This window comes from Homarus americanus, unplaced genomic scaffold (assembly GCF_018991925.1).
Source record: "Homarus americanus isolate GMGI-L3 unplaced genomic scaffold, GMGI_Hamer_2.0 scaffold50564, whole genome shotgun sequence".
Classification (NCBI taxonomy): domain Eukaryota; kingdom Metazoa; phylum Arthropoda; class Malacostraca; order Decapoda; family Nephropidae; genus Homarus; species Homarus americanus.
In genome coordinates this window covers 5,096,657-5,157,621 of record NW_024715014.1, presented here as the reverse complement: position 1 = coordinate 5,157,621, position 60,965 = coordinate 5,096,657, and the positions used below count along the sequence as shown (strand labels likewise).

Sequence of the window (60,965 nt, the reverse complement as noted above, 5' to 3'; positions counted from 1 at the left end):
TTTTGTGAGGCTGGATGTGGTTAGTCATCGACAACTACCAGACGTCGCAGCAGCTGTGCGATACAACAGGACACCTCGCAGTGCTAAAGGGACCAGTGGATATCAGCATCAAGCTGGGAGGGGAAGAGACCCTACAGGTTTATGTAGTGGATACAGTATACCAAATATGACAAAATTATTTAAAATATCATTATAAATTTTTGTTTCTATATTTCTCAAAGCAATTGAATAAAGAACACAGACAAGAAACTGTTTATTAAATTTACAAACATAATGCAGTACAGTTGTCTACAACAAGGTAATACTGGTTCAAGGACAATAAAATATGCACACAAAGAGTATCAACTGCCTGTTATTTACCTTTGATAAATACATAGCAAATGATACAACTGTTATTCTATCCATTGATATATCATGTTAAACAAATAGACAGGTATTCCAAGTAACATTAGAAATTTAAACAAATTTTTACCATAAGTGAAAAATTTTTAAATAATTTATCTTGATCTTGATATATTAAAGTAAAGTACATTATATTCTATCAAAGTCATAAAGATACCACAGTATTATTAAAGAACAGTGTATTCTTTGTTTATTCCATAAAACTATGCCTGTAAATTTATTTAAAATTTTTTGGATATTTAAGTGAAGACAAAGAAGTGTTTTAATGTGATAAAACACATGATTACAAAATGCAGTACAGTATAAACTTTTTAACAGCAAATCAAAGGTTTTCTTGAAAGTCACATACAGTAAAGAAAAGTTTAAGAACAAATTACAAAAATATGACACCCTCATTACAGAAAAAATATTAACAAAGAAATTATTAGGTTTATATATATATATATATATATATATATATATATATATATATATATATATATATATATATATATATATATATATATATATATATATATATATATATATATTAATAATAAACCATAACAATTACATTTATTCCATGTGAAAAAAAATCGTGTTACTGTTTCTTTTAGAGCACTGCAACATCATGGATAATTTGTATAAATAATTAGGTAGAATTGTGCTAAAGAGTATATATCATATGTATTACACTACTAACACTTGATTGAAGACTAAAACTTCTCCTGTACGGCACCATACAGTGTATCCTTATGGAGTGCCACTTTATTCTAGATAAATACTCTTTTCTATATCTCATAGACTCTGTTAATAAAATTCTATTCCATTCCAATTTGCAACAAAATACATCTAAGAATAAATAATTATGTAGAAAATTTGTGCAAATATGGTGGATTGATTCTGAGATCCTATATATAACCAAGTCATGACTGAGCAACGATATAAAGCCAGCAAGTCTAGTGTTAATTTCTTAGGCCCCAGTTTGTGTGACAAAGATCTAAAAATTTAATGAACTAAAAAATCAGACAATCCTTCACCTTCATTGCAGATTCCAAAGCAGATAGTATAAACATATTGTACCCTAAAATGGGAAAAGGCTGAAGAATATTTGCTGGTAAGCATAAATACCTTTACAATAGCTACAGTATTCTAATTCACATTTTGTTTTCAACTCTGCCTAAAAGATGATGTTACAAAGATCACCAATTCAGATCCAGCTCACCATAACACCACAATGGTAGGAAGGAGAGATACCAAGTTGCTTTGATCACATCTGTTATAAAATGGAGTCTCAGGACAAATTTACCAATTCTAACCATACATTGAGACAAGAAATATTCTATATATCAAAGCCAGTTAGAAAAATGATGTATGGGTACCAATTAGCTTTAAGGGCTATGCTCACCTTGCACTCTACTGGCAGCAATACACAACACTAATCAATAGCTAGTTCTAGAGTAAGACAAGGGAACAAACCTAAAGCCTCCAATGGCCACACATTCCAGAGGCATTGAACTAATAATTACCAACTAAAGCAGCTCCTCAAGTCCTCTCTGAAGATTGAACTTAATAATGTTGCCATACAGGATGTCCAACAAGCTGGGTTATCGTGTTGTATTAAATTCCCGGTGGTTTATTTACATAGCGCAAACAGCTGACCGCTAGCTAGCCAGGTGCCTACCTGCCTCCATGTTGGTTTAATGGTGTCACCCAGAGGATGATTATGAGAAGGGAAGGAGCTGCTTATGTAATGCTGTACAGAACTACTTTTTGTACAATCTATACTGTATTTTTGATGTGCTATGTATGACATTTAGTGTTTTTATTAAAACAGTGATGGAACAGTTTATACATATTTTTTGGCCTCGTGAGCTAAAATAATTATATTCATTTAAATCTATTAAATTATAATTCATGATTTGATATTTCACGTGAATTATCACGAATCCGCTGTATAACTTAAAAGTTATCAACTCCACTGGTATAATGTATTTTAGTGTGGTCTGTCCTGTAGAGTATGTTTACATGACAGGCCAGATACACATCACCCACAAGCGAAAGGTTTCTGCAAATATTGTCTTTTTTGGTCGAATAAACAAAAGTGAAAAGAGCATTCACCAAGTTCAGCTGTGCTGAGGGCAAAAATTGTGTCCCGTGTAATCATGGTTGTGTTTCATTTCACAGGGAAGCATCAAGCCAAAAGTCTGTCAACCTATGACCATCCTGAAAATAGAATAGATTCTCTGGTGAATATTGAACTACAGAAACAGGCAGATGTAAACAAGCATACTATTCGAGCTAATGTTGAAGGTTTTCCACTCAGAGGTCACTGCGATGATGCACACAAGGTTTTTGCCGAAGAGGAAGAATTTGTAAGCTATCATGGGGCTCATTCCTGAGGTGGTCATAACTTGTAAAGTAGCTGTGATGAGAGTTATGCTTAAAAAATTAAAACTAAGGGAAAATGACATGCCATCACCAGCATCTAATGTGTGAAGGTACAGTTGTAGTGTGCAAACATGAACACACACCCATCAATCTTCCTGCTAATGTCTCCACACCCTCTGTCATTTCAAGTCCCCAGGAGTTCCTGCATCTGAGCTCTTGAATGTTTACACTGTTTACACAACATTCATACTTCCTAATATCACCTGTGCTTCCCCTGCCTGGTCTATCAGTAGGTATGGTAGAAGCAAGAACAGAACTGGGCTGTCATTCAGCTCTTGATAAGACCACCAATAATTATGAGGGTACTGTACCACATAAGCCATCAGCCTCCTCACCTTCACATGGCCACCTCTAGATAGGTGGACTGACAATGGGCAATAAGGGTGTAGTGTGGGTTTACTGTGAGTTTAGTGTAGGCTTCTTGTCTGTCTCGAATCAAAACCCACATGTCATACAATTATCTTATGAAAGGTAAGCTAATCCTTACATTGGAAAAGCATATAGCCACAGTGCTAGGGCATGTTGGTCCCATATACCAACTTGCTAACTAGCCAGCAACTTGGGCTGGAAAGCAATAGTAATCCCTCTTGCAATGCAAAATAAACATTGTATATATAAAACTAACATCTAGAAATGTGTGACAGCAGTCAACACTTAACTGTTAAATATATCAGAGCAGGTGCTGAGCAGTTCCACTATGTGCAGTGGTGTAACTGGATCTGAAGTGGCGATACTTTTGACATTACCGTGTAGATGATGCTGGGAACAAACACCATTCAAAGCAAAACCCTTCAGCTCTCTCACCTTTGGGGATATCTTCATACCAGGAGTCACCTTTGGAATCCAGTATGTGGATGAAAGATTTTTTTATTCGATTCTTAGGTCCCAGTCATACAAGGACCTGGGGATTGAACCCCCTAGACTTGCTGGCTAGAGTTGCTCAATACCAATGTATTGCTGTACAAAGAGACAAACTTGAATAGACTGATAAACTGTTTAGCTACAAATGTATCCAATTTGGCTGAAAATGAAATGAGCTTCTAATTTTCTTTCAAATAACCAAGTGTACCTTTTAAAGGTAATGTTACTCACTTGTAATAATTTTAATATTGAGTAACTCTTACTGGACAATATACTAATTATTTAAAATACTAGAACTTGAACTACAGATACATATCCATAGACATATCCATTTTACATACTGTAGTATGTAAACCAGTAAATACATTTTTTTTAATAAAATTTAAAATACAAGCAGAAACTACGTAGTTTAGCTAAATTTATTAGACTGTACCAAGTTTTAAAGACACTTGGCTATTGTAAAGTGCACAGTATACCATATTTCTAGTCTTAAAAAACTTCTTAGGCCATAAGGCCTACCTTTGGGTACCCAAAATCAAGACAGCAAGCATATATTGTATATATAAATATACAAAAAATTTAAAATCACAACAAGCAAGGTATTTAAATACAGTACACTAATAAATTCATTTAATACTTAAATAATGATCATGAAGTGAAAATATTGTGTATACACAGGTCTCAAATTTTACATTCAGTGAATTATAGATCAACTTTATGTGCATGATGAACTTTGTCTATAATACAACAAACTGCCAAGAGAGACTTACATTGTCATTGTATGACAATAAAAACTAAAAAGTGTTATATCACATCCAAAAATATCTCATGACTGTTCACACTGCACATGAAAGTTGTTTAAAAGCAAACTGAAAATAAATACTCCGTATCAAAAACATCTATTGTACGTTAATATTCTACTACAATAAAAAAATGTTGACAGTATTATTGCATTATACAGTACTGTGTAATGACAAGTTTCTGAGAATCAACTTCTAATCTATACAATAAATATGATTTCATCTCCAAGAATGAGAAGACCTGTACACACAAGTCAGCAAAATAGATATTCAACTGTCCCTCAAGATTAAGTACACTAATGTAAGCATAATCATAACAATATTTTATTTAGCAGGAATACAGTACGTATGCAGTATTTACCTAGGTATGAAAAGTGTCCTTTCAGCCTTAACAAGACCTCCCCTTGTCATCACAAACATGATAGTAACTGCTAGCAACTGCACAGAACCCTTGGAGCTATCTAAGAACTTAAGCTCAGCTTGGAGCCAATTAATTACTTTATCATCACCATCATCATTTTACAACAATATTCCACGCGTTTGGGTTAGCCAAGAGAAATATTTTTATAGCATAGTATATGTTTCATGGATCTTAAATATAGTAACAATATGGTAGTCATGCATATTAACCAAAGGACTACTGGACTACTGGTAATCTGATATGCAGTGGACAATCTAAAATCATAAACCATAGAAACTTTGTTATGCTTTACTCAATATAAAAGGAGCATCCATGGGGCTACGTGGAAAATCAATCTTGGGACAATTCTGGAAGAGTGCAGCACGATCTTGTCCCTCACCTTTCTTCACCCAATGTCCATACACACGGAAAGCACAGTTATCAATTACCTGTTCATAAAATAAGAATCTATTAATGATTATTCTAATAAATAACATGTAAAGATTAAGTAAAAAAATTTAAATACTGGTATTGAAGATTTTAGTAATATTTAAGTAGGAATGAGGTGTGGATGTGTTGTGACTGGTGGGTGTTGTCAGTTGGTAGAGATGGTAACTAGTCTAATTCTTATCAAATTCAAATGTCTTCTAGATAATTCTCTTTTATTTTTATAACTGTTAACCAGGAATCTATACACATCAAGTTAGATTGTCAATTTGTTACACATTTATTAAACAAAGATGAACAACAATTATGTAAAGAAAATGTGAATTAATGGTACTGGACAATAACTAAACAGCTGATGGTATAAGCAATGATTTTTTTCTTTTAATCTCCAATTTCTTATTAAATAACAAAACAAATTAAAAAGAGCTGCATTTATGCAAAGTAATATGACATGTAGAAAATCAATAGAATCTAATACTATGGCAGGGAAAATTTTTTGTGACCAGAAATAGTGTCAGGTGATGTCTTGTGTCAGGTGATGTCTTGTGGAGCAAACTGGTTTTCTTTCTTACATTGTTTTTGTTTTGTTTTGTTCGACTGATTTATTCTAATGTGTTGTTTATACTGTACTTGGCGGAGAAAAATGTACAATATTCAAAACTGAATATAATACTAATTATTTTTTTCTTCAAATATAATGCAGTGCGTATTAATTTTACATAAAAAATATAACATGCAAAATGAGTGAAAAAAACCCACACAAATGCTTCACCAAGCACATCTTTCATCAAGAAACAGCAAAGGAATGTAATTTTAGATGTAAATTTAAACATTATTAAAGGATCAGATCCAAGAAGGAGAATACGATGCTTACACTTCTTAAGAAATTGTTCATTACTACATCTTGTATGACTCATTTATGCATTCTTACAGTTATTACATGCTTGTTGACTTAAAGTGATAAGAATAATAAAAATAGGTGAACAGTAGATAGAGGTGCTGACTAGTTGATATGGGATGATGGTGGCTGTTGCAGTGATAGTTATGGTTGTGGGTGGAGGTGGTGACACTGGTGGTGGTGGTTGTTGCAGTGATAAGTGGTGGTTGTGGGTGCAGGTGGTGATATTGGTAGTGGTGGTTGTTGCAGTGATAAGTGGTGGTTGTGGGTGGAGGTGGTGGTTGTTGTGGATGGAGGTGGTAATAGTGGTGGTGTTCAGTTGGATGCAATACTTCTCAATATATCATTCATTATCACATTTTACATAATAAATGATCTTGTGTATTCTTTAATTTGGTATGAAAAATTAAGGTTTCTGTCTTATTTAGAATGCATTTTATAAATAAATGTAGTGCACTGTATGAACACCTTGAGTGATAAGAGTGAGCTGCCTCAGCCCCAACCCTGAATTTTAAAATGGTAATTTTCCTAAATTAAATTTAAACCATTTCTCTACATTTCTTTATCATCATATACAGTACAGGTATCCATCCCCTCACTATATGAATGATTGCTAACCTAAAATTCTATTCTTACACCTCTTTTTCACTATCCGAAGGTGATATTTGCTCAACCAAATGTTAGTCTGATCAAATATTCAAATTGTGTGCCAGGCACAAGAGGAATTAGTTGGGGCAACCATTTTGGCCCTCATATACTCATTGTTCAGTGCAAGCGAAGTGCTCTCTCTTTATCTGTCTGTGTTCATACCATCCTTTTGTAAATCTGTACACAGTGGTATCCAAGCAAAGTGGTGATTCCTCTGCTACCTCCACCATCAACAAGAGACACCGCAAACCTGTGATAATTGACACTAAGTTTGAGATAATCAAGCTTCATAAACAGGGGGGAACCCAACATACGGGAATGTACTGTACCAACTATATACAAACACTCCCCAGGTTACAGATTTCCAACTTGTAATGATCACAGTTGCACCTGTAATATATTAGCACCAACACTTATTCATACTATGCTCGGTCGACCATAAAACATGGATGACTAGTTCTTTAGTTATCCACTAGAGACAAGTTTTCTCTTACATGTTATTATGTCCCATTTTCTTTCTTGCCCGAAGTGCCCTCTTGATGTTTGTAAATTTAAAAGTACAATGGACCAAATACAAGAAGTGATATACTTTATATACCTACTGTTAGTGGAAGCATTCAAGATCCATTAAGTGTATGTTGAAAGCTTTAACTGTACTTAGTGTAGTGAAAATTGTACTATGTCGATATGTTTGAACTAACCAACAAAGCCTGAGATCAATGTTCTTGCCTCCCATGAAGTTACGAGATATCAATTCATTACTAAAATTACATTTCCTCGATATACATGCATCAGAGGATCTGATCTCATTTAGGAAACTCATTAATCTTGAGAGCCAGACCTATCAGCAGCCCAAAGTCCCTGAAATACAGTACAGTATGGGAATGGTAGGTGACACAAGGGAATGGTCGGTGGCAGGGGTGATGGAGGCGAAACACTACATAAACAGTAAACAGTGTGGCACTTGTGTATACTAGTGTACTGTTATTTGGCCACTTATATAAGATAAAGAATAAATTTTAACCAAAATAATTGTTTTCTCTACATATAATTCAAGTCTAAGTATGTAAATAAACAGGTAACTTATATCAATCAAGATATTATAGTCCACCCTAGTAAAATTGTTTTCTTTATTACAGAAACTGTTTCAATATCAATATCTACGACCTAATTTTGAGGACCTAGTGTAGTTTTAATCTTCAGGAAATTTACTTACCACCTACAGTACAGTATAGAAAGGGTAGGCCTCCAAGTCGTCCAGTAAAGGGTTCAGATAGGTGTACATTACCCATTTACCATATAAAAGAGAATTATATAAGTTAATGATAATAACTCACATAATATATACCCAATATAACTAACCTTTCTAAGTGCCTTAATTCTGTATGGGTCGACACGAGTAACTGCCAGGGATACAGGTTCAGGGGTGAAGCGAAGTCTTTGGATTCTGATCACAGCGCGCACACACATTATGCCAAATTGGAACATCTTCTTGGCATTGAATGGACGGCCTTTGTATTGCTGATGAAATATTAGAAACAATTATGTCATTTACGAGTCACATTTTATTATTAAACTTTCTTTATGAAAATTAGTTTTCAATACGTATTAGGTTATAATAATGTAACCGTAAAAGGTTGCTAGCTTATTAAAGGAAATACTGCATATAAAATTTTTATAACTACAAGATTCCAAAGTTCCAAAGGATGAACATATACCAATTATATATTGATATAAGTATTGTAAAGTTATATTATAAAAACTTATGCATCATTTCATATTCAACTTCACTAAGGTAAAAATACTACTGTATTGTAAATAAAAAAGAAAAGGTTTGCTCACTTACCTTCTCTTTTAGGTTGGCGACAAATTTTTGACTCCGGCTAGGCTAGAAGATGCACATAATGAAAAGCTACAAAACAGAATCATGCACATACAGGAAGCAATAAAAGGCAATATACCTAAAAAAACAAACCAAAAAACATAGGTTATTGTGTTGCAAGGATAAAGGCTTATATTAACAGGGATAAAGGATAAATTCCCTCCACAATAAATTGAGATAAATAGATTACTGAGAAACAAACTCATCTAAGTGCTATAAAAATTACACAACTTCACATTGCCGGACTAATTCTACCCAAAATCTTGTAGTCGTATCTGAATTTTTGGTAACAGTGCACATTATATTACTTTATCATTGGTAACAGTGCACACATATATTACTCCAACCCTGATAACAGTGCACACATATATTACCTCAGCCTTGGTAACAGTGCACACATATATTACTGTATATTACTCCAGTCTTGGTAACAGTGCACATGTATTAGGCTCCAGGACCAATATCTTAGATTTTAATAAATTTGAAAATTTTAATATTCTTCACATTCATATTAAGCTTCTGGGGGAATTGCTGCTTCATCAGAAGGTATTGTACCCCCTAAAAAAGCTCAAAGGCTTGAGGGTTTTGCTTCCAAGCATAATCAGTGATGCTCTGATGCATTCACCTATAACATGACCATGTTTGTGACATCTCTCCTCATCATTTTCACTTTAACAACTGGTATAATTTGTAATATCCCAAAGGAGATATCAATAATTCCCATATTTAATTATACATGGTCCATAAGTAGATCCCAACCTCTTAAAAGCATTTGGAGTATAAAAAGACTTCAAATTATTCATGCCAGAAACCTGAAAACTTAATTTTTCAGCCACAAAATTTTATAGGATTCTCAAGTTTCTCCCATTCATGACTGAGTTATTATGAGGCTCTCTTTAAATAAATCTATTTGAAAACTCTGAATGTTCAAGAGTCTTTCTCCAGAACTCTTTAAAATGAGTCAATCTGACAACTAAATGTAAGATCCCCCATCTCATATTGTTAAACATGACCCAACTCCCAGTGTTTCTCCTGCTTTTCCCCATCTTTAACATATAATATAACCATATATTGCAGCTTATAAGGTAACCCGGCACATATGAGACTCAATTATTTTGACTGAAATTTTTTATATAGGCCTATACCTGGCAGGTAAGTTGACGCCCAAAATTACGGAGTTCAGTACGGTTACCGTATTTTACATCATATTAGACGCACTTTTTGTCTGAAAAATGGCTAAAACATCGGCCTGCATCCTATATGTGAAGTTGTGGTTTCCCATATTCTAATGAATCCCCAGTTGCTGTCTCCAGCAGGCTAAATTCTACCACCAACAACCACCTTTGTTTTTCCATACAGTATATTGTAAACTACTATTGCTTCTCCTCTATTTACTCCCAAAATAATACTGATAACCTAATGTTGATGTAATATGTTCACCTCAAATGATAACATAAATTAAATCTCTGGTTTTCAATGTGGAAGACAAAATAACATTTACAGTACTTTAGGTTCTACCAAGTCACTTTTAACCCTCAAACTCTTACTGAATGTGGTCTAAATGTATTACCTGTGATAATCATAAAAATAAATTATTCTACAAGAATTCCCACTACACAAGTTAAATTCCATTTTTCAAAGAAAGGAAATTCTGTACACATTAGTACTACTGTATATCTAAGTCAAATTTCCCCCAAAATGGAAGATTGACATTGAGATCCCATTTCATGGCCTTGCCTAGAACCAGGTGACTCAAGTATTTGTGCAACACTAAGCTATTGGTCTTGACCCAGAAAAGCAATCGTTAGTAACCGAGACTTAATCTTATGAATGTCACCCTACCCACTGCAAACTTTGCCCAAAAAGAGAGTCAGCTTAAGCTTAATGGTTTCCCCTGTGGATAATGGAAGGTAGCAACAAGCTCGTGTACACCTTGCCCACCACTTCATGTCAGCCAAATTGGTTTCCAGGTATCTACCCCTAATATGGTCCAGCAGAGTTCCAAACTAACTCATGGGAGGAAGGAGGATTTCCAAGCTACCAAGTTCAGGGCTCAGCCATAAAATGGGATTTCAGGATTAGTCTTCCACTTACAGCCAGTCACCTTTCACTAAGTAGCTTGAAAATGAAAGAGCTGGTATCAATGGTTCCAAATGCTTATGTAAAATAACAGTCTTATAATCAGGTTCTCATATGTGTAGACAAATAGAATAACCTTAGAGACTTCCCAACGCCACAATCTAACAGTGTCGTCTATTCATCCAAATAACAGATCACAAATGTGAAAGATGAGGACCTGGCACCTCTTTGTAGGATAAACTGAATGGATAGTTTCTTCAGGCAGGATATGAAAGAGCAAGACTCCCGAGTTAATGAACCAGACTGTAAAATTTGCTAAGATTATGAGATGGCTCTGACAGTGGAAATTTAGCTCTGGTGGCTAACAATAGAGTTACAACTGTAATTATAGTTCAACAATATTCAAAGAAATTCCTCTTATCTTCTGGTCAGATCCCTGCTGAGAGAGGAATAAAAAAAACATCAAAAGATATGCTCAATTACTCACTGTGAAATTGGCTGATGCCTGGACACAGTGTGGGTGGTGTCAGACCATAACCAACACATCAGTTGTAAACAAACTGATTGTTAATAAGCAGTAATCAACACTTATAATAATATAAAAGAAATTAAAGTGTGAGCTAATTACTAATAGTGAGGACTGTATCACCTAACCAAACCATCTTCTAGACTAAATACAGTAATCAGAAACTAAGCACTAATCTCCAAGGCTGCAAAACAGAGGGTACAGGAAAACATCTGTCCTGTGGGACCCCTTGTCCTCTTCTGTCTGTGAGGGGAAACTGTTGCTGCTACCATCCCTTTAATGATGACAGTTGCATTATGGAAGGAGCCTAGGAGTGAGTTGAAGCTCCAGTCAGGAATGTCAGCTTCCTATTGTCAAGACCAATGACCGAGTGTTGCATATACAGTATACCTTAGCTCCATAGCAGAGGGCAGCTGGCTATAGAAAGAGCACTAATCCCAATGAAACTAGGGTGGATTACAATAATGATCACTACAGTATAAAATCAAAACACTTCAACATTTATATTGTAGCATGTCAACATTAATTCCCATATTCAATGTCCCAAACTTGTAAGCACTTTTTTTTTGTGCTCTACTGGCTACTTAATTTCTTTATTTCTGAACAAGAAACTTTTATCTTACCGTGTCTTGTACTTAAACAAGATTTCTGGATTGAACTAAATTCGGTTGCCATGTTTTTCTCACACAAGCAACATGTACAAAATCTCCTCCATCAAAAAATAAATTCTTCCTACATCCAGACACTTTGTAACTGTCTATCTTTTCCTACCCTGCTTCAGTCATATCTATCTGCATACAATACTCCATCACTATATCAACAAAACTTAAGCAATATAATGCATGTAAGCCTCAATAATCAATTTACTCTGAATGGTAAACACCTAAAACTGCAGAAGCTCTTAAGTTGTTAATTCTAAAAGTTCAAAAGGGCTTAAAATTTAGCTTCTGTAGAACAAAAGCCAAAGAAGAGTTGGCCCACTACAACCATCCTCTTGTAGTGTCAATCAGGAAATTAAATAAAAAATAATGGATTAGTTGGAATCAAAGATGACTGACAGTAGCCTTGGCATGTTGTGTGGTGAATTATACAACTATAGGTCTCATAGCTATGACCTCAAAGTTCAAGGAACAAACCTTATGTCAAGTGACCTTATTTGAGGGATGGGTGAATGACATATAAAAATGGATTAACAAATTAATCCAGATTGACAGTACAGGGGGCTTGTTTAAGGATATAAAACCCCAAATCAGCAATCTTGTACAGTAATATAAAAACCAGTTGGCTTAAGGGCAATAGCTGGAAAAATGGACATAGTCGAGGTCAAAAGGGCCAGAGTGGTGAGAAGGAAATCAACTTCCTGGAAGGGAGGAGAGGAACAGTCCACATATGAACGACTGCAGGTATGCACAAAGGCTATACGGTAGGTAGGTTAAGCACTCCGGGAGTTTTCTCTCATGTAAACAAGACAGTGAATGATATACAGGCTCTGACCATGGCAATTTTTTTATGGTGCACATCTTTATATTGTATAAAATCAGTAAGCATTTTTTTTATTATTTTGAGCAAAACAGTTTTTCAATGTTTAGATTTACAAATTTCCAGTAATAAGGAATACTACAAAAAAAATTATATTCCCTTTAGCAAGCAGGTGGAAACAGTGAAAATATAAATGCACTGAAAAAGATCTACAGTCCAATCTACAGAGCTGAGTAATTCCCAGTTTATCCATGCCGCTGAATACGATATATAAGCAAAGTTGCTGTGGCACCATTACATAATGTATCTTATTTGATATTTGAGAATGATCACAGAGGAAAATAGATGTTCAGTAGAAGAAAGAAATTAGTGCAGTATATGTAGAGTTTAACATTACTGTACTACACTTTTATCAAGAACAATTGATATGATAACTTTGCCCTCTAAATTTAGTACAGGTTCAATGGAATACATCAACCACAATGTGCACCAACAGCTGCAGTTTTATCTTAAGGATCTTCTGTTATTTTTGTGTACAGAATATCAAGAGAGATTATTCATCAAATATTGTTAAAATCATTAGATAGAGTTAAAATTTACTTCTTTGCACACAAAATTTATTATTAACATATCAGTATTACAGCATAACACTCAAGTAAAAATATACAGACCGAACCAAAGACCATAGTGTAAAGAAAAGAAAACTCAAATTATGACTGATATATTACTAACCAGGACCTGAGATAAACTAACACACACTCAACCACTCAATGTAGAGATGGCACTAGTTGTCCATTTGTTTACAACAACTTCAAACAAGAAAAATCAGTTACGGTATGCATTTTATGCATCTAAATATGACCACATTGTGCATGGTAATGTTACAAACTGTTGATTTTGCTTTTCATTTATGGTTCTTCGTTTGTTTCCTATGTGGATGATTTGTTTGATTTACATGTACTGTACACCCACTAAAAAATTATTTGGTCCCCTTACGGCATGATACAATATGTTTGAATTAATAATAAAGTTAAATTTTTTAATGTTTTGTTTTGTTTGTTTGTTTACTCGAAGAAAATAATTTCCTGTTTCAAATATCTGCTGATGATCATTTGCATGTTTGGTATTTTAATACAAATGTGTTTTATTTGCTATCTCCTTGAGGAGGAGAAGAAAATAGCCTGATTACGTATCTTGAACCATAGAATTTCTTATAGAGAAGACGAACATTTTACCATGCTTGAGGGGCTGTTCACGTGCATGGTTAAGATCCCCCAGGAGATAGATAAAGAACTTCTAACACAACTATATGCAAGGTGTTGTGTATCACCAACACTATTATTCTATCCTTGCTTATTTAGTGGCTAACTATAATACCTTTCAGGCATATACAGGTAACTCAATATGCTTACAAATAATAATGGCACTTGATACACTTGGCATTTTGGTATTTATAATAAATAGAAACATATATTTTTTCCTGCTTTTATGTTTTAAAATACCCAAATTCAATAGCTGCATCAAATGCCATAAATATTTATGTCTAAGAAGAGTAAATTTCTCCAATCACAGTCTGTGCGGCTGCCCACAGTAAGGTTGCCACATTTTGAATTTACTATAACTTACAGTATATCTACCAAATAGATCAATAACAGAGTGCAAATAATATTTGAACACTTAATAGATGATAAAATGATATGTGAGACTAATATTAATTTGCCAAGCCAAACTATATAAAGCAATCTATTACCATACATTAAAGTGTGTGTGTGATTGTGGATTGAACAGTTGATTCACCCTCCATGTGGTCGTCTGTTGTGCACGGAATATATGGTGGTCAAACTCACAAACTCGAGGTCAAATCTAGGAATTACTGTCCATACACATTTTGAGTTATATTATCATACATTTTTCACATTGGTTCAACGTGTTTTGTTTATGGGTGTTAGTGGTACAGTGGTGCTGTGCGTAAATCTCACCAATATGAGAAGGGTGTTATGAAATGTGAACCTACCAAACATCACAGGTTTCAGTTCCCAAAAAGTTGATTACATATATGTACAGTAGGATACAGTATAAAGAGAAAAAGAAAAACAAATGTTAATTATATTCTGAAACCTGAAAAAGGATAAAATTTTGCAAAGAATATAAAGCTACCCATAAATGATACGGTTGATGGAGACTAGTAAACAATATAATATTAAAAATAATCGGTATCCATTCGTTAAACTTATTTTTCTGTTCGCGCTATAGATGACGTTATTATGGAAGTATCTGGCATCCTCTTGGTGCACAACGGTTTCGGTTCGTTTCAGCCGAGTTTTCTTATCTTTATTCTATGGTCTTTTGTCAGATTTTTACTATTGGAATAAAAAATAAATTGGCTGGGCAGTCAACAAACAAAATTTATTCTCAAGTAAAAAAAGGAGGAGAGCAAAAGGATAAGGTTCAAGAAATGAAAAGCAAATATAAAAAATTCCCTTCTGCAACCAAGGTTCACTTACCAGTATCTGGAAGAAGTCATGGGTAAGAGCTTCCTGAACAGTAATACGCTTTCCAGGATCTACAACAAGCAGTCTTGAGATGAGATCTTTGGGAGCATCTGCAATCATATGTATTAAATAATCTCAGCTCACTAATAAAAAGATAAAAAAGGAAGTAAAATTAGCTTCTTTTTTTTCTATGATGGGGAAATGGTGCACAACAAGAGTATTTAACATGGATTCTGCTATTTCTTTAATACTGGTACAGTATCTCTTGACAAATGAAAATACAGTACTTATAACAGTGAATGACATATTTTGAAAGAATTTGTTAGAAGACTTTGTGGTATACAGTATACCTTAAAAGACGTACTGTATAGTTACAGTAAACTCCCGACATAATGGACACCATCTATAACGAACCTCGACTTTAACAAACACTCTGACCCGTTTGGACTAGGTTCATATATTATAGACTCGGGTTCGTTAGAGTAAAAAATAACAGACCATTCATATCCAAATTATCACAAATATTTACAGTAATACTCTGTTTAGCCCTACCCTACATAATGGTGATTCATTATAGAGCTCTTTGGTCCTATCCTGGAGTTACCACCCTAACTTTATCTTAATTCTTTCAACTTACTTATTTATTTCCATCTTATGTACTGCATTCTGTTCCATGGGTTAATCTGGGAGAACAATGTCCTTGACTATTATTACACACTCTTGTAATTATTTACTTTGCAATATAGCCACCATCCAGACTTTTATCTTTAGAATATAACACCAACAATGAACCTCTCAAGTAAAGTGGTATAGTATAGCACGAGAAATGAGGCAAGTGAGTTATAAAGAGTAGTTTCAGGGATGGAGGTGTTGGTGGTGGTGGGGAGTGTTGGTGGTGGGGAGTGTTGGTGGTGGGGAGTATTGGTGGTGAGTGTTGGTGGTGGGGAGTATTGGTGGTGAGTGTTGATGGTGAGTGTTGGTGGTGAAAAGAGACCCACGTGGTCACTTTGGACTATGTTGGTAAATAACAGACCGAGTTCGTTTTTATTCCGGATCCAGATATATCTGACTTTCAGCTTTAACGGATGGGTCTTCCCCCCAATTAGTCTGTTATATGAGGCGTTTACTTCCCCAAATAATGAAGTAATAGTTTAAAACATATGAAAAGAAAATGATGTAAGCATATAATGTGATTCTGCCTATTTGCACTTAATTTTTGTAATTTACACTTTTTCTACATTACTCTAGTAGGTTATTAGTTGTTCCTAATTTCTAAGCAATATCAATTTCTTCAGGAGATTTATGTAGGAAACTTGTGATTAACAGCTGTACATCACTAAACTAAACATCTACGAATCCCCAAACACTAAACTGTACCTTGTCATGTCTCATCACTGAGCTAAAATAGTGCTTGTTGGAGTGATGTAAAACTTGTGTTCATATAATCAGATCAGAAGTACCAGAAAATCCTGAGTCCAATCATATGATGTTCTGGCTGAGCAGATGTTTGGTGTTTCACTGTAATAGTGTCACTTAAAACATATGTGAAGTCAAAATAAGTATTGCTGCTGGTTCCTGATTCCTATTTTAGGAGGTATGTCTGGGTTATTGCACGACCTAAAAATGCTCAAATGCTCATAAAATCTTCCTACCTGTTATATCCTCCCACTCTGGTGACTGGAAGGAATACTTTCCTTCCATAATGTTGCGGATCATTATCATTTGTTTTCTGTGCCAGAATGGTGGGCAGCCAACCAATCTGAAATAAAACACTATTCAATTAGGCAAACTAGAATAATATTTTTTCACAATCAATATTCCCTAGTTCAAACTGTATCGGGGTAAGGATGGATCAAATTAGCTATTAATTAAAATCAAACCAATAAAATTTATAAGAGGTCATCCTTGTTTATGCCAGTTTTAAAATAAATATATCGGCAGTTGTACAGTTTACTGTTTACCACCCAATGTTCACTTACACTGGACTAAAATTTGCTCACCACATTTTTCAATGTCTACACCACCCCCGACCTGACAACTTGGATAAAAAAAAAAAGTTACTCATTACCCCACGTTATGGGAATGTTCAAAGAGTCAAGAAGTCATATACTGTACAGTACAAGAAGATAGGAAGGTCAAAGTAATGTTCAATTAGTAAGAGCAAAAGGTGAACTATCTGTAAATAATGTAAATATAGCTTTAAGTGATAATACTAACCCAGAGAGAACAAAACTCCATGAAAAATATTAGAGTGATTCTACTAACCCTCAAAACTCACAGTCTTCAAAGGGGACAATATAAGAAACCAGACCAATCAAGTGTCGGTAGATGAATGCCAGAAGTATAGTTAACATGACTGAAGCATTAAGGACATATGCAGACACAGAAAAATCACACATCATTGGGATCAGTGAGTTGTGGCACCAAGGAGTTGTATTGTCGGGTGAATTTTATTTGCTAGGGTATCACCCACCATTCAGAAAGGACAGGGCTACAAGAGGTGGTGGTGTTCTACTGTATGCCAAGGGTATGTCAAGGAACACCTGACATTATTCAGTAATGACAAGTTATATGAAATGGTATCATGTGATCTATTTGGTGTGATTTGATAGCTCAAAACAAAAGCAAGCTCACAGGGGGCAGTGGCAGATCTTCATAAAGTCGTGTAGTCAGCAACAAGAAAAGAAGGAAGGAAGGAAGGAAGTTGACCTTAGGTACTTGAGACAGAATAAAGCCAGCAATTGTGATAAGAAGCGGGACAGAGGGATCTGGGCGTCCCTTAAGCTCTGCTAGGTCACAACGATAGAACTTCCTTGGGCTACTGTCTAGATTACAGTGGTTCCCAAACTAGGGAGCACAAGTTGAAAAACATATATTTAAATTCTCTTTTCTTTATTAGGAAATTTTCAATAAAATTGTGAAGCATGAGATACATTGATAACATAATTGCATTAGCTGATCTTGAAAGCAATATAAATATGAGTACCTGCACATGTATAAAATTCATTAAATTTATTTTTAAAAAATGGGGTGGGGGAAAGCATGAGGGTTGGGTAAACAGCAAAAAGGGGGGGCCCAGTCATATGAAAAAGTTTGGGAACCACTGGCCTAGAACCTACTACCTAGAAATTTTCACGTCGCAATGTTTTCTGTGTCATCATTTTCTTTTATATCCATATTTTGTGACCAAATACATTCCTTCCTTAAACCTATGAGAGTGTGTTCATTACTGTGCACTCCTTATTAACCCTACCTGACATGTTCATCACCACTGTAAATTTGGAAAAGAGATGGTAAATCATTAGAACTTACAGTGTGTACATGATAACACCACACGCCCATCTGAAAATAAAAAAAAATGAAATTAGAGAAAAGAGCAATACGCCTTCAATAAGACATTCAATAATACAAGGAATATACATACAGTACATTTTACATATTTATTTGAAACTATGTTGAAAATATGAAAACAAAAAGTATTATGCATTCCTTATGCAAGACTTTGTGAAAAATATTTACCATACTGAAAAAAATAAAAAAAATAAAAATGTTGTACTGTAGTATCAAAATTATGCTGTACAGAACTGTATAGTGCTTATGTACAAATTCAATCCATACCCAGGCCAATGATTATCTATTGCATGCTAAAAAGCATAATTTTACACAAAACTATGCAAAAGTTAATGAAATACATGTAGGGATTCATGCAGATTTTCACAATGCACCTGTCGGAAAACCACCTCTTAAACTAGGTAAAGTGCCAAAGTGGGGCTGAGTTTATTCATCTGAAGGAATCATAAAATACTCAGTAATGCAATAATTCAAATTCCCTTCTCAGAAAATCTATATACCTGTAGTGTCTTCTATAAATGGAGGACTAAATCTGAAATCCTCTTTTCTAGGGGGCCCACTGCCAGGTAGTTCTTCTAATACTGCACATACCCATTACTGAGCAAGCAAATTCTCCATCCTGTCCCCAATAATGCAGGCCAATCACCCTTCTCACCCAGTCATGTCCATAACCTACCTACAGACAATGCAAGAAATAAACATTAATTCTAACACCCTTCATAGTGTAATCACACCCAACCATCTGCACCACCAGCCATCTCCACTATCGACCATCTGCACCACAAAGCATCTGCAACACCAACACCACTAAACATCTACAACACCACTAAACATCTACACCACTAACTATCTACAGCACCAATACCACAAAGCATCTGCAACACCAACACCATTAAGCATCTACAACACCATTAACCATCTACACCACTAGCCATCTACAACACCAACACCACAAAGCATCTGCAACACCAACACCACTAACCATCTACAACACCACTGTCCATCTGCATCATGAGCCAAATATAGGAACAGTTAATACTTCACTATATGTTACATTGCTTTATGTCGTTTTGTATATATTGTTGATGAATTATAGAACAAAAATTACCAAGAATTAAAAAAAATGAACATTTCTGGCACATGAAGATAGCAGCCTCAGAGTGACAAATAACCAGCTATTCCATACACTACAGCCACACCAGAATTACTCAAGTTAAACACTAATATTTCCTCCAAGCACAAGAAGAAATAATAAACAGTGATAATAATATTTTTCCAATTGCTATTTTCAAATAAATGAAATAAATCATTTTATCCGAGGACTCTGGCTTTATCGAGCGTGTGCTTTACAAAAATAACCTAACCTAGAATCACTGGGAGCAGACCATTCCACCCCGGCCTCACATGGTGGTTGGTGTAGGAAGCCCTGTGGTGTGTTGTCTATTTAATACAGGGGAGAAGATTTATACCCTAGTCAATACTGTCCATTTTTCTAACATGGACAGGTGGTATTGCAGAAGTAACTTTTGATGTTGGCAGGAGCAAAGGTTGAACTTCCCATATTTCTTGTTATATCCTTACAGCATGAATAACATCTCTCTCTCTCCCCCCCTTCTCTTACTCTTCCTCTCACCCCCCTCTTTCTCTTTCTTCCCTCTTTTTTTTTTTACTTTTATTTATAGTTTACATTATTGATTTACAATACAGTATGGTAGGACATTGTAGAAAGAATACATTTATGTATTTACAACTTGGCAGGTTAAGGGTCACTTGTGTAAAGAAATCTATTTCAAATTGTTATCTTTGTACAGGCATCCCCCGCATTATGGAATTTCGCCCTCATGGAATTTTGAAATTATGACCAAAATTTGGGGCTATGGAAAAAACAAAACCAAAAAACTCGCCCTTACAGAAATTTAGTAATAAAATAAATAAATAAAATAATTATTTTTTAACCCATATATATGTCAAGGGACAATGTGTTGTTACCTATACTCAACAGTACGGTAGACACCTCTACCTTATTTAACATAGCGGTCAATGAAGATGTTATGGAAAACTGTTCCTTGGTGTGTGTACTTATGAACTTACCCATGTGGGTGGTGGTGATGGCTGTGGGTGGTGGTAGTCATGGGTGCTGGTGTTTGCACTAATCACTGATAAGTCTTTAGCTTCAATACTAAGAGTAAAATCAGGTTTACTGTAAAAATGTCCAAAAGTATAAACAGTACTGTACAGTAAACACAACTAAACCAACATTAACTGTGTGTGGTCAGAAACAGTGATGTTAATGAAATAAAAAATGCCAATTGCTCAAATTTTACTCAGTGTTTTACCTTTAGTGTTACAACAGTGGATCAAACCAAACATCGCCAAAACCTAAGGTATTGAAGAATACCTGAGCAAATCATATTTACTGTAAAAACTCTTATATGCAACAGGCAGGAGTGGTGGGAGAGAAAGTCATTACTGAAATATATGAAATGTTTTACAGTATCTACAGTGCTATGTCAGTAGATCAAACAAAGCATTACCTAAACCTAAAAAACTGACGAATACCTACAAGAAATTATTGTATGTCTATCGTAAAAATATCCTTCTACAATACTGTACCGTGTTTACCTTACAACAATAAAACTGGCTGAATTTTCTTTTCTTTTTCTGTCATCCTATACAACTTCCCTTTTTTTTTTTTTTTAATTTAAATTTGGTTTAGTCTTGGTTACAAGGTTTCTGGATTTTACATCCTGAACCTGTACTGTTAATACTTCGAAACAGCTAAAATTAAAGTACAGAACATGAAACCTTACATACATTAATATATTACAGTACGAGAGACTTACCAGACCAATGCTACCCAGGACAGAGAGCGTGGCTAGGAACATCAATACATACAAGCAAGTATGGCTGGTGATTGGACAAGCACTGAACGTATCAGATTCATGCCGACATATCCAGGTGGGTGTCTCATGTCCAATACAGTACAGGTATAAAGATTGTCTGGAGTAGCAAGGATCCACTATGGTACACTTTCATGCTATCTCCCCCAGTCCATCACAAAGTAGGTATACAAATATGTCTTTAATAATGGAAAATATTAACAAAAACAGAATTCATGCAAAATCCCTATGACTTAATTTCTAGGATGGTAAGCAGTGAATAAATGCATAAAGGAATGCTCTTCAATTACCGAGTTAAAATAAAATATTGAATAACCAATAAAAGATAGAGTAATTAAACCCATCATTATGGAAAACTTTGCTTAATTCCCTCTGCAAAGTATCAATTTACTAGGGAAAAATGCCTTCACAAAAATATTACATTTACTTAACAATAATGAAGCAGCTCAAACAGCCATGCAACAAGAAAGCAGTTCTGGCAAGTGTTCATGCAGAAGTAAATCTTAATAAAGAGTTATGTTCAATGTACTGTCTGTACCAGCAATAAATTTGGCTGTACTGTACCCTAATGTTGGTAGACCTAATACACCGTATAAAAAAATATTGCAATGAAATGTAATGGTTGATCAAGTTTTCTTTTTCAGCTTGGAGAATTAATTTTAATAAGAAGATAAAACTATGAAAATAAAAACTTTTATAATTCTTGTAATCAAATGTCATTGAAAATGAAAAGCACTATGAAGCTACTGTTTGAACATTATGTTTACAATGTTACACGAAAGAAAGTTTTCAAGAATATGTAATTAATGTGACGAGTGTGACAAGAATGGAGTTAGACTCACAAGTCAACAGCATGAGTATAGCCTTCGGACCCTTCATACATGGCAAAGCGTAGAACCTCAGGGGCTAGGTATCCAGGTGTACCACATACATCTGCACCAACACACCAAGATATGAAAGTTCAAAGTACAAGAATACAAAGAAAAATTTGAAAATACTAAATCAGTGATATTGAAAATAGAAAATACAATGGTGCATACTATATACAGTATATATATATATATATATATATATATATATATATATATATATATATATATATATATATATATATATATATATATATATATATATATATATATATATATATATATATATATATATTCAGTAATACCCCGATTTACGCGGTCAATTGAACCCGCGGAGGTCCGCGTAAAACGAGAAACGCGTAAATGGAATAACAGAACATATGGAATTAATTGAAATAGAGACTGGGCCGACTCCCAAACTCCACTTTTTCGGACACAATACCGACACAATACCTATGTTGAAGTAAAAATAACATCTTAATTTTATGATGGTATGCACACACAATTAATATTTAAGAGAAATACAGTCGCCAGGTTAATGTCCATTCAAATAATGGATTCAACTCCCTCCCCCTCTTCCCATGCTCGCTGGCTCCTCCCTCTCTGAGAAATGTTTGGGTGAAAACAGTAGAGTTTAAGGTATAGTAATAAATAATACCTCAGACTAAAGTTAGGATAATATAATTGACATTGCTGGATTCCTTGCAAGACCAGGAATATTTTGAATATACACTTCATATATTTTGTACAAAAGATAACATATTTGCTCTGTGTAAACAAAATTCTTGCATTAGATCTAAAATTTGTATATCTAATGCAAAATCCTTGATGTTTACATTCAAAATGATCATCATATTGTAAGAATTCCAGCAATGTAAATTATATTCTGGCCGGGTAATTTGTATGAATTTTATGAGCTAAATAAAAAAATTATACTTCACCCGCGTATATGAGTAGATGCACCGCGCAAAGTGGGTATTCCAGTTCTGGCAGGGTACCGTGTAAATGTAGAAACGCGTAAACCAGAACCGCGTAAAGCTGGGTATTACTGTATATACATAGTGTACAGTGGTCCCTCGGTTAACGAACACAATTCGTTCCAGAAGGTCGTTAGCTAACCGAAACCACTGTTTCAATGGGATATTAGGTAATTGGTTCCAGCTCACAGAAAAGTATATACAAAGTAAAGCCAGAATATAATTTACATTGCTGGAATTCTTATAAGATAGTAATTAATTTGAATATAAACAAGCTAAAATTTGCATTAGACATACAAATTTTAGATCTAATTTAAGAATTTTATTTGGGAGAGGAAAAATTTTCTTTTGTGCAAAATATATGACGTTTATATTCACATTATTCCTTGTCTTGCAAGGATTTCAGCAATGCAAATTATATTATCCTAACTTTAGTCTGAGGTATTATTTATTTTTAAACCTGTAAACCTAGTCTTTTTACCCAAACATTTCTCAAGAAGGTGAGGGTGGGGGGTAGGGAGGGAGGGAGGGGTGACAGTGACTTGTTTGACAGTTGGCGCCTGTCGTGTGAAGTATTTAATTGTAAGTTTTTTTTTAGATTGAGTTTTTGTTTTTTGCTTCTAAAACTTAATAGAAGTGACCGGGGTAAATTTAATTTGCATTGCTGGAATTCTTATAAGATAGTGATTAGTTTGAATGTAAACATAGAAGAGATCACTGAATTGGCTGAGTACCTCCTCAGGTTATCAGCTGATGTTCAAAACAAAATGTGATTTTCGTAAGGATTTCGTTAATCAAATTTTTTTTCGTTAACCAAATTAAAGATTCTTATGGAAGGTAATTCGTTAACAGAGGGACCACTGTGTATATATATATATATATATATATATATATATATATATATATATATATATATATATATATATATATATATATATATATATAGACCCCGACTTACGACTGCTTCGACTTACGACCGTCGGGACTTACGACATAGATAAAAAAAAGATAATAATTTTATTTTTTTTTTCAAATGACACGCATTTTCTATACCGAAACGTTTCCAGTTAATGTAGTCTCCATGTATAATTAGAAAATTATGGAGGCTATGATACTATTATATAGTCATATATATATATTAACTGTACTGTATTTCATATTATATATATATATATATATATATATATATATATATATATATATATATATATATATATATATATATATATATATATATATATATATATATATATATATATATATATATATATATATAAAACACACGCACACACAGACACACACACAGTGGGGTCTCATTTTACGTGGGTTTCGCGTGCACGGTTATTGATTACACAATTGGTTGAAATGTGACCATAGTTGTAGGTCACGCGGGTAGTGGTATATTGTCGTATTAATTTAGTGATCTTTTGCTTATTTAGGTTAATTTGACAAAAAGGAGGCTATGGATCACTCAAATTACCAAAAAATCCTGTGTTTGAGAATTAATGAGTGGTGGCAACATTGTTCGGGAGAGCAGGAACGATCAGCTGATATTGCTATGTTCTGTAAACAAGAGACCACAATAGCCCATCTGGGATTGAGTGTTGGATTTTGGGGGGAAAATTTATTATTTGTCAATCATGTTTTATTAACCCAGCACCAAATGAACCTGAATAATATGTGAATTATTGTGAAATTGCACGCTGTCCTATGCACCCAAACATAGTTTTGTATCTTAATATAATTCAGATTTTATTCCTATAATTAATTCATCTTAATCTATTTCATAATATATTCCTATAATAATAATTGACTTCAGAACTGCATGGTTATTTCAGATTCTTTCTAAATTCATATTGTTTAATTCATAAAAAAAAAACATACAGTATATTACTTTCATCTTTATTCAAGGTATCTTCAGGTCATGAGACCCAATAATTCCCTACCCCAACATGCATCAGGTCAGTAATATGAGACCCCAAATCCTTCAACCCACCTTTACCACAAATGAGAGAATTTTATATACAATGGGTGACCCGATATTACATCAGGTCAGGTCAGTTACATGCCAGAATGAGGAGAAATTTACTTTTTCCTACAAACATAATGTTTCATCTCATCTCTATTTTGTATTTAATATTTCTTTCTCTCAATTTTTCTTTTTACTTCTTTACATGATTTCTCATATGTTATCTCTTATTCTTGTTCTTATTTACTTAAACAATTGCAGACGGTATAGATAGTAGGTGGAGAAGAGAGTGGAAAATGCAGGGTGTGGTGATGGAGGAGGATTGATGTGGTCACCCCACCCCCCGCACTAGGGTCGCTTGTTCCTTCTCCCTTGTAACCGCTGTATGTATGCACCTTGCACGCCCGTATCATGTAGATCTTTTGTTTTTTAAATACTGTACTCCCGTATATTTACTTTACCAAACTTTTTGATAAACTATTAAGGATTATTTTGGTAAAAAGAAGAAAAGAAAAAGGTGTTTCTGACTTAAATAGAACTGATTTTATAGTTTCCGATGTCAGCAAGAGATGGCACAAGATCTAACGTGCTGGAGGTGGTGGGGGGAACTGGCTGTTGCCTCAATCATCAGTTGACTTTTATTTTTCATTATTATATTCTCGTATAATCATATGATCAGCCTATTGTGGTGTATGTTTCATCATAAATAATATAACATACAGTATTAAATAACAAAACAAAATATGATACAGTATATAATTTAACTTCAAAATAAAACAAGCCTAATCAGTGTTGGTGGCATGGCAGTACCAGAGCAGACTGAGGGAGGCACAACTTAGCAGCAGGTGATGCAAGTTATCAGCAACGTTGAAGAACTCAAGGATTCTTTAATGAGCGCTGAGCCCAGCCTGCAACACAGTGACGAATTCAGTGCATAGTTAGACAATTTGGTGGAACCCTATAGGCAATGTTACCACGAGTTTATTAAACACCGCCACCAAGTTCTCATCACCACCTATTTTATGCCTCAACAATTCAAGGCAAATCCAGTGATGATGATCCTGCCACTCTGGAGATGGTGATGAAGCTGAAGTCACTTTACAAGTGTCTGCAGTTGATTTTGAAAGCCTTCACCCCCAGCCTTGGACCCCACAATTAACTTCCCGGGCTTTCTTAAAATATTTATTTAATAATGTAGATGCAGTTTATGTAAAATTATGTCAAGACAGCAACCTGTCTGGTTGCCTCAGTGAAGGAGGTATCATAAAGTCAGTGAGACATTTCAAGAATTATAAATGTTAAATTTTGTGTAGCAGAATTTTTTTTTGTTAAGCACATATTTTTTATTACTACTTATAAATAACAAATCACCTTTCTGCAAAATTTAATATGCACATTGTATCTTACTCATTCTAAATAATTTATGAAAAATAATTTATTTGTAAGAAATAAAACAATATTGTACCGTATGTAATTTTTGGAAAAAAAGTACCTAATAGCTAAGTATCACTGAATCAGTCTGTAATTTACCTTAAGAACTTCAAGATAGAAATGTGTCATAGTTTTAAGGGGGGTGGGGCATAAGTAGGGCTTGAACTGTTCAGATACTGTAACCAGAGAATTTACAAATCCAGAATGCTCTCTTTCCCAATACTTCAGGGGTCATACTGTATATAAAATGATACTGTAATACCTTGACTTTAATATCCAAACCCACCTACTTACATCATGCAAATCAAATAAGAAAGGCCTCACTTGGAGACAATAAATATTGCTACATTCATGGCAATGTGACAACAAATTTATAAGGATAAGATCAATATGTACAGTATTACAGATTAAGCTAGGCCTCACATCATGCAATGATGAAAAATGCTCACGATTAAAAACACCCCATGCAAGAACTTTAAATGAGACAATTTTGGTAATAACATGCATCAGTGCACATAAACTGTGATTATTATAATTTGTCACATCTTACCTTATTGACAAACCTTGATAGGGAACACTAGAAAATTTGCGAGAGATACCTACCAACTTATCTCAATCAATCTTCCAAACACATTAATTAAATCTGATGATTAACTATGAACTTCAGTGAATAGGTTCACTGTCACCAGTTACTGTATTTAATAATTGGGGCAATCAAGACAGATTAATAACCTTGTCAACAAGAATTTTGACACTGCATTCTCAAGTTATGAGATGGCAGAAAAAGTGTGTAGAATATCATTCACTATGATCTGGCTAACCACTCTTGTCATGGAAGTGTCACTCTATGAATAGAAGGAGGCAACACAAAGGATGTTTACTAATCATTTTATCTATGAAGAGATTTGATCAGTTTGCAACCTAAATACAGTACGGGGTATATCCTTTTTTTTTACAATTAAGTTTACCCGATACAGTATACTGTACGCTCATCCAAATTACCAAATACAGTACAGAATAAAATTTCATACTCCTGCACAATATACAGCTTGGTTTCTGGCTGGTACAGTATTATTCTTAATTCTCTAAGATTACTAAGTTATTGTCATAACAGTGACTCCTCTGACAAGTGTACTGAATTACCAGTGTTGATGAAAAGATTTATTAAATGACTTAATATTCATGAATGTTTGGTTCTTATTTCAATGCAAATTAGAACATTGCATAGTCTGTACATATTGTGATATGCCCTTTTTCATTTCTTCTCAACATTTCTGTATATAATTTTGGGGATTAACATCAGAATCAGATGAATTCTTATATTATATCTAGAAGGCATTTACTTACAAATATTATTTATAGTGAATCTGAAATAAGCACATTTTTAAATCTAAATAAAAATTCATCGTACTGAACAACCAGCTTCCCTATACTCACAAGTCAACTTGGTGAGCATATCCAGGAGCCCCCTCCATCATATTGCATCGTAGCAACTCTGGCGCTAGGTAGCCCGGTGTTCCACACAGTTCTGTATACCACAACTACATCTTACATTTGCCATTCAGTAAAAACGTGAAAAAGAATATCACTCTTTGGCTTTTCAAAGTGCATACTTCATAACATCTCCAAATGAGTTAAAAAGAACAACTCTAAAGTCCTTTTATTATAATGCAAGTAAAAGAAAACTAAATTACATTCATGGGTCAGTTTACTGTAACTCATTTGACACACAAAGTGTGCAGACCATAAATTCAACTGGACCCATGATGTTAATCCTAAATTCAAAAGTCAAATGAGTTACTGGGTGTGTATATACCTTAAATGCATTAAGAGACACTCACAATATCTCTACCATCATAATTATACAGTAATCAATTTCTTTCATTAAAAGCTACTGTATGTTTTTATTTATCAACATAAGAAGTATTCCTTTGGTCAGTGTTCCCATGCTTTATGATCTCAAACTTCCACTACAGTATAGTGGACTGAACCTGAAATCCTATTTTCCAGCAAAGACCATAAACTGTCAGCAGCAATAATTACTGTTATTCAATTTGGGGATTTTAGTCATCAAGCTGCCCATTGTCTTTCTTTTCATCACTGTAAATTAATTTATTAATCTATTATTGGTGAAAAGTTGGGCTATTGCTGAGCTTCCATGTGGTGGATCAGTACACTGGAGGTGTTTTGACCCTGTTTTGCACCTGGTGGCTTGGGCAAGAGTGGGCACAGATTCTCTTGACCAGCTAGGATAGTTGGCTGTTGAATTCCCAAACAATACGAGTATGTGGGTGGAGACCAAAAGAAAAGTGAGGAAGCACCTCATTCTCCCATTGGGCTCCTTGGTCACTGGCTCCTGCTGTTAAAGAGGCATCATTTGCTTGCCTGGCCTTCACCACTGGCTGTAAGTGGTGTTCCAGATGTGTATACCAGGTCGCTGGGCCTCTGAGCTGTGTGGCACGCCGCATGTATGTTGATGATATGGAGTGTGGTAGTCAAGTAGATACAGTGCTTACCCTCTTTCAATCCTAGGACACTCCCGGTTTATCCCGCTGTAAATGTATACCTAACTATACAAGATGAGGAACTGACAGTGATCGAGTACAGTGCTAGCCACACAGCTTCCATGAATAACGAAGGCTTAGTATACAGTGTACTGTGTCCACACCGTCCCTAACAATTAGTCATGCCTATTAGGTTCTCTTCACTTTCCTTTCCTGCCCAATGGACAGCTGGGAGGTTGATATTACAATTATTCATTCAACCTTGTTGAAAACACCACCATCAGAAAAGGAAGAATAAAAGCAGAGGCTGCCCTCTGGAGACAGGAGTTATTTAAAATCAATCTACCAAGTCAACATAAACAATTTTAATCTCTGGGTGTCGGGTTTCTAACCCAGAGGTGAAAATTGTTTACAGTGATTTACCTGTGTATATTACAGGTTCTGATATACCAAGTCAACATTGTGTGCCACTGCTGCTGACTGCATTGTTTCATATCAAGACCAACACTTTATCTTGCTTTAGTTTTCTGGTGACTAACCTGGAACCCAAGGGAGGAGGGAGGACCCAGTAACTGAGTTACCACACTCGGAGCTCAACAACAAAATAGGTTTTCAGTAACAATCCATCTTCTCTAGCTTGATGAACTTAATCAGGCGGTTCCCTTCTGAGAGCCAGGTAGAAGAGTGATGACTAAATACCACATATTTTCCATTGATTAGACAGACACTCACCTCAGATTAATTCAAGTGTAAGGGAACAGGATGAGAAAGATTATCGGCCCTTTAACTCTCCCTTGCCATATATACTGTTCTATGGTGCTATCCAAATACTACTTCCATAAAAAAAAAAAAATCCAGGGCCCATGAACCATGGATGTGACATTGTCCCTCAGAGATGGGTTGAGTGATGTCATCTGCAAGATCCCATAAGCCTTGCATGTTAGTTTAGAAGATGTGGATGCATATAAGAAGGTTGGATAGCCATCACTTATCTAATATAGTACAGTACAGTATTTCCATAACCATAAGTGTCCAGATGAATTATCATTATCATCATTACCACATTGCAGGCATTTTCCATGCTTGTGTGGGTTAGCCATGATTACCTAATGGCAGGTTCTTATCTCTCCCCATGTCATTCTTGTCCTACCCATAACTATCCACCCTTCTACATTCAAACTCACACATCTTTTCATCCATATGACCAAATCATCTCAACCAACCTTTAAGCAAAACCTTGTCAACACTCTCAATACCCAGCCATCCTCTTAACTCTGAAAAGGGTTTCCTATCTCTTAGTATCACATTAAAATATACATACATCAAACCATTCTCATTTCAGTTTGCTTAACCTAATGTATTTCATCCTTTTTAACTGCCTATGTTTCATTAGCAGCCTGTAGTGGTGGTGCAAGATACTGTCTGGGTAACTTGGCTTCAATTAGACTTCCTGTCTTTAAAAATTATCACTGCCTCAAAACTCTGTTCTAGGGGCAAGTGTTCTATTGAAATGGATGGGCAATTGTAAAATTAGCTCTCAGCTATCAAATGGGGGCTTAGTGTGATGACAAAGCCCCAAAATTAGCTAGCACGATAACAAGAGCAGCCTGACAAATTAGGTCAAACCAGAATATTCTTTTACCTCATTTTAATAGCATTACTTTTCAGTATATAATAGCCTTTAATTATGGATAAATACAAAAATTGGGGAACTGAATCCCGGAATACCATTTTATGAAAGAGTCAAACAAATTGCAGGTGTAGACACTAGCTCTCTAATGGCTCATAACAGAACCCTCTTGTTACACATTGGCAACAACAATGAATTTCTATCTGAACACCTACTTTTCCAACTACACCTTAATCCCTCAATCTTAGAAGGCTGGTATGGGTGTTGTCCACTGGCCTGACTGATTTTTTTTCCTGAAAATTCACTGACACAGTTTACCTTCTGAAATCCTTTATTCTTACAGAGCCCACAGCCAGGCAACACTTGTAATACAGAGCCAGGTATCGTTTGTAATACAGAGCCAGGTATCTCTTGTAATACAGAGCCAGGTATCGTTTGTAATACAGAGCCAGGTATCTCTTGTAATACAGAGCCAGGTATCGTTTGTAATACAGAGCCAGGTATCTCTTGTAATACAGAGCCAGGTATCTCTTGTAATACAGAGCCAGGTATCGTTTGTAATACAGAGCCAGGTATCTCTTGTAATACAGAGCCAGGTATCTCTTGTAATACAGAGCCAGGTATCTCTTGTAACACAGAGCCAGGTATCGTTTGTAATACAGAGCCAGGTATCTCTTGTAATACAGAGCCAGGTATCTCTTGTAATACAGAGCCAGGTATCTCTTGTAATACAGAGCCAGGTATCGTTTGTAATACAGAGCCAGGTATCTCTTGTAATACAGAGCCAGGTATCGTTTGTAATACAGAGCCAGGTATCTCTTGTAACACAGAGCCAGGTATCTCTTGTAATACAGAGAAATATATCTCTAATACTGGGCAACTTAACATTCTAGGGGTTTTCATATGTAAAAATTGAGTACGAGGTTAAAAATTAAAATTAAATAATTTTTTGTCTGCGTATGAATGCTAGATACGCAAGACGCACATTTTGCAATGTCAGCACACACTGGCAACTACGTAGAATGCACTGTAAGGTCACCACACCAGTCTTACTTTTGTGTTTAAAGGACCCAGGATATAACATTGACCCACATTTCCCACACAGTTTCTCGTGACCTGTGCTGACTTTTCATGTATTACAATGACTTAATTTATTCATAACAGTGTTGTGAGAGTTTTGAACCACGCTTCATATTGCTGGCCAAGGTGGAGGGGTGGGAGAACGTAAAAAGTACAAGGAGATTGCACCACGTAGTGCCTCCTGATGCCTCTCCCAGTGTCCCTGGCCCTTCTAGCATAAGTGATAGTTTGTCTGGCCTTTCAACAAGCAGTCCTAGTGCCATCATTCAGTATGTACAAATGTCTTTTGCACCTAGAAGTAAAAAATTAATAATCTGTAGTCACCTACAGTAGGTGCGCTAATCAGAACAGCAAAATTTATGCAACCATTACTTAACAAAATATTATTATTTTTTACAGCTTTTCTTCTATAAATATTTTGTCCTTGATATGTATACTTTACTACAGAATAAGGTTCATATTGCAATAAACTGAGTCTCTCTCTCTCTGTGAGTGAGTGAGAGAGTGTCTGGGAGGGGGGAGGGAGATGAAGCACATGCACAACATAAATAATTATTATTATTAATCATATTTTTTTACTTTTTTTTACAGGATACACATAATATATTTAATATTGTATATTTACAAAAATTTAAAACAAGCTAATGATAAGTTTATTCATTATTTAATTAAGCTATCAATTTTGAAAGGAATGAGACCTCTTAACATCTCATAATGCACATGAAAGACACCAGTTTCATCTTGGGATGGAGCTCCAGTTCTGGATGAGTTGCCACTTCATCAAAATTAACCCAATTCAAATGAAACTTGGGTGTTGGCCAACTAAACAACACCAACTACAGGCAGTTAGGTTTTGTGTCTGTGATGTAACTAACAGGACTGAAAACTGTAGTCATATATTCTTCAATCTAACCCACAGAGGTTCCAAGGTAGTCAGGCACAACTACTGTATGTAACGCAATAAAATTAACACCGTGTTTACACCATTACGGTATGTGATATACTGTACCTGCTGATCAAATACAGGAAAATGATCAGCTACAACCTGATCAATAATAGGTATAGCATCATTTTGCTCAAGTGTAAAGACATCAAGAAGATTCATATACACTGTATGAAAGCTAAAGGTAAACAATAAAGAGTAAGCTTTATATAACCCAGAGTCCTGTTTCATGTAATCAAGGTACTTATTATCATCTAAACATACGGTACATATAACTTACAGCTCATCGATGCCAGCGAACAAAGAAGCCTGAACACAATATAGCATGGGGAAGGGGAGTTACTTAACCCTTTGTATCAAATGAATGAGGAGAATTTTACTACTGTATATTAATACAACTTTACTGGTATGGTAGCATATATCTACATGCATGCCATAAGTCATTAGGATATCTCTACTTGTGTGGAATAATGAGCTACAAACCTAAAAACTTCAAAGTCACAAATATCTATGTATTCCATAACTAAACCACTCTTGTACTGTAAATAAAATACCTAATACTGTATTACACACCTGTTAATGTTTCTCCTGGTTGCAGTACTTTTGCAAAGCCAAAGTCAGTGAGCTTGATGTTGTAGTTATCATCTAAAAGAATATTCTCAGGCTTAAGATCTCGATGTGCAATGCCTTTACCGTGTACATGAGCAAGCGCCTCAAAAAGCTGCCTCATGATTAATCTGAAAAAAAAAAAGAGTACAATATACATACAGTAGTACTTGTCACACACATCCCCGACTAAGTCAAATAATTCAAGAGACTGCAGTGATCTCAAGTTTCAAAAGAATATACTGTACTGTACATACAATTTATAAGAGTGATTAATCAATCTTTCCAAATTACACTAGTATGCTTTTACATACTTGGATACTGATACTACTGCCAGTTAACAGTGATTAAAAGTTCCTTCCAGCCTCTCTTTTTCTCAATGTTTTATTGATACTTTCTATAATGTGGACAAAAATTTCTGCAAATCTCCGAGTGAAAATTTGGGCTTAAAACCATTAAAAAAAATAACCATGTGGCAAAACTTGCTAAGAATGAGGATGTTCTCAATTCACATTTTTCATTCAGTGCTTAACAAGCCACGTGTAGTTGCTTCAGTATCGTTACAGGATGAGATTCTGCTTCAACAAGGGTAATCAAACAATATATTACATCTTTAAAATAATAAACTAGAAACTTTAATTTGGAATGAACCTTAACCCTATGACTGTATCATATTTCTAAGTCATTTCCCTAAGTGATGTCAATTAGTTATCAAGAATTCAAATTAGTTATAATACAATACCTCTCTTCCTTCTTCCCCAACACAGAAAAACCTTGAATGTTCCATATCTACCAATTAAATTCTAAATAACATTACATGGCCAAAAAATATAAAAAGCTAGAAATTGAGAAAAATTTTAAGATATCAAATTGAAAGTACAGACAGTCCGTTACATATGAGTTCCGTTCTTACAGATGCTCTTTAAGTAAAAAATGTACTTAAGTCAAAACAAATACCCTATGAGCATTTTAAAATCCCACTATAGCATAGCCTAAGTCCTTGTATACATTTAAAATCCCTTAATTTAAGAGAAAAGTATAAACAAATGACAAGATACAATACAGGCATCCTCCGGGTTACAGAATGGTTCCGTTCCTGAAAATGTTTCCGTAAAACGAAATTCCGTTAAGCAAAACCATTTTTCCAATATACTTCCATTATAAAAGTTGAGATGCATTCCTACTTATGAAACTTTTTGAGGCCCAAAAATGTGACACAAGCACATATATGTATGAAATTAGATGGTTAAAATGCTCACTCAGTACACTCTGTAGAGGCAGCAAGCCAACTCATAAAATGCATTAGATACCAGGAGAAGACACAGCTCTGGTGACAAGGATGCCATCATGCAAATTAGAAGTAGATTTTATGGCCAAATGCCCTTCCTATTACCAACCCACTTCTTCAGAGTGGAACAAGGAATTCACAAGAAAAAACATTTTATCATTTGGATATACTGTACAATTTAGAAAGATAACAACAATAAATCATCCAGTACTTACTTAGTTTTTTTCTCAGAAAGAGTAACAACTGTTGTAAGGTGGTCAAATAACTCGCCATGCTCACAAAGTTCAAAAACCAAGAATATGAAGGTTGATGATTCAAATACATCATGAAGTTCAACTGGAAAGTAAATTAATACATTAGTTTTTATATAACACACCTCATAGTTCTCTATAACTGTACCTGTACTGTATGTATGCAACAAAGAAATATGCATCAAAGAAATGCATCCTGTTATAGGTGGAATTATAGGTGTAGAGATCAAACAAAATAATGACAATAAGGGCAGATCCAGGGGGTCCAGACCCCCACCCCCAGAAAATTCCAATTTTTTTTAATACAGTATTGTACTGAAGCATTTTTGTATAGTAAAAAGTAATCATTATTGACCTCAGAATACCTCCTAGCATCAAGTGCACAAGACCTCAAAATGCCCGCGATAGTGGTCAGATTTAAAAAAAATTTTCAGCGGGGCAGGAGGGGGGTGGGGCCACTTTGCCCCCCAAACCCTTCAGCTGGTTGAGTGGGTGAGCTCACTGTACTCGCCATGTTCCCCCACCCACAACTTCTTCTTGGAACCCCCTTTGATATTTCTGGACCCGCCTCTGGATAATAAGCCATACAAATTGGAATGTTACCGGGTTATCACATAAAATAGTACAGTATAGCATTTTAGGCCATAAAACAACTCCAAGAGGTGGTAGTTAAACATGAAATTATGAAATACAATATTAAAAATTAGATGCCAGTGAAAAATGTGTCCCTTATCAGTTCCAAAAGATGGTAAAATTAAAAAATTAAATAAATAAATAAATAATACTATTACAGTAATATCAATTATCTTACAGTACATCAGTCTAATAACAACCCCAATATGTTTGAGCAAATTTTCAAATTCTTTCATTAGAATCTGTAGCTCAAAGTAGTATTGTACTGTATTTTCACATTACCGTAAACACAACAGGGACTGAAAGTAGGGTTTGATTTTCAATTTCTATTTGATAATTATCAAGCATGGATTGGACAACTTATGTATACTCAACATATAAATGATTCGACATCCAACGATTCCCAGGACCCCATACAGTTTAAAAGAGAAAAAAATCTATGCTGCCCAATACAATCAGAGCCTCCTACAAAAAGGTGGATATCAGTCTGAGCAAGACTGAAAGCTGAAAGTCACTACTGTCACTTCAAAACATTCATGATTCACAATCCACATCTTATACTGGTTACAGTTGAACAGTAAAACACAGTAAACCCATCCTGTTCCAGATTACTTCAAAATCCTCAAGGGTGGAGAGAGGAGTCTGATTCCCCCAATTCCTGCTTGGTTTATATATAGTATTGGAATTTCATGATCTATCCGTCGTTACAAACTTTTGCATACATTGGGCAACTGATACAAATTAAAGCTAATAACACAGACAAGATGTATAATAGAAAATAAGGTCCATTACTTACTGATGTATGGATGCCCAGCCACCATGCGCAAAACATCTATTTCACGAATAGTTGCTTCGTGCACTCCCTCATCAGAGGAGTCACTCAAGTCTATAATCTTGGCAGCAAATTGTTGGCCGGTTTCCTTCTCTGTAAGCAAAATAACACTTAAATGAGTTGTATCTATCTAACTTTTATTTGTATGTATGAAACATGCCACATGCATAAATTCAACTTTACATTTAAGTCCCATTGATTAAAATTATCTGAGAGCATAGATTTTTATGAAGCATTATGTATGGGCAAATGTGTGGTCATGTACCATTATGGAGGAGAGTTGGAGGTTACCACCCCTTCAAATTAGTAAGTCATCACTAGGAATTAAGGTACAGTAATGTGCTAATACTGTACTGCAAATGTTAATCTATTGTATTATATTTTAATACAGTAGAGGGTAGTTTATTTGAATTCAATGCATACAGAATGATATTGTACTGTAGTTATTTATGTCTCAAGGTTGCTTTACCTTACACTAGGCATTGTTTACTGTATATATAACCTTATTTCAGATGAATTTTATTTTAATTACATACCAATACAGCGGCGTACAACTGAACAGCCGCCTCGTCCCAAAACCTCCTTTGGTTCATATTTGGCATAAAATCCTTTTGCTGCATCACGATCAGGTAGCACATCTCCATCATCATCAACTGCCATGTTTACAGCTTGTGAAGAAGACTATGCTATAAAAAAGGAAAACATTAAATTAGGCACAGATTTTTTTTTTTTTTATTATTGATGGACAATTAAAACATTTTTCTCTCAAGTTACCACCTGCTCCAAAAGTCACCAAGCTTGTGGGCTTGTGACCCAAAGGTTCAGGGGCCCTTCCAGAAAACTAAAAATAGGATGTCTCTTGACTCATCTCCACCTCCTAAAAGAGGAGGTAATAGTTGTGTCACTTGCCAAAGATAAGAGCTAAGAGTTTGTTGGTCTTGAACTTCTGTGCAGGTGATCCACAATTTAGCCAGGCCATAAAACAGACTTAACCAGTCTTCAGTTCCTAGTGTTTGGAACGATTTTGACATTAATTATTATCAGAAATCAGTTTTTTGTGATTTTCCCTATCCCCAAACCCTCAGTTCCCACTGGGGATAAGGGGGGGCACTTTTACAAATTTACCATATTTATTATTTAATATCTTCCAAACAACAGGTGTGGAAAATGTACCAACTATATAACATAGTGGATATTTTGCCTTGACCGGCTCAGTCCCAATAATGCTATTTTACCGTGAGTGCAAGTTCATTGGCTAAGTACTTTCTGTTTAATATGACAAGGGGTCCGCCCCTTGGCTAGGAAGTTAGGTATGGTTAGGTAGGTTTCTTTGGTTGGTTAGGTCAGGTTCTAGTAGGTTCTAACATAGTAAATGTTGCATCTTTTATAATGATGAGAACATGTGGAAAAAATTAACAAAATCAAACAACTCCTTCTGGTTACCTGTAGGTATGTGTATAGCCACATAACGATCGACTCACGGCAAATAAATGTCAAATGCCGTCAGAGATACGGTCACATATCGCTCTCGCGTTGTTCGCCAGTAACGGACGATTAGCCAATCAGCGCGCACTCACGGTAAAATAGCGGTAGTAGAAACTTAGCCGATCACAGCAATATATCCACTGCCTTATACAAATGTCTTCGGGTGCTAATGACTGCTCCACTATTACCTCTATTTTTGTTATTAGAGTCCATGGTCGACCTCTTTCGAATATTTACCGTTCCCTGTCCTACCTATTCATCCAGTGTGATGTAGCTGGACCTCATAATGGAGTACTGTACACCAAACACCAGGAGCACACATTCCTCAATCTATAAACTGTACACATCTATTTTAAACACACCCTGCTTTACTTTGTCTATCTTCTCAACATAGAAACGTCAGTATGTTGTTGGTTGATCAGTGAGTTACCAATAAAGTATGACCACTAAAACAGTTTCATTACCCCACAGTTCACCTTGAGGCATCTGACCTACTCCACCTCGCGCCCTTCACACACTAACATTCTTTAGCACATTGTTTAGTACACACCAGTGCAGGAAATGTGATAGTCGTTAATTCATCTTTACATAAACAGAAATTTGTTGAAATACATTACGCATAAATGTATACTCTCTACTCTGAAGTCTGTTATACTTACAAATGAAGAGAATTAGGTACAGTAGCATAAATGAGTCACAGTCTATCAGGGTTTATGAATTTCGTTCAGTTGCATAATTGTTTTGGTCTCTTGCAACTCGCCATCGGTGTAACAAAACAATGTACTCATATATATATATATATATATATATATATATATATATATATATATATATATATATATATATATATATATATATATATATATATATATATATATATATATATATGTGTGTGTGTGTGTGTGTGAGTGCATTGTTTTTTATTGTCTTCAAGTATTGACTTAACCCATTATTTTTTTAACAGAAATACCTTGTGAGAATTTCCTTAATACACATTTTCAGTGGATTCCACCTAATGCTGGTTTAATACATAATTAACTGTTAACTCTCTACGAATATTTGTTGGCTTACACCCCCTATTGCACAGGCAACACCCTCCTTCCTCTGCTCAAAGGGGTCCATGGGGTCCGGACCCCCCTTTTCATCAGAAAACAACAATACTTATTCTTTAATGAAATATTGTACTCGGGCATTTTTGTATAGTAAAAAGTAATTACTACTGAAATCAAAATATCTCCTAATATCAGGTGCACATGGCTTCAAAATGGTCTCAAAATGCTCGCTTTGCTCGCCATGCACCACCCCCCCCTTTTGATATTCCTGGATCCGCCTCTGCTGCTACAAGAGCGACTGGTTCAGAGTTCCGACGCTCTCTTAACATCCTATCAAACTCCTATGGCAGGGATAACTTATCGTATTCGCTGTTATTTTTTTATCTTCTTTACATAGCAGGACCTAAAGGGGCTCAGCAAGCTCGTTGAACTACTCTCTTCAGTACTCTTGGATGCACCATGACAGGGTAGGCTGCAGGGACTCTTTTATGAACCTTAGCTTTGACGATTTGTTTATTACTTTTTACTTTTTCCTTTATCTTCTTCGCCACTGATAGGTTCGTTAGCCTCTTGGGCGGTCGGCCACGTCTCTGTTCGCCAGTACTAGGTCTTGGATGAACTTACTGGCAGATTGTTCCAAGAGTTCATAACTCTCACTCTGTAAAAGTTTGCCCTCACATCAATCTTGAACTGTCACCGGCGAGCGTCTGCCAGCTCCAGCCCTTACTAGCGTTCATATCTACTAGCGTTTATTTTCACTGACGTTTATCTTTACTGGCGAGGATTTTCCCTGACGTTTACTTTCCCTGACGTTCGCCTTTACGAGCGACATTTCCACTGGCGTTCATCTTTAATGACATTCATTTTCACTGGCGTTTAATTTCACTGGCGTTTATTTTCACTGGCGTTCATCTTTACTGGCGTTCATCTTCAGTAGCGTTCATTTTCACTGGCGTTTATTTTCACTGGTGTTCATCATTACTGGCGTTCATCTTTAGCAGCATTCATTTTCAATGGGGTTTTATTTTCACTGGCGTTCACCCTTACTGGTGTTCATCTTTCCGGGCGTTTATTTTCACTGGTATTAATTTACTTTTACCTTTATCTTCTTCACCACTGATCGGCTCGTTAGCCGCTTGGGCGGTCGGTCACGTCTCTGTCATGCTCTGTTGGCAAGTACTGGGCATGTACCGGCTCCCGAATATACCTGAACCTGCTCCAGTGTTGGTCAAGTCTGGTCTTGAAAGAGCTCACACTCGGTGCCGTCACAACACTCTGGCAGGTTGTTCTAAGTGTTTACAATTCATAATCCGAAAAAGTTTGTCCTCACAGTTTTCTGGACTTGTGGCCCTTCAACCTTAAGCTGTGACCCCTTGTGGGGCGAGCGTCTTTTTTTTTTTTTTAACGTGGCCTCCAGCCTCCCCCAATAGCCACACCTTCGCCGCCATTTTATTACCTTAATATTGAATATCCTAATACAAGAGTAGCTATCCTATCTGTGTTGAATTAGTTGAGCCGCAGATCTATGCGGCATTCAGTGACTGTAGCCTCATAGTCAATATCTGCAGCAGTTGTCGGAGTAGGGGCATAAGCTCTCGTTCCCCTGAGGCAGAGCAAAGCCAACCGAAGGAGAGAGAAGGACAGTCGACATCTCATCCAGGCTGTAACATAACTTCTGGGCTGCTGCTTCTGTTCGGAGATCACCTCCGCGAGTCTGGCGTAGAAACATCTTGCACTTTGTCCCATCCCACCAGAGGTTGTGAACACTAGAGGAGTGAAGCTGCCTTGGTCAACGTTTTGAATTCTCTCCCCATATGCCCTTATCTTGTCGTTCTCGTTCCTCCTATGTGCAGCATCGAGAGCTAGGTTATGGTGACATGCGGCCATGGGATAAAAAATCCTGATGTCGAAGAAAGCTTGCTGTCCCCGCGTCCAGAATCCTCGAGCACTGACGTCAACACGGGCTTCGTTAGATGTGTTTGAAGTCCTATGTTGGAAGATCTCACCATCCAAAGGAAGGAGGGTCGGTTCTACCATGACATCCTGGCAGATTTCCTTCAACATATTTGCTGTGAGGTCCCTTACTTCGTCATGCCTCATGCATATGAAGCCCCCTTTCTTGCACACCATGGCGTGATTGACGTCATAGGAAGAGCCACACAAGCATTGGGAGGGCAAACTTTCTACTGGCCAACTGTACTTTAGAGCAATGGCATCTGTAAATTCTTGTTTATTGAGACTGAAACCATTTGCCCTTATCGGGAATGTAGTTAACCAGTTCGAGGCGCCCACCTCCTGTGCTATAGCTACTTTTTTTTTCAGATTTTCTGGTACCTGCGGCAACAGTTGCTGCAGCTTATCACTTTGGCAGAGCTGTCTTTCTGTCGTAATGGACCTACGATTCTTGTTTACTTTACTGGTGTCCACCTCCCCTGTTGCGTTCTGGGCTATTATGTGGTCCGTGAGGGCTGCCGTGAGCTTAAGTGAATTTTGACTACTACTACTACTACTTCTACTACTACTACTACTACTACTAATACTAATAATAATAATAATAAAAATAATAATAATAAAGAACCATAAAGAAATGCAAAAGTGAAAAAATCAAGAGTGAGAAACAATATATGTATGTTGTGTTGTCAAAGTAAGAGAAACAATTGAGACCCTGCAATTGTGTGTAACTGAGGCAGAAAGTCAGATCAGCAACCTGGGACTTCGTCACATATAGCAGCAGGGTCTACCATTAGACAACACATTATGCTTCCAATATCTTCCCAGGCAGTAGTACCTCCCTGTTTGGTAGCTGCTTACTACCTACTACCTATAGACGGGCAAGGGGTGTATTTTACCACACAACTTGGCGCATAACCAACAGGTGTATCGTACCTAAACAAAAACACCACTACGTCAATAATGCTTCAGAAATGGACCAATCAGGAATGCGGCATAAACGCTATGACGTCACATAAATATGAAAAAAAAACATTATCCAAAGGTTACAAAGTTACTAAAGCGTTGCTACTGCTGGCGTGTGTGTGGTTGACCAAAGTACTTTAGTGAAATGTTATTCGTGTTTATGTTGGCTTTAGAGAAAGTTTTCTATCCATTTTTTATGTGCAAACTGTGATGAAAACCGGTTAATTGACGAGGAATTGAAAACCGAAACACATTTTTCACATTATATAATAACTCTCCGGTTCTAGTTGAAGCTCAACACAATAGGGTTCCTTTACCTTTGGTGAATGAAAATTGTCAAATATAACACATAATTTATCTTTAACTATAGAAAATAATCCTGATTTATTTGAGAAAATATCATAACATTTCTAGTTCGCTTGCATCAGATTCTGGGTGTCGCAGTCGCAGCTGGCTTCAAGAAATGTTATCTTTTGTATTTGGAATTTTCAATTAGTAACCCCTTATCAATCTTTTTATGCACATCACTAGTTATGATAGATTGCAACCGTCCCAACCAAGTATCACATCACATATATTATGAAAGTTTATATTAGAGCATAATAATAATCAACTACTGTTTACATACATGAATTGCAGGTATGGCTAAAGCATTGTTTTAAACAATATTTCCTTACAATTAGGAATTTCTGCGTTGATTTATGAATTTCGTGTTTTTTAGGGACTATAAACATATGTTAGAATTACTTAGTGCATGTATGCAGTCTCGTTCAAGATCCTTCGAACACTGCTGGAGACAGGTGGCAACTCAAGGACGTTTGTTCACTATAGTATGAAGGATAATATAATACGAAACAAAACAAAAAGCCAACCATTAATTAAGTAACAGGGAACTAATGAGCCAATCACCGATCACCTTTACATTCATTTCTAATTTGTACTGCATACTATAGTAAACAAACGGCCTTGAGTTGCCAGCTGTCTCCAGCAGTGTTCGAAGGATCTTGAACGAGACTGTACATTATAAATAATTCAGATTTATCCAATAGAACGCTTTTGTTATTCGTTTAATATTCATTACGTGCAGTCTACCGTGTAGATGATATTACAGGAGTAGCCTACACATTTTATACAACATTTCGCTTTTTTTTCAGATATGAAAACAGCATTTCCGGCATGCTTTTTTTCAGACAAATGTACAATCTGAACTGTTTATTACTCATTACCTGCTTTCATCACTTCCATGATATTTATTCTTGCAACACAGTGATAAAGATGTCTCAAATGGTGGCCAAATTCCCTGCCGCGCCACAACAAAGTTCGAGATGCTCACAACTCTAGACAGTTAAGGCAAATTGTTGATTTTCTTGGTTGTTTGAGATCTTATTCTCATATGCCTTACTTGATCAGAGTTTGGTTAAAATCCTTTGCTATATCTTTGCGTTATCCTAGACACACGGGAGGATGAAAAGTAACCTATGTACCTTTGTCGCTTGAAACAACTGTAAATATTACGATCAATTCCCAGCTACACAATATGTTATCAGCTTCTTAAATATTTTCATCATATATTGTACAGTCGGCCACAAGAATAAGTATACACACTGTAGCTGTAAGGTTCGAAAATGATCTGGTAACGTTGAAACTGTGCATCCAGACGCATGATGAAACTCAGCTAACGAACCGATCATTTGGTGGAGAGGATAAAAGAAAAGGAAAAGTAATCAGAGACGTGACCGATCGCCCAAGTGGCTAACGAGCCGATCAGTGGTGAAGAGGAAAAAGTAAAAGTTGAAAACATAACATACAGTACACATCAGTTCTCACTATTGATATTTTTGTTAATTTTTATATTTATTTATGGCTCTATTATTATTATTATTATTATTATTATTATTATTATTATTATTATTATTATTATTATTATTATATTTTCGCCCACCAGACCTTGATGTGGGTCATAAAATGGCCTGTGCCCGGGTGGGCTAACGCCCGTAAAAACTGCAATCCCATTCGGCAACAAGTTTACTACCATTGGATACAATATATTACTTGTAATATAAACACCAGATATTTTGTCTCAAACATGACCGTAGGTTTATACTTATTCTTGTGGCCGACTGTACATACTTTGATCAATGTGTGGATGCGTTTTCTTGTTATAACTGTTAATGTTTTAGCATCCCTTAACCTTAGTCAGAAAACTTGTTTTTTCTTCTAAAATAAGTGGAGCTTCTTTACTAACAACTGGGCCTACATGTAGCTACCGTCCCAGTGTGCATATTACACATATATAAACTGCGTCTTCTCACTTGTTCTTAAATTTGACCAGAGATTAGAATTGGCTGTCAGTTTGTATTTCATTAAATGAATCATGGTCCATTGATACTGTACAGGTGAACTACACCCAGGTAATGAACGCTCGGTGTTGTTAAAATAAAGGCGACGTGGAGACGGGTGTTACGCTGTTGTATCTTTCCTCTAGTCTGGATTATAAAATGGTGATATATAACTTGTTTTATTGTACACAACATAATTATAGTAATATTGTATTGTATCACATAATAAATACTAGTGTTCAGGACAGTAAAGAAGAGCAAACTACTTCAACAACATTGGTCTTATGGAACAACCACCTTATTAATGTTTCACCTACTAGTTGATAGCGTCACCTACTAGATGAAAGCGTAATCTACTACTGTACAGTAGATGGGTTTTAATCACTTGATGAATTCATCATCCATTAGGTGAAAAGGCTCTGTAGATTGTCACCAAGTCACTCTCTTCACTTTTGGGCTATACCGTATATATATATATATATATATATATATATATATATATATATATATATATATATATATATATATATATATATTACCTTTTTTCGATAAATACAAAATTTTGTGAATGGCACATGCAACTGACAGACATATATCTCCAAAAGCTTTGTATGGATTGTAAGTTACAAGCTACTGTATTACTCTAGTTGTCATACAGCCACAAAATACATCACGTTGATAAATTTCTCACTGGCGGTGAAGCTTAGGTTCACTAAACCTAACAGAGTGACATTAATAAGTTGCAGTAAATTTTACATAGTTTGGAATAGTTATTTAAAAACGCTTCAATTCGGTCTTTTGAATTTGGCTGTCGTTTCTTAGTTTTTGATTAATCGTTACATTGCCGTGTGTCTCTCGTGACAAGGTAAACAATGGAGTATCGCTGTCAGCAGCTTACAAAATGATAGTTGGGTTGGTTCCTTTAACATAGTCCAGAAGGGCATCACTGTCTTCACACACAAATGGCTTCTTGTGGTAGCACGCAATATCGTGCCACTTAATGCCATCTTTGTAAATATTATTTAGGACGCCCAGGCAGGACTCGGACGTCTGGTTGATATCATACTCAGCGTTGTCAGGCTGGGGTCCGCCAGTGTGGCCCGCGGGGCTCCACGGCTGAGCGGCCCAGCCAGGGGGAGTGGAGTTAGTGGGGGCCATCTTGGTGTTGGTGTTGGACCAGAACCAACCATAAATGTTGATAGGATGAAGGTCTTTTCGTTCAGAACACCCAGTGAAGTCACACAGGCGACCAGATGTCCAGATGTAAGAGAGGTTACCTGAAAAAGTAAACACTCAGTGTACCTTGTAAAAGCTTATAACATTCTTAGAATAGGAGACTGTTTTTAAACTATATATTTTATATACTTGTGAATTATCCTGATAAATATATAAGCAGAATAAGACAAGACAGTATACCTGTGTGTTACTTACGGTCTTGTATGAACTGGAATATCATGTTGTTCTCGGCTTCTGTCTCCATGCTGACGGCGTCCATACAGCGGCGTCGACATTCGTTACGAGCTTCCAACCAGTTTACCTTTCTGCCTTGGGTTTCTCCTGCGAGCTCGTAGAAACCTTCTCCCTCATTGTCCCACGAGAAGAAGTAATTGTGTCCGTTGAAATTCCACTGCTTAGGTCCTGGGGGAGAGGAGTTAGGTTAGGTGAGGTACACCGCAGAGGTCATTTGTTGAAATTTTTCTCTTGCACTACTTACTGCAGTTGGTTACAAACAGTTCCAACACCGACTGTTGTGACAACCACCATCAACATCGCCATACTTTTTTCCTCCTTATCAAAGTTTCGGGGGATGATATACAGTACAGTACAGTAAAGGTGGATCAATACAAACCCTTCGTTGTCGGTAACCTGTGTTGGTAACTGCGTTATTAATAATGCTGTGAAAATTACGCGAAAAGGTTTGCAACATTGTCGCCAACAGAAATGTCAAGTAAACTGACTGATGTGAAATAAGTGATTAAGTCACATTTCTTTCTAGCAATAAAGGCATATTTTAAGCAACATGTTACCAACAATGTTGCGTTGATGTGGATCCATCCTTATAGTGTCTCACGCGCCAAGTTGATTGGTGATTGGCGGTGAGAGTTAAGGCTGGACCTGTGATTATAGTGGAGTGGGTCTCGCTCCATACTGATAACATGATGCAGTTACACTTACGGGAAGCACAGAGTTGGGGTTCAGGGAGGGACAGGAGTGTGCCTTTTTGACTGTCTGCCTTTTGTGGGGGTTGTTGTTGATTCTGGGGTTGTTGATTGTGTGGTCTTTGGTTGTTATGCACGCGATTGTTAGTTTGGCCGGGTCTTCTTTGATTGATTTGAGCTGCAGCTGCAGCTACAACCACTGCGAACACCAGCAAGAGGCGCATTCTGCCAGGAGCACATGAAAGAGAATAGGATATGGCCTTTATTAATGGAATAACTACAAAGAACCGCCTGATACGTGGAATATTAACTTATAAACTTGTTATGTGTGAGTAAATGGGAGAGAATCACACACACACACAAATCAGGTACTCTCATTGATAAGTCTATATTAAATGAAGAGTATTATTAGGCCTATTCTCACACTCACACACACACACATATATATATACGTATATATATATATATATATATATATATATATATATATATATATATATATATATATATATATATATATATATATATATATATATATAATTCCAATTCAGTAACAAACGCATTACACATCCCTCAAAATGAAGTCATTAAGAAAATGATTCATCGACTCATCACAAAATTCATGAAAGAATTTGATGAAGAGACTTCAACAGGATTACGTAGCGATCTAAGTGAAGAAAGTGTGAGTGTGGGAGGGCAGCTGTACAGTGCCGAAAGATAGTATTGTTTCAGCTATTGGAGAGAGAGAGAGAGAGAGAGAGAGAGAGAGAGAGAGAGAGAGAGAGAGAGCCCACACGGTCACCAGCAACTCACCCTGCGCCTGTCGAGACTAACCTACCGGAACCTGCTGTTTCATCTTCATGTAGTGTCATCACCTACACGAGTTCGCGCTACGTAATGAAACTAGAAAGTATCAAGGTTACTTTACACGTGTTGATGCAACATGTCGCGGTTCCCTGTCTCTCACGTGCAGGAATTTATAGTTAGCTTCTTGTTCATCAATACAAAATAATGCGGGTTAAAAGATTAATCATTAAAATGAGCTGTTCTCAATACGATGTTAGCATTAAGTTTGATCAGTCTCGCTACATACTGGTTCTTGTTATCTTGGTTGCTTGTACTACAGCCACGATGAATATTGTTGATTGCAAATTAATATATGAAGACTTTTTAAAGTATGTATTTCTAGAAAGTTAAAAGTGTATGAGAAAGGTAAAATACCTTAAACAGACTACCAACTGTATAATAAATATAACTGTCAGCTGCCAGGTCTGGTACCCCTCCTCTCCTTCTACCTTCTGCTATCCCCCACATAGCCTGGGGACAGTAGGAACGTCTGGTCGGGGCTGCCGCCCATACCAACTAAGTCTCACCACCGCAAAAATTTACGTTCTCTGCACATTATGTAAATATTACCGTCTATTTATAGTGCTATATTTCAACAGGCTACTCTCACTCTCAAAGCCCCGTTGGCTTGACTCGTCACGCTGCTGGTTGCCTCACACTCTCACTCAGCCTAACTGTCCATTCAGACCTTTGCTTAGTCGGTTTGTCATACACCTCTTCGCCTCTCACTCTCCCCACTCACTGGGTTAGTAAATTTGCTTTCACTCTCATTGATATAGCGTGTGAATATGCAAAGGAACGTAGGAACAAGGGTTCGGTAACCTTCGGGCAGCAAATGACTCGTAAACACTATACAGAGTGAGTGTGTTGACTGCAGGACAAAACACGTCTGTATGGTACAAAGGTTGATGCTGTAAAATATAATTGGCACGAGTCTTCAAGACGGTTATAAGGAAGTCACAGGCTGGAGGTACAGAATACTAATTAAGGAAACACGTACAGTCAACAACAAAATTTTCTGCACCTTAACTGTACATACCTGACCAAGAATTCTGAACAACACTGATTTTATATGTATTCCTGTTAATTTCTCTGTACTCTATTAACTATACGTGATATACAGAATACATCGTACTGGTTACACAAAGAATCACATAATCAGAACTACCAACCTTACCAACTAAATATAGCCACAGTCGGTGATCGTTACGAAGGCGGTCTGACCCAGGGTGAAGACATTATTTTGTTGACTGTACATATACTGTACATCAGGGTCAAAAGTTCGTGTGCAGCAGTTCCACCCTAATTGAGATAAAACCGTCCACTCGCACCAGAGTATGTACAGTAAGTTCCCGTGATACAGTTTCACTGCTGCACACGAACTTATGACCCTGACTGTACAGTACATACACCCTGAACAACTTGAGCAGTTAAACCCTCAGTGGACACACACACACACAAGTACAGACAAAGTGGGAGACAGACACAGTAAGCTTCTAGGTTCACTTCAGCTATTTAGTGAAATCGTTTTTGGCTGCAGGCTAAGTTTCCATGAAAGTGTGTGGCAGACCACTGAACACAACTACCACCAGTAACTGGGCGTCATGGAGCGGCTGTCAGCAGGGGTCGATGTTTTTTTTGTCTCCCAGGAGATGTTTTTCGTGCCTACCATGAACAGAACTGAGTTGTGTATATGCCAGAGAATGTGTCCTAGTCTGTCATGAAATTGTTAAGGGATGTATGTATGTCAAGAGGGAGGCTTAAAGCTAGGATGGAAATTCTGTAAGTAGAATCAGTACCATTTTTTAAGACGGAATCTTTCTTCCTACAATAGTGATTTTTTTTTAGAAGTTTTTAGAAAAGTTGAGGACCAAATGTTAACCATACATAAGGTTAACATTAAGTAGTGAAGATCGTAGTAAGGGTACGGGCAGCCAGTATCACTTTCACCCATGTTATTTCACTCGTTCCATGTCTTGCTACAACTTTGCCCACATTGTAGGTACTGAAGCCACACAGAGGACTCGACAAGAACAGCTACATAATAAATCCGATTTTGATCTCCAGTAACAACGCTTAGTAACGCATAAAGTTTAGGTAACCTAAACTTGGAATATATCACTTCACTTCACAGGGTCACAAACAATTCACCTCATGTTAGGATGGCTCAACCCTAGTGGGACGGACGGACGTGTAGACTGTTACCTACCTAGTGGCTGGGAGAGAGGAAGTGTGCACCCAACACACCTCCCCGGTCCTTTATATACTGGGCCCCACCTCCCTATAACCTTGCCGCCCCTACACCACTACTACCACCACCACCACCACCACCACCACCACCCCGGTATCGACCTGCCTCACCACCACCACCACCACCACCACCCCACTATCTACCTGCCTCACCACCACCACCACCACCACCCCACTATCTACCTGCCTCACCACCACCACCACCCACCCCACTATCTACCTGCCTCCCACCACCACCACCACCACCCCCTATCTACCTGCCTCACCACCACCACCACCACCTATCTACCTGCCTCACCACCACCACCACCCCACTATCTACCTGCCTCACCACCACCACCCCACTATCTACCTGCCTCACCACTACCACCCCACTATCTACCTCCCCACCACCACCACCACCACCCCACTATCTACCTGCCTCACCACTACCACCCCACTATCTACCTGCCTCACCACCACCCCACCACCCCACTATCTACCTGCCTCACCACCACCACCACTACCACCCCACTATCTACCTGCCTCCACCACCACCACCACCCACCACCCCACTATCACCTGCCTCCCACCACCACCACTACCACCCCACACACCTACCACCACCACCACCGCCACCACGCCTCCCACCACCACCACTATCTACCTGCCTCACCACCACCACCACTACTACCTGCCACCACCACCACCACTACCCTATCTACCTGCCTCACCACTACCACCCCACTATCTACCTGCCTCCCACCACCACCACCCCCACCCACCCCTATCTACCTGCCTCACCACCACCACCACCGCCTCACCACCACCGCCACTATCTACCTGCCTCACCACCACCACCACCACCACCACCCCACTATCTACCTGCCTCACCACCACCACCACCACCACCACCCCACTATCTACCTGCCTCACCACCACCACCACCACCACACCACTATCTACCTGCCTCACCACCACACCGCCTACCACACCACCTGCCGGCTGTCCTCGTCACCTTCACCCACATCATCTATGAAGACTCCACTTCGGACAAAGTTTCTTCCTTGATCGCCTCCAACAGGCACCTTTGGTCTCCATCTGTCAACACGGGGTACAAAGGCGGCACGATACTATTTGTTGAAGCTACTGTAATTGATATGAGTACAGGAGACGTAAACACTATTTATGGCAGCCAAAAATCACAATTCTTTCATTATTATTACCAATATTATTATTATTATTATTACAGTTATTGTTGGTCATATTTGATGGATCAAACAAAGGTGTGAATCACAGGTCGGTGACTGAACCAGTAACACCAGGGGCGTGTGTATGCGTGGGTCAACAGGTGTCAGTGGGTGTGGTGGTGCTGGAGTCGGAGCCGTATATGGCTAGGTCCGGCTCCCCTCCACAACACCCACAGTCAAGAAGATTCACTCCGCCAAAGTCAAGGTGCTGGGGCCATGCAAGCACCAGTTGTACAGGTTATTGAGGCGTTGTGGGAAATCCTGGATGAATTTAAGCACTGCCGGACTTTCCTGACAAACATTGGTCTTTCTAATTGACGTGTAGGTTCAGTGGTGTGTTGCCGGGGGCCGTGTGGAAAGCCCGCAGTGTCTGTAGTTCTCGGTGCTCTCTTCATCCTGTCTCACTCAAGCTATGCAAACCTCAACACTACTAAACATTTGCATCTCCACAATTGTGTTTAATGTGGCGAATGAAATGTTTTCTAAAATCACACACACACACACACACACACACACACACACACACACACACACAGTTAACTTTATTATCATGCGACACATTCTTCTTGTACTGATGATAGGAGAAGTTTGCCTTGACATCAACCATATGTGTTTGTGTTATAAACTTCATACTTCACTGAATATCAACTACCGGATTTATCATCTACTTCGACTTATGGTCTTCAGTATATCAATCTGTGTAGTTAATATCTAAAACATGAAATTCCAAGTGAATACATATTTCATGATTCATACAATTTCCAGTGAGAAAGTTGGTACACGCTGGCTCATGGTGTACAGAAACTTCACATCGGAAAAATACTGAGAAAAGTAGAACAAGACAGGTATGGAGAGCAACTAGTTCAGGTAATCACAGTGAATCTTACTTAACATTCTCAATATTTCACTGTAATTCATTGTAAATAATAAGTTAACGTGCTAGGTTAGTTTATGTCACAATATACCATAAATAACGAAGGTAGACAGTCACTTCTCTGTTGTAATATAATGTGGCACCTTTAGATCTCACTAATTCTCCTACTGAAGAATGTCCAGCTGGGTGATCACCACTGAAGGTTGAGCGGCGTTACCTCCCTCCCGTGTTGGTGGGCAGTGTGGCATTAAGAGCGACCAAGTACTGTCTTAAATAAAATATGAAATAATAACCCAGAAAGCTCAAAATACGAACCTGGAGTGTGAGAACAGTGTGTGGGAGATGGAACAAAGCGGAAGAAAAAGTTACAGAAGGACATTTTAGAATTACAAAAAGTAAGATGGAATCACGGCCAGGAATGTAATTGCAGTATTTAAATGATCTAAATATACAAATCTGTTACAACAAACGAAAGCTACTCTGTGACTTTAAAAAAACATTATTTATACTATTACTTAAAACATCATTTGTTTATATACCACTATACGTATTGACACCTAAATACACATTATATATACACACACATACACAGGTGATATCTCAAAAGGTAAGTCAGTATAAGTGAAAGTTTATAGACTTACAGTTGCAGGGAACATCTCAAGACACACTTCTAGCTTTACTTTGGTCAAGATGAAGGTCGTGAAGGAGAGTCAGAGTGAGAGGAGGAGGAAGAAACAGTGACTGTCTAGAATAAAGCATAAGGATGGAAGGTACTGTAACAGGAGACAATATTGCGCTTGAGTCAGGAGAGTTGGGGGTGGGTGGCGAAGCAGGAACTACCTCCACGAGCCTCATGGCCACGTTGGCGAGTGAGACTAACATGCAGGTGCTTGACGGGGCCACATGGTTACTTCCTCACTTCCTCTCTCAGGGCCAGAGGGACCAGCAAGTAGCCCCCCTGAAGTGAGGAAGTACTTATGAGTCGTGTGTCGTATTGGACAGAGTTTTTTGGTGCGGCCCAACATAACCATGACCCCCCCCCCCCGTGAGTTTTGTTGTCGTCATCAACCGAGCGGTCCTGGATGCCACATTTATGTTCTTTAGTATAAATTGATTTTGAGTTATGGTGTAATAGTGTTATAATGTTGTGAGGAATTGTTTGCAAGAATCCTTTATATAACAGAGGGTGACCGTGTACAGGAATAATAAAAGCCCATTCGTTACAAATCCATAACATAAACTGTAAATATTCTCCAGTTTAAATATTTAGGTTTAAAACCCTCCAAACAAATTTAAGTATAAGATAAAAAAGGAAAAAAGTATAAGTTGGGATAATAATAATGATCTTCAGTCACGACCACCTGAGGAAGCTGCAGTCACCTCTCTAAGTGACCTAATATCCTTGAGAACCTTCCCCGAGGCGCAGTTTCTCACTTGTGTTTTTGTAATTCAGTTTTTTTTAATAGATTTCGACACAGTTATGGTAATGACTACAAGATCACGGCTCTGGGCTCCAAGGTCACCCAGTCAGTCGATGGGGAAAGCCAATATAGCGGTGAAGGTGATGCGGCACACGACCCGTTACAGCGCTCCAGGCATCTACAGGTACATTTTGTTTTTGTTGGGAGCCTCAGGTTGCTCCTCCGCGCCTCACCGAAAACAGGGCCTTGATGCCGCTCTTCTAAGTTTCGTTACCCATTTTACGTCAGTGCTGCTCCTGGCCATCAGCGATATTGATCAAACAATTCTTAACAGCTTTAACGATGATCCTGGTGCTGATGTTGTGTGATAATAGAATTTATTTAAGTTGTGATAATGTCAGTGTTGTTTTGATGGTGGTAATGATGATGTAATGTAACCGGTATTGTTAATATTGATGAGGACTAATGCTGATATAATAATGTCAATATTGTTGTTGATGTTAAGGATGATTGGTGGTGATTATAACTGATATTGATGTGACATTATCAGTGTTATTGATGATGATGGTGATGTTAATGATGTTGATAAAGTTTTGGATGATATCGTCATTACAGTTAGGAATGTTGATATACAAACAGTACTTAGGGTAATGTAACATTACGCCTATTTCACGCGGCTACCCTCAATCACCCTTTCCTAACCTGACCTAACCTAACCTTAAATGTACTTCGTCTCTTACATAGAAATTCCAAATGTTTGCTTGACGAAGAGAAAACTGGCCACACAAAAACACCAGCCAGGAGAGGAAGGTTGGAGCGGACCAGACCAGACTTGACCTGGAGGCTGTGTTTGACCTGACGACCCTCACACGGCAGCCTCCTAGCCCTCACCCACACACGGCAGCCTCTAGCCCTCACCCACACACGGCAGCCTCTAGCCCTCACCCACACACAGCAGCCCCCTCACCACTGGTCAATCATGGGTCTTCTCGGTGCACCACAGGTCGTCAGCGTCACATCACGATCGGGTGTACTTGTACTTAATTAATAATCACCAATAAACTTCCCCAACCATCTTCTATAATTAATTAAAACAACTTTCCCAGATGGTGCACCAACTATCACGCTGTTCTCCTACATTTACAAGCAACTAGTTCTGATTTTTTGCTCCTTACATAGACTCCAGTTCCCTCGACGTCCCTATCATCTCGCCTCACCTTTCCTGGTGGTGGTGGTGGTGGTGGTGGTGGTCTCTGCTGGTATGTAAAATCTATTTTTTTTCTCTCACCATAATCACGAACTTTTCCCTTCACGATGACTACTGATACAAACACTCTTCCTCTACCTGTGCCGTCAAAACATTTCTCTCGTGTCTATGGCTCTTCTAACACTCCTCTCCTGCCCACGATACATCATATTTAACATGATTCTACAATCAAACTTATCATGCTGGGTGATATCAACATCCACGACACAATGGGTCACTGACTATTCACACTGGCCAAGTATGTTTAGTGAGGGAGGAACACTTTGTAACCGTTCATAATCTGACACAACAGGTCACCACCCTCACCCACCCCAGTTCCATGATATATTTGGACACCGTGAACACCTGTTTGATCCTTTCTTAACTTAGTGTTTTAAAGTATCATCTCATCTTGGCTCTCCTGACCTTTATCTCGTCTCTTTGTCCAACATTATTTGCTCCCAGTAGTGACTTGGGCGGACTTAAGGATTTTTATTTATCTTTTCCCTCGTCTTCCGCCTCTTCTGGTGATCTTCTGCCGCTCAACACAACACTGTTATCATCGACGTCTTCATTAAATCTTCCCAAATCATCTCAACTTCCTCTAATTATTCACTTGTTTCAGCACCTATAAGCCAGACACATTCCATCACTGTACACACACTCAGTAACTACACACAGTATAAAGATCTTAGTAAAGCCGTAACTCAACCAGGCAGCTGCTGAACCACCCAAACACAATAGTTAGATTATTCTGGTTCACCTTCACTCAGCTCTAACTTCAGTAGCCATTCATTCATTCCTCCTCTCAGCTCACTAGATTGCTCAGTGATCTCAGACTCCCAGGAGAAGGTTAAACTACTTTCTCAAAATTTTGCCTCAAACTCGAACCAGCGGGAGGATGAGCGGTTGATTCCTCATCTAGATCTGGAGGTGCCTGAGAGATGTTGGCGCCTCAGAACTAAAACAAAGTTAGGACGTTTTATTAGCTGACGAGGTACCAGTCCCCCCCCCAATAAAAGATGGTACTATATCCAACCCTTTATGTCATCGTTTAGTGATCAACTATAAGGCTGTCGTAAGGGGAAGCCTACTGCAGATCTGTCATTCCTCACACACTGAATCCATCGATCAATAGTCAGCGATGGTGAGGCTCCTGCAGTAACTCTTAACATCTTCAAAGTCGCTCCTTACTTGCAGAATTACCCTGTCATGGCCTCCTCGTTATGTTCATTTATTTTCTCCCTTTCTCTTTGGTCGCAGTCCGGGTAGTTTTGGACGGTCGTTTCTCTGACTCTCGCTCTACCAATTCCAGAGTTCCTCAGGGAGCCGTACTTGAACCTCCTCTCTTCTTATTATACAATCAAGATCTTCTCTCAGTGACAAACACTCCCGTGCAGATGACTCACCCCTCCACAGATCCTTCACTAGGACTACCGCTTGGCCTCCTCTCCTCGGCATGGCTGCCTCTAGTGGGTGGCCATTAAGTAAATAACAAGACAGGGTGACCTCACACGCACAGATCAGTGGGGCAGCTTTCAACATGGATTACTTTAGAGCCACAAAATGATACATAATTACCAACAGGCGTAACACTGCACATAGCAACATGAACTTTGACACCACCATCATCCCACCAATGAGACTGTAAGCCCTTACCTCAAGTCTTACCGAGACAAACTTCGTAAAAAATAAAAATATTTCAGTGAATCTTAGACTCAAGCCAAGCCCTACTTTACTGATGAACAGGTGACAATCATTAATGTAAGTCAAGTGTACTCCCTGATGGAATAACTGTCTTCTGTGGGCTGGTGGAGTATGGGGTCACATCGCCGCCTCGACTCTGTGCTGATTAAATTCCAGCAATGCACATTCACAGAATATATTTAATTCTTCCATTCTCTCTCTCTCAGTGCCAACAACATGCACCCTTATCCGGCCTACGACGTTTTCGAGGGGAGCCAATAAGTTTTATGTCGAGTCCATTTTACCAAACCTCTGCCAACCAGAATTAATTCATATCCTGACTCGCGCTGTGTGGAACTCCCCCTGGCAGTGTTTTCCCGGTCACACAAACTCTTTAGTTCAGGCGTGAGTAAGATGAGTGGGAAAGGTGTGGATGAGGTGTGTGACAAGGATAGACATGTGAGCAAGTAGGTGTGGTCGTGTCAATGGGTGGTAGTGGTGCAGGTGATGGTGTGGTCGTGTCAGTGGGTGGTAGTGGTGCAGGTGATGGTGTGGTCGTATCAGTGGGTGGTAGTGGTACAGGTGATGGTGTAGTCATGATGTCGATGTGGTGGTGTGATGAGGAGAGCGAGCGTGACACCTGCTTCATGGTGATGATGTTTACACCCTTGGTCACCGTCCCAGGTAATGTTTTGAAGTACTTTATTGGTGTTGTATCTTTTACCGGTTATTTTACACGTGGAAGATATATGAGTGGAGAGTATATCTATGAACACATGTGTGGTGGAGGGTATACCTAAGACCTTGGACGAACACATGTGTCCCTAGTAAACCTAGGTGTTGTTTGTTAGCTGTAGGTGAGGAGTGAGTTAACAGCGGCCTCCACCACCACGCTGTTGACGCACCAAACTGGAAAGTTGTCTGGGCTGCCGGTGACCTCATTATTACCCTGTGTGTCCTCGGACACCCCAACCTGCCCGGTAAGTGGCCCTCTAAAGGGCACATTGACCACCATTAACATAGTAGTCTAACAGTTGGGTTATTTGAGGAGAGCTGCTCCACGCTCACAAGACCTTTATATACTGTGTGTCAGGGAGGTGTTTTGGAGGGTGACCTGTGTGTGTGAGGGGGAGGGTGTTGCAGGGTTGATTATCGTGTAGACCACTGTGCTGCTCCAAATGACACCAGCTCCTGACGGCGAATAGCACTATACCTTCACCGACATCAGAAGGAACACGTCGTCACCTGTAGTGTAAATTAAAACCTCTGGTGATGATGGTGGTGATGATGATGGTGGATGATGGGGGTGGTGATGATGGTGGGTGATGGTTGTGGTGATGATGGTGGGTGATGGTTGTGGTGATGATGATGGTGGTGGTGATGATGGTGGGTGATGGTTGTGGTGTTGATGATAGTTGTGCTCGTGTTGATGGTGGAGGAAGCAATGGTGGTGGTTATAGTGGTTCCTGTAGTGTTGATGGTGGTGATAAAGACTACAGTAGTGGTGAGCTCCGTGTTATTCACCTTAAATCAGCGTCATAATCAAAGGAACTGTTACTCATGTGTGTGTAGTGCGTCAAGTGATCACTGTATGAACCTCCTGAGAGGATGTTGGTGATAATTATTGAAGAAACTTTTACTGTCTCACAAAGTGGCGCTGGTCAGTGCCATACAGGGGCGTGGCTTGTAATTTGAGGCGCTCACCTCACCCGCCGGCCACCGTCCTCTTTACCACCTCACTACTGCCGACATATTATCTGATATATGTGAAAATAATGGACGCTGCCATCACCAGAACAGTCACGCCTTAACACAGTCCCAGCCAATTGTTTGCTCTATGTGTACACACCCCGACCCGGCATAAACCACAACAATTCGCCCCCCCCTCTCACACTCCCTGCAGTCATCCACCCCCTCCCTCCATCCCCGGCCTTCTACTTCCCTCTCTAGCTGGCTGCCAACACCAGGGCGGGCAACTGTCAGTGCATTTGTTCTGGCCCGTACCAGAAATGCACAAACTGTATATGTGTGTGAGAAATGGCCGACATTGTGTGGGCTGTAGGAAAGGAACCAGCTGCCAGAATCCCCTGAACGAAAGCAGTGTGCTCACTCAGCTTGAAAATGTTGAGCCAACAAGATGAGATGTACAGTCCCCTTCACTAGTGCGTTTACAGGGGGTCGTCAGGTTTTGTGCAGTGTGGTAACCCTATGTTTGTTTATATTCGACAGAAGGAAACTCGCAATAGTAAACATACTATGGAATCAAATTAAAACAATATTAAAACAAATATCTCAATGTAATGATTTGTGGAATGTTAAAAGACGAGCTCCTGTAAATACACTAATGACAGGAACTGTACGTGAAGTGAATGACACACAGTCGGGGGCCGAGGCAGAGACGTGGGTCAAAGAAACCTACTCAGAAGTTGTCCTGTGGTCTCTCACTAGCCTCTGAACCATCTAAGTGTGAGGCCCCCAAAGACATGATCAGGGAGATGACTCGCCTCCTGGCCCCAATAGCTGCAACATTAAGGGAGAGGACAGGTGTGTGGTGAGGGAACATTAAGGGAGAGGACAGGTGTGTGGTGAGGCAACATTAAGGGAGAGGACAGGTGTGTGGTGAGGCAACATTAAGGGAGAGGACAGGTGTGTGGTGAGGGAACATTAAGGGAGAGGACAGGTGTGTGGTGAGGCAACATTAAGGGAGGGGACAGGTGTGTGGTGAGGCAACATTAAGGGAGGGGACAGGTGTGTGGTGAGGCAACATTAAGGGAGGGGACAGGTGTGTGGTGAGGCAACATTAAGGGAGGGGACAGGTGTGTGGTGAGGCAACATTAAGGGAGGGGACAGGTGTGTGGTGAGGCAACATTAAGGAGGAGACGTGTATCCTTGGTCATATCAGACGCAGTTCTCAGTAACGCCTCTCGTTCAGGTGTTGCTGCCGCTGTGTCAAGTCGTCCTGTGATGTGTGAATCGCCTGAAGTTTTCACTGGTCATGTGCACGGAGGCCCATCACACCTCACGTCAACACACTAGAGTGAGGGAGTGAGTGAACTATGTTTGTACACTAGTTTGAAATTCTGGCAGCCGGAGCAGTTCCCGGAAAGACTCGATACAGTATTTCTTCATCTTGATCAACAGCATCAGTTCTAGGAAGTGTTACCACCACCACCAGTTACTTGAGGGGTTTAGTGCTGGTGTGTTGCTACGCGGACCGTCAACGTGGAACCTTATCTTTTGTATTATAATAAAAGTACAGTAGTTAATGACGGCGTAACTTTTTATTAATATGTTTTAGTGCTACCACATAAAATATTACATAGTACCTCACGTGTATCTCTCCCAGTGTTATGGCAGCATTCCTCGTCTCATGGTAGCGGGCAAAAGGATTGTAATGGGTAAATCTGTACGTTAACCCAGTCAGTCAGTCAGTCAGTCCATACACATGACGGTAATCATTGTGTCCCTACAAAGAAAAATATGAGAAAATACGTTAAAATTACAATCATCTTCAACTAATGATCATCAGTTACTTACACGAAGATACTGTCAAGTGTTCAGAGAATTTGAATCGCAACTGTACACTGTAATCTGTTTTGCCTTAACAGAAGTTGGTCTCTGCACTTGCTCCAACACATGTTATTGCGGTACTTAAGCGAAATTTTTTTCAGGTATTTTGAGCCTAATGAGATGCTGTCGCTATACATGTGTCGAGGACATAGAAATCTTACACACAACTTACCAGTGAGATGTAGAGCCTTGGTCGGTCTCATACAAAGGTCAGTACACACCTCAGTTTCTCCAAAATCTTCGATGTCATTATGTAAGCAGTGGGACCAGAGCTACGGTCTTTAAGTAAGTCATTCTTTTGTTCCGCTGTTGTTAGAATTATAAACTGAACACTGAATCAAAACACCAAACTACCGAGAATTATACATTACACCGAGAGTAAAGATAAAATAAACTATAAGTTGTCTTGTACTGTATCGGTCCGAGTATAAAAGACATAATATCCCTTGTCCGATCCTGAGGCTTGACAAAGGCTGGTCCAGTCACGGAGCTCGTTGAAATAACATCCCCGAAGGACAACCACACCGCAGGTCCGCCGGGTGTAGGACAAAAGGCCCTCTCAGACAAAAGGTCCCTGGGATAAATAATAATAAGATTTTTAAATAATTATTTTTATTCTTTATTATTTACACAATAATTGAACAAGATGAACAAGAGTAGAAAAAGTTAAAATATTTCTACACGTTTGGGTCCGCTTCGTTCTTGGCATGATTGTCCTGGGAAAAACCGACCCGGAGTTTCTTGGAATAGGGAGGACCCAAGCCATCACTTGTGTGTGTGTGTGTGTGTAGGACAGGTCACAGTGTACACCTCAGGCTGCCCTGGACACTAGTATGAAGTAATAAAATACTACAAAACATTATCAGGAAGGCAGTATTAGGGCCTCAGCCGTCACCTAACGTACAGTACAAAGACCACAACTGTTGCTACTATGTGACATTTGGGTGTGAGTTTGACGACATTCAGGACTTCAGTAGTCATAGTCCATCGTCCGTGAGTAAGTAATCAGTTGTGTTTCAAGGTTACTGTGGAATTAATGAGAAACGCCTTTGCATGAGGATAATTAGAAAGACTGACTGAGTACTTGGGTGTGTCTCAGATAGGTGGAAGTGAAGGACACATCAAAAGGAAAACGAAATAGAATTATCAACATAAATGAAAGTACTGAGGGAGTACCACGTGGCGGAGATATAACGAAGCAGTCAGTGGCGTGATGACAACATTACCACCCCCGCGCCTGGGCTCCCATGAGTAACCCAGGCTTGCTTGAGCGGCAGACCGGAG

General features: G+C 38.0%; 2 protein-coding genes across 9 annotated transcripts; both read right to left on the bottom strand.

Moving 5' to 3' along the window:
- Nucleotides 1–240: 240 nt before the first annotated feature.
- LOC121853966 (phosphorylase b kinase gamma catalytic chain, skeletal muscle/heart isoform-like) lies at nt 241–38,859 on the bottom strand. Of its 7 annotated transcripts, none has more exons than XM_042348384.1 (12): nt 38,753–38,859; nt 37,145–37,294; nt 36,573–36,701; nt 35,108–35,228; nt 33,572–33,735; nt 28,279–28,369; nt 18,657–18,686; nt 16,997–17,103; nt 15,357–15,454; nt 8,733–8,774; nt 8,249–8,407; nt 241–5,342 (listed from the first exon to the last, which is right to left on the bottom strand). In XM_042348384.1, the coding sequence occupies exons 2-12, from the start codon at nt 37,266–37,268 to the stop codon at nt 5,196–5,198; spliced, it is 1,212 nt and encodes a 403-aa protein (XP_042204318.1). In that variant the 5' UTR covers nt 37,269–37,294; nt 38,753–38,859; the 3' UTR covers nt 241–5,195. The 7 variants fall into 7 exon arrangements, with proteins under 7 accessions (XP_042204318.1, XP_042204302.1, XP_042204324.1 ...); XM_042348368.1 differs by lacking the exon at nt 38,753–38,859 and adding an exon at nt 38,558–38,636; XM_042348390.1 differs by lacking the exon at nt 38,753–38,859 and adding an exon at nt 38,570–38,636.
- Nucleotides 38,860–44,566: 5,707 nt separating this feature from the next.
- Nucleotides 44,567–49,677, bottom strand: LOC121853950. Of its 2 annotated transcripts, none has more exons than XM_042348355.1 (4): nt 49,615–49,677; nt 46,576–46,784; nt 45,832–46,038; nt 44,567–45,677 (listed from the first exon to the last, which is right to left on the bottom strand). In XM_042348355.1, the coding sequence occupies exons 2-4, from the start codon at nt 46,781–46,783 to the stop codon at nt 45,295–45,297; spliced, it is 798 nt and encodes a 265-aa protein (XP_042204289.1). In that variant the 5' UTR covers nt 46,784; nt 49,615–49,677; the 3' UTR covers nt 44,567–45,294. The 2 variants fall into 2 exon arrangements, with proteins under 2 accessions (XP_042204289.1, XP_042204284.1); XM_042348350.1 differs by lacking the exon at nt 49,615–49,677 and adding an exon at nt 49,557–49,577.
- Between the last annotated feature and the right edge of the window lie 11,288 nt (nt 49,678–60,965).

Bases quoted from the DNA above. Each gene is read 5' to 3' on its own strand.
- LOC121853950 (XM_042348350.1), bottom strand. The intron at 46,039-46,575 runs GTAAGTGTAACT...CCTCTCCCCCAG, and splicing joins ACCCCAACTCTGTGCTTCCC to GACCTAAGCAGTGGAATTTC. The intron at 45,678-45,831 runs GTAAGTAACACA...TTACTTTTTCAG, and splicing joins ATTCCAGTTCATACAAGACC to GTAACCTCTCTTACATCTGG.
- LOC121853966 (XM_042348384.1), bottom strand. From the start codon at position 37,268: ATGGCAGTTGATGATGATGGAGATGTGCTACCTGATCGTGATGCAGCA. The intron at 8,775-15,356 runs GTAAGTGAACCT...TGCATCTTCTAG, and splicing joins ATGACTTCTTCCAGATACTG to CCTAGCCGGAGTCAAAAATT. The intron at 8,408-8,732 runs GTAAGTGAGCAA...ATATTTCATCAG, and splicing joins TCGCCAACCTAAAAGAGAAG to CAATACAAAGGCCGTCCATT.